This window comes from Magnolia sinica, chromosome 1 (assembly GCF_029962835.1).
Source record: "Magnolia sinica isolate HGM2019 chromosome 1, MsV1, whole genome shotgun sequence".
In the NCBI taxonomy this organism is placed as follows: Eukaryota; Viridiplantae; Streptophyta; class Magnoliopsida; order Magnoliales; family Magnoliaceae; genus Magnolia; species Magnolia sinica.
The window spans coordinates 133,415,450-133,487,538 of record NC_080573.1 but is presented as its reverse complement, the minus strand read 5'-3'; the positions used below and the strand labels follow the sequence as shown (position 1 = coordinate 133,487,538).

At 40.1% G+C, this 72,089-nt stretch overlaps 4 protein-coding genes across 4 annotated transcripts in view; 2 read left to right on the top strand and 2 right to left on the bottom strand.

The window, feature by feature from the left end:
• The window catches only part of LOC131218570 (putative transcription factor bHLH041), a 4,725-nt gene extending 1,909 nt beyond the window's left edge, over positions 1 to 2,816 (top strand). The window contains exons 6-8 of the mRNA XM_058213184.1: positions 1 to 55; positions 183 to 560; positions 1,937 to 2,816. The exon at positions 1 to 55 is cut by the window's left edge and continues 626 nt beyond it. Coding sequence (XP_058069167.1) covers positions 1 to 55; positions 183 to 560; positions 1,937 to 2,023 — 520 coding nt within the window. The 3' untranslated portion in view covers positions 2,024 to 2,816. The remainder of the gene's footprint in view (positions 56 to 182; positions 561 to 1,936) is intronic.
• A 17,382-nt stretch (positions 2,817 to 20,198) lies between these two features.
• Positions 20,199 to 23,437, bottom strand: LOC131220083 (steroid (22S)-hydroxylase-like). Its single transcript, XM_058215089.1, has 4 exons — positions 23,118 to 23,437; positions 22,849 to 23,014; positions 22,384 to 22,490; positions 20,199 to 20,944 (listed from the first exon to the last, which is right to left on the bottom strand). Exons 1-4 carry the CDS (start codon positions 23,280 to 23,282, stop codon positions 20,705 to 20,707), a joined length of 678 nt encoding a protein of 225 aa, XP_058071072.1. The 5' UTR covers positions 23,283 to 23,437; the 3' UTR covers positions 20,199 to 20,704.
• Positions 23,438 to 44,920: 21,483 nt separating this feature from the next.
• LOC131218560 (uncharacterized) lies at positions 44,921 to 54,838 on the top strand. Its single transcript, XM_058213173.1, has 2 exons — positions 44,921 to 45,062; positions 54,389 to 54,838. Exon 2 carries the CDS (start codon positions 54,400 to 54,402, stop codon positions 54,586 to 54,588), a length of 189 nt encoding a protein of 62 aa, XP_058069156.1. The 5' UTR covers positions 44,921 to 45,062; positions 54,389 to 54,399; the 3' UTR covers positions 54,589 to 54,838.
• A 3,905-nt stretch (positions 54,839 to 58,743) lies between these two features.
• LOC131218551 (probable leucine-rich repeat receptor-like protein kinase At1g68400) lies at positions 58,744 to 64,402 on the bottom strand. The gene is made up of 2 exons (XM_058213161.1): positions 63,024 to 64,402; positions 58,744 to 59,521 (listed from the first exon to the last, which is right to left on the bottom strand). Exons 1-2 carry the CDS (start codon positions 64,258 to 64,260, stop codon positions 58,863 to 58,865), a joined length of 1,896 nt encoding a protein of 631 aa, XP_058069144.1. The 5' UTR covers positions 64,261 to 64,402; the 3' UTR covers positions 58,744 to 58,862.
• Between the last annotated feature and the right edge of the window lie 7,687 nt (positions 64,403 to 72,089).

The following is a 72,089-nucleotide window of genomic DNA, read 5'->3' as shown; positions in this document are numbered from 1 at the left end:
GAAGCTCAATGAAAGCTTTCAAGCACTGAAATCACTACTCCCTCCAGGATCTAAGGTAATGATCAATCAAAACCCTAATTATAATTCATTATCATCATGAATTAGACCGACCCAAATGTTCTTTTCACCTCTTTTGATGATTTGAAGAGATTATTACTAACTTGGGTTTTTGGTTTTGATAGAAAGACAAGGCATCGGTGCTCGCCAACACTAGGTTGTACTTGAGTTCTTTGAAAGATCAGGTTTCCGAGCTTCAGGAGAAGAACCGGCTTTTAGAAATACAACTAGCACCGACTAATGCAGCTAAAGAAGAAGTCGATATTGGGAATGAAAGAACAGTGATTCGAGTTACTGAAGCATCTGAATCGTCGTCTGAATCGAGAGTAATCGAGTTGCATGTGATGGTGAGGGAAGAAGATTGTGAGATTGTAGATTTGCTTCTCCACTTGCTTGAATGCTTGAATCAAATGCAAGGTGTGAGCTTTGTATCCATGGAAGCAGACACTCGGTTGCACCAGACGAATTCTTTCCATCGAGCGATCTTGAGACTAAAGATTAAGGTATGTATATATGATGTTAGTTTATGTTGGACTTGTAGGATTTACTAATTAAGATATAATGCTGAATTATGGAGCGTTGATCTGGTGGGCCATGTTTTAGTATTCTAGTGTTTTCATCTGATGGACCCAGCATGGATGGAGTGTGCCCTAAAATCTCACGGTTTGTTTTTGTGACACTGATTGAAGGGTTAGGATCTTTCAACTGGGGATGGTTTTTGAGGCATTATTCATCTAGCTACATGGAACCATTAGATCAATAGTCTAGACCATCGGTCCAGAACTTGGGAAGAATTTGAATCCAACGGTTGTGATTGGGCTGAATGTTTGATTTAAACTCGTGTAAACCTGCCCATTCTCGCACAAGCACACATGTCAATATGGCACGCGTGTGGCAGATCCGAGGTTTCCATCAGTGATATTCAAGCCTAAAAATAGGGCCGTTTCACTCATCAGGTGGGCACACCGTACAAAACAAAACCAGCCGCTATAACAGATTTTTCTTTTGGCAATCCATTTTTATTGGACGCTGTGGCCCACCTGACTGAAAAGGTCTTCTTTTCAGGTCAAAAAGATCTAAACACTGTCCCCCACCTGATGGAGAGCTCAGATCCCACACGCGCGAGCCAAATTCGCATGTGTGCATGCTGGTGGATGGGCCATGTCTTTTTAGTCATTAGAGATTAACCGTTGAGAAAACCAGTTTAATATCTGAGGTTAGCAAGTCCACACACGTGTAGAACCCTTCCAATATGGACCCCATGTGCGAGATCCGAGCTTTCCACAGGTGGAGCCACACTTTTTATATCTTTTGGCTCAAAGTCCAGCCCGTTTCACTCCTCAGGTGGACCCCACCCTACAGAATAAATGTACTATTTCTAGCCATCCATTTATGTTGTCAGCATTAGCTCACCTCAAGAATGGAAGGACCTGACTTTTCTGCCACCATGAAAACAGCGCGCCCCATCCATTTACCATAGTTTGCATACTTCACTTGACTCGTCTGAGTCGACTCATCGACCAGATTCCACCATGACTCGAGAAAAACTAGATCTGGTCATATGACTGACTCACCCGAGTAATTATATTGACCGTTCATGGATGATGACCTAGAGTCTGTAGGTGCCACTGATTCCCCACACTGACATCAGCTAGATGGGTTTCTTGTGCATGGCCCCCAACTTTATATAATTATGATAGAGGGTGGGTGGGACTTTTGTGGCCATGGTCTTCTCTTATGACCAAAACTAAAAAGGGTTATTTGAACCACAAAAATCGACGGCTCAAATTACTGTAGAGTACTAAATTCCGTACTCTCGCGGAGTTCTATACCCCTAATGACTGATGCACGATGATGTGGCACTTTTGTGTGGTTCCAGGCTAGTGATTGGAATGAGGAGTCGTTCAAGGAAGCCATGACGCGAGCTGTTGCTGACGTGGCACGACGGAAGACGTCCAGTTCATAACTCTTCTTCATCCGGGAGGTGGGGCCCATCTCATGTCGCCCATATTGACCGCAAATTACAAAATATCGTTGATCCTCTTGCCATTCAAACAAGGCCAGCATCAACTGAGAAACTTCCAAAGTTATCAAGATTCCTATCCTCCGGCATGTATTGTACGAAATCCAAGGTTTTGCTAATCCTACTCGCAGACACCCAGGAGGGAAAGACGCCAAAATTTACCACGTGTATGAGATCCAAGCCATTCATTAGCCCAATCCTAGGATGCAGATTGCGTCTGGGCAGGGCTGTGGGCGCTCCCAGTCTAGCGACACATGCGTGTGTACAAGCATAGGACCGACAGTGAACGGGACAAAAAGGCCATTTCATCTACGGAACTTTTACTTTTTCACTTCAGATCCCATACTTATACACGCGCACGTGCCGCTCCGCACGAGCGAACTGCACAAATGCGGGAAGCTGGATAGCTAGAGAAAGAAAAATGTTCACATGCATTTGCATGTGTTCCTACCCGATGGTGCATTGCCCGCATGATGAATGGCCTGGATCTCTCACACGTGTCAGATGTTGGCATGTGGGCCAGCGAGTAGGTCTTAGATTGAGAGATGCGAGTAATAGTACTAATCAAAAGTGGCGAGCTGGTCGTTGTACGAGGGCGCAGACACAGACATTCGAAGCGCCTCTTTTTCTTTTCGTTTCATTATCTTTTTTGATGCAGAATATATCATTAACATTAATTCGTTTCCCTTAGATGAGAATAAAATGGTTATTTTTCAGACGGCGCGTTTGACTGACTTGGCTTCTTATCTTTTCCATATCTCAATCAACGTCACTAGTTAATTGGGCCCACTAAATGGGATTCTCATATCTTTTATACTCTGGCAGAGCATGTTGATTGATACCCTGACACTGATGAAAAATGCATACGTGGCATATAGGTCAAATTAAACCGTCCAAATCATTGGCCCCGATGGAGATGGCTCGGTACCCAAAAATATGAGCCAAAAATTACACTGGTTTAGTTAACTAAATAGCTGATTGGTGGACATTTGTTGGAGGGATGAAATTATATGAATTCATATTAGCAAGTTGGTAATTCCCCCTCCATATACATTAATATGCCATCCTGTAAGGGCTAAGGCTCCTAGATAAATTAGTTGTTTGACATCTTATCATAGCAAAAGGTCAAGTTATTTGACATGCCTCAACATATTCCATGATGTATTCCCTGGGTTGGGATTATTTATGGTGTATCAAGCCCGGCATTTCTATTTATGGTGGGGAGTGTTAAAGCTAGAACTCCGTATACATTGATATGTCATTCTTTAATGGCTTGAACTTCTCAAGCTTTTAGAGAAAGTAGTGATTTTGATGTTTCAATGACTAATTAAGTATGCAATTTTTGAATTTTTCTGTTCATATACAGATTTAAGACATCAATCAAAAGCATTAGAAGTTTTTAATGATAGAACATTCAATCGCCATTATTTCTTATGGTATAGTCCACTCATTTTTAGATCATGCCCTAAAATGATCTGGGAAAACAAATGAACAACGTGGATATAGAATACATACGTCAAGGTAGCCCCCACGGGAAGTCGCACCATCTTAGATGAAGCCGGGGCCACACCTCATCCGCTTCAAGGACATATTCTCCCTTTAGGAAAAACATGCTATTAAGTGAAACTTGCATTTGGTTGACCATGGAATTGTAATTAACGGACTGAAGGTGTCAATCACCCATACACATGCAACTTGAATGTCATGGGTAAAAGGACATACATGGATGGACGACATGGATAAAACACATAAATCAATGTGTGCCCCACAAATGTAATATATTTTGATATGCATAAGAAATCCTGTAATATCAACCATTGGGACTGGATGATGAAAACGTCGAGTTGAATATCATGGGACCAAGTGAAATTCCATACCACCTAATCTCACGTTCCAAACAAGCCTCAAAAGATTTTTCTTTTTCTTTTTTTTCTTTTTTTTTAAAATAAATTTCTAGGAGTTCATTTTGCCCATGGGTAGTATCCACCATTTTGCCTAAATGGTATCCAACCAATGGTGCCCTCTACAAATGTTGGACACCGAAAATAAGACTAATCCAATCATCAATCACCAGGTGGGCCGCACCCACCCAAAAACCTTCAAATTTTACGTGGTGGGTCATTTGATGGTGGGATCAACCTGATTTTTAGGTTTCCCGTTTTTCATGGTAACCAAGTTGAACAGGGTGGATGACATACGTGTGCACTATGATATGCTCACATGCCTACATCCATTTACCTATGAGATAGGTTAACACATCAATTCCTCAAAGATAATTGTGCTAGTAGGCTGCATGGGGGAGCTTGCAACAAGCATATATTAAAGCTAAAGGAAGATATTTGCAATGATCCAAGTACCTCACATATCTCCATTCATTTGTGTTTGAGTCAATCTATGACTCACCTCAGTCAGGGCATTTCAGCCTGACTCGCTTGAGCCGGAGTGACTCGTGGTGACCAAAATTCAGTCGATTCAGGTCAGTCAGATACAACTCCAACAAGTTTGCAGATAATGACTGGTATTATTATTATTATTATTATTATTTGTGGCCATTGGTTGTTTGCTCTTTTGCCCGCTCTCATCTGGTGTAGTAATTCAAAGAAAGCCAAGTTAATAGTTTCCACAGGGAGCAATACTTACCCAACTTGCCTCACAAATGAATGGAAGGAATACATGTGAACAATTAAAGCCACACTTATTAGGTCATCTCCATAAGTTGATCTCATGTCCTAAAATTAATTAGGTTGTTTTGATCATAAGGTTGAAAGCATTTGCACATAATGGTAGTGAAATAAATCAAAACAAATTTATTTCTAAGCATATATATGTTAACACGAACTTAAAACAAACTTTACATTTTATGGAAAACTAAAGATGATCAGTGCTCGCTCTTTTTTGTTTTTTCTTCTCTCAAATTCGTCGCCTTAAGGTTTCTACTCCATCCCAAGGCATGAAACATTGTGGTACTAAGTTTCTTTCAAGCATTTATACAGTTGTGGGCATTTGCAATCAAGATTCAATTTTTAAAGAGAATTCTCTTTAAGACAATCCTTAATGTTATTTAAATCATGAGCAACATCTATAATGTGCTTGACTACTCACATATGAATTTGGATGGACTCAAACTTGTTTAAATTTGGATGTTTATATGTGTACGCTATATAAATATATGTGATCACCCCATCTCATGTTACCATATACATTTCTTTCTATGTACTGTACTTTAAAGTATGTTGTCCTAATCCCACCATATCCAATGGCCATGATTGATCATTTAAAAAAAATCCGACGTGTTGATTTTAGAAAATAATGCATATGATGATTTCAACCCAATTGTTTAATTAAAATGATTTACAAAATTAATTTAGCTAATTAACTGATCAATAATTCTAATTCATAATATGAGGCTACACTCATATAAGTCATAAATCATTTATTAAGAATCCTAATTTTCATAGAAATATAATCAACCAACTCACTATAATCCATCTAAAAAACACATATTAATGAAAAAAAGCATTTGATGAAACCTCAAGTATTATCATATTTAAAAATAAGTATAACAAGTACAGAAAATGTAATCTAATATTAGACAATTCAATTCAACTTTAACTTACAAGATCCAAGTAATGCGCACACATATATATGGATGCTTATATATGTGTGAGGACTTCGTGAATTATCAACACCAATAAATAATAAACAAAACATTAATAAAGAAAAGTATAAAATTTATTAAACTAAAAGACTATACATTTTAAAATAGGTGGGCCACATGAGCATATAGAATTTGGACCACTGATTGATCTCTTATCGTCCATGTATTGTCCATGTGTGGCCACCTGATGATAATGTCATCCTGACCGTACACTTCCACGGGCAAGTCCAGTGGCATTTATCTAAGCCCGAAAAAGACAGATCTCTCTCGTTCTCCCTGACATATAAGTACCAAAAAAGAGGCCATGGATGCTTGTAGGGCATGGAAATCCTTTTATATATATATATATATATATATATATACACACACACACACATATGAACACTCGTGATGTACATGAACTACATGTGTATGTGAATCCAAACCGTCCAAATCGTGATATACCTCCACCATAGATGGTCGGCTGCACCCCAAAACCAGATTGATTAGACTATTTTAGCCTATGTCGTAATTTAATTGGATTGATTACAAACCGTCTAAAGTGTGCCCCACTTTTTGGATGGTTAATCGGGATACGTGTATTCCACGTGTGCAGACGCGGATTAGATACTGACAGGTTGAGTAGGGAGACTCGCTACTGAAGTGACGTCACCAAGTTCTATGGACCCCATTATGATGTATATGTTGTATCTACAACGTCCATCCATTTGGAGATATTATTCTAAGGCATGATTCAGAGAATGAGGCAGATCCAAATCTTTAATGGACCACACCACAGAAAACAGCAGGAAGATTGATGACCACCGTTGAAACCCTTCTAAGGCCCACCATGATGTTTTTTCGAAATCCAACCTGTTAAAAAGTTAGAAAATACATTAAATAAGGGAAAACACAATTATCAGCTTGAGCGAAAACTTTTGTAGCCTTTAGAAGTTTTTAACGGTGGCGTCACTCTCCCCCCTGTTTTCTTTGGTGGGGTCCATTAGAGCTTTGGATGTGACTCATTCTTTGTATATTACGCTAAAATGATCTCTCCAGATGGATGGACGGTGTGGATACAAAAGATACATTATGGTGGGCCCACAGAACTTGGTGACGTCACTTCAGTAGCAGTCTCCCTACTAACCTGTCAGTAGCCAATCCGCGCCCTAGTTTCTGCCGATCTAGCTTAACCTGCGTTAGGATTCAATAATGTTAGTCCTGCACCATTTAAAAAATGGTGACAACGTTTCAAACTTACTCATGCCATGGTTATGTGGCAATCCAGACCACCCAATCTCTGACCCATCTGAGAATGGAGCATCACTGATAAGTCAATATTAACCACCTGATTTTGATCCTTACATTTAGACCACTCACTAATTTACCTCTAATCATCCATTTGGTAACCATAAGTGAATGGTTAGATTGTTTGATCAGAGTGATTTTAGATGGATGACTCCATCCAACGGGACCCACATTCTAGATGGTTTGATTAGCTCTACATCCGTGCAAAATGTGAGAGGACGAGTCACCACCATTTTTAATCGGTGCCGAACTAACAGAGGAATCAATCCCCCTTCTTGGAAGAATCGTTCCCCATGTGCCCTCTCATGGCAAAAGTCAGGCCGTTCATGTACTTACCCCAGCTACTCAAATAGCTCATCATATGATTAATAGGTAGGCTCCTGTGTTACTTTTGTGCCATTTAGGGCATGTTTGGATTCGTTTATAGTATTGTAGTGCAGCGTAAAACCGTCCCGTCATGTCACGGTATTCGCGGCACCGTGGCAAGTTGGAGACCCGATACGGGGCTACATGAGCTGAAGCGCGTATGGGCCTGTGTTTGAGTATTAATTTGAAACCAACTATTAATTGAGCTGGGTGTCCATATATATATACCCCTATCCATATATTAGATATATTTTTATTATATTTATAGTCTTTTAATTCATTTATAATCAAGATTCTTATTAGAATTTTTTAATTATATAATTAAAAAAAGGAGGCTGATTTCCTCACAATATTTAGGATGAGCTCATTCTACAACATTTTGCATATGGTGCCACCATTGTGTGTGCAATATGTATGCCATGTCCAACGTATTCAATAGGATCACTCCACCATGAAAGTTGGACACACAAGGTTTTGGTTGGTCCAACCATCATCTAAGCTACTAAATGTCATTGCATTTGGAATATCTCATCATCATAGTGGGACTCATTTAATGCACAAGTTTACAAGGCATAAATACATTAAGGCGAGCCTCACATGCAAAGTGACCCGAACTTGTCCCACTGCCATCCCCAGAACTGGAATGTGGTAGAGCCATCACTACATGGTATTGGTGGCAAGGCAATCAAGTGGGAACTATGAAGGATGCATGGTCCAGTTAACAAGAAAATAGCAATCATAAAAACACTACTTTTCTTCATTTTCCCCGGACTAAATGTCAACCGTCGGTGGCCATTTGGCACCTATCAAGGATGGCCCAATTAACAAGAGAATAACAATCATAAATGCCCATTTTTTTTCATTTTCCTGCACTAAATGTCAACTGTTAGGAGGCCGTTTGGCACCCATCAAGGAAGGCCCAATTAGCAAGAAAACAACAATCATAAACACCACTTTTTCTTTTTTTTCCGCACTAAATGACAATCCTTAGGGGACATTTGGCACCTTGTTTTTAAGTATATTTAAAGAGATTTGAAAGGATGAGGGAATTTTGCCTCAAATTCATCTTTTGGGACCATGTATTTGGAGGTATTTGAAATACATGGCTTTGATTTGTTTTGAATTCTTATATTTTTAATGCAATTCAAGTGTAATCAAAGTGAAATAGCCTTTTAGCTCACTTTTTAAAAACAAGAAAGTCGTACATATTGCAAAGATGTCACTACGATACTAATTCAGTATACATGTGGCACATGGATTATACTCTAAAATAATTTAATTATTAACCATAATACTAAAATGGCATTAATAAAATGATCAAAACTATCCAAACATTGGCCACATATATATATATATATATATGGAAGGTTAAAAATTGTCAACGAGTCGTTCATTTATGATCTTTATGGTTGTGGCCCACCTTAAAATCAAAATTTTTGAATTTTTTGTCATAGTATATATTTCAATATGCTTATTATAATCAGCCTATCAAATATCGTTAAAAAAAAATAATCTATCAAATATCACATATGTATGGTAATTTGAGATATTAAAGTTAATTTAACTAATCAAACTCAAGTTATGTGAATAAAATAAAAAATTATTAGTACATTCTAAGTACAAGCTTTCAAATGAAAGGTTTGGATGCCCGTGCATTTCAACCACAGGTTGCCTACCACAGCTGACGATTCAAAGTCACCTTTGACACGCATAACTATAATTTGAATTCCAATTTATTTCAAATACAGGCTCCCAAATGAGCCCTTAGCTTAGCATAGGTGGCCTCTTATTAAAGGGACAGGTTCATCTAATCTTGTAGGATTTTCCTTTATATGGTCAACTAGATGTACGGCATTGATTGATAGAGATGTCTCTACCATATTCCGGTTCCACCTACTCTACCATATTATCTCCATCGTCTGTTAAGTGCTCACCTACTATCTATGTTCAATGTTTCGTGATACACACATTGTATGCAACTTCAAAGGCAAAAAGTGACAATGATTATTAAAGAAAAGATCACATCAAATGATTTGGGTTAAGTTGAATTCCTCATTAGGAAGTTTCCTTGCATCCCATTAGGTAGACAAAATGTCATTAGAGCTACTACATTCATGCACTGAGTAAAAGTATTGATACTCTGGCAGAGCGATATAGATGATACACAAGCATTTAAAAATTACTTCCAAATTGCATGTGGAATACAAGTAATTCAAATTAAACCGTCTAAATTATGGGTCCCAATTTAAATATTTCATGAACCACAAAATACAGTTAAAGATGAAAAATATGCATGACTGTCTTTTTTTCAACAAACAAGTGTCCATGAATAAGAGGTAATGATTGATCAAATAATTTAGCCAATTTAACTTGATTTAATGTACGCCATGTGTACGAATCTTGAGCGCCTGCATGTCAAGTGCGTAGTCTGTCGGAGTATTAAAAGTTGAAACATGAATGCTCTTTTTTGAAATTCCAAGATTGACCATAGGTTTTCAAAACGTGGGTATTTTGCTGTCCACAAATCGGGAGGCTTTGGGGTGCTTTCACCTATAGAGAAAATGAATAGAGAAATTCCATATTCTCTGTCAGGATTTGGTAAAATCTAATGTTTTTTCAACTTTGATCAGCTCTCAAGTTGTCTAAATTCATTTTCAATTTCAATCAATGGTAAATCTTGGCGGTGAATATCGATGTTAGTTGAAAAGGATGCGCCGTGATCAATGGTATGTTGGAATTGTCGTGTGTGGCCCACATTCACGTGTGTTTTTCTTATGCGGCCCACATTAATTTAGATATTTCTATTTAAGGGTCTAGAATTAAAAAGGAAAGTCAATCCTAGTAGAGAACGGAGATGAGAAAGTAATATGACGGTCGGGGTTGGGAACTTTGATTTTTGGGTCATTCACTGGTTATGATGGGGCCCACCAGGTAATCGATCTGGACCAATGAACCATGGGCCTTGATTGTATGGAATGAGTGCAATCAAGATGCTATTGATGTTGTAATGCAACAGGACTAGGCAAACCAGCCTCTTAAAATGAAATGATGATGTTTTGTGCTAATGGGGCCAAGGTGTACTTTTTTCATATGATCATGACCTTCCACCAGGTGGAAATTACATTTGTGGGCCAGTTTGAGGCAGGAGGATGTATTGAGGTCAAGCACAGTCTTCCTTGGAGGGATAACTATTCCGAGTCCACGGAACTTCTTTGGACTCCTCTTAGAGATGCCTCAAATTCACGAGAAAAATAAGAAAATAGAATAATTCTGTAAAATTCAAATTGGTTGATAATTGAAATAAACGAGCTTACAACCCTTTAAATAGAGATACTAAACCTTAAAAGAAGTTTTGGAATTAAACTACAACTAAAACTCCTAGAAATCATGACTTAATATAAATAGTAAACTTATTATTTATAAATGGTCGTGATACCTACTAGTCATCATGGTTTTTGGCCAAAAATAGTATCCTATTTGGCTCAACCACACAATTCTCTTAATTATTTTAAACATTGTTCTTGTTGGAAGCAACTCCTAGAGCCTAACGGATGAAGAGTCACAATCAAACTAAAACTTATTATAAATAGTAAAAACAAAAATAAAGTGGGTTTAAACATCAATCTGCAACCCGACATAGAAGAGTTGGGTGGCTAAAGTACATCGTCCTACCCTAAAATCATATATGGCACTCTGATCACTTATTCCGGTTTGCGAGATATACCCATTTTAAGGTTCTGACGTTCCGGATCACTTTTGTCACCAACCGGGCCTTTTCCGATCCATCTTGGCCATGAAATTGTCCACGACCCACTCTACATCAACGTTTGATTCATCATGCTGATTGGATGATCTTCGTCATCAACAGGGAGCATTCAAACGGACGTTTGGTTGGTGTACATTCAATGGACAAGGTCCTTTATGTCAAGATTATGGGATGATCCTGTGGCCCACCCATATTTCTGACCATGAAATGGATGGTTGTGGTCATCTGATCTATCTTAGCTCCATCCTGTTGTTAATGATCAAACAGATGGTTATGATCATCTGACCCAATGTCTGCTTCTTGGCTCCATCTCGCCCTAAATGATCAGATGGTTATGATTATTTGTAAAACGTTTTCAAAAGAATGTAAGCATTTATTTCCAATCACGTCTCTCCAGGATGAAAACATACCATTCTTTCCCCAACCAGCTGCTTTTATTCCTTATCTAGCCCATTAATTTTATGGGCCCACCATGGGGCAATACAGAAAATATTTGACCACCGGCCAACAATTACAACCACTAAATTTTGGCCAATAAATGAATGGCTAAAAATTATATATATGAAAACACACATTGAAACGAAGGATAAATCGTAAGAGATTTTCATTCTCAACTACAAGATGTAAAAAAATAATATACACATTGTGTAATCTCTAGATCTTATGGAGTGAGATTTCTAGGAGGGATTATATTTTTCTAAATCTAAGGCTTAAGAGGAGGTATACAAAATGCCTCAAATTAAAATTCTATATTTATATTGTAAACCTCTATCCTATATATATATATATATATATATATATATATATATATATATATATATATATATATATAATAAATTTAAAACTACCTCCAATATCTCTTATGTTATGGTGGTAATGAGGTATATTAAATTATTATGCTCCCTCCTAATAAATAAATAAATAATCTTAATTTGTACTCTTCAATTGGATATATTTAACGTAAAAACTCTAAGACCATAGTCCTTTCTGGAAATGACATGACACCAAATTCATAAGTGAGCTAGAAATTGGTTGTCCTAAAACATCGATATGATCACACTCAATTATGCATGCTCTATTCAACATTGTTATACTACAAATTCTAATGTTTTTATCGTGATGAACACTTATCTACTTTTAATATGAAATTGATTTTACCTTTTCCAAATTTGATTAATTAAAGCCCATTGAAAATATTAATAAATAATATATAAATATTTTTCAAAACAATTTACAGTAAATTTCACAGTCTATTTGATTCGCACCTTAGATATATAAGCCCACATCATCATCACCATACAATCATTTACAATCCTCCTTTAACCTATCCTTGTGATCCGAATGTGATTTCGTCACTTTCCCAATGAGCTTCTAACTCAACCACCAACATAGAGTCATCTCATCACCACCGTACCGTATAACATAGAGTAACGAGGATGTAAAAGACTACCATGAAGCTAGCATACTATGTTAGATTGAAATTGATCCATCACTTGTAGATAATTACTTACAATGTGTGTGGCTTTATTCACACATAATGAATGATCAAGTGTTAATCATATGTATAATCATCACACTGGATTCATACAATTAACCCGTTATTCATCTTGACTGCAATATATAGGCTTACACAATCTAACTATGTTATTCATCTTGACTGCAATATCTATACAGTCTAACTATTACGAAGCTGATTTCTATGAAACCTCACCCAATCATCTTATAAATCAAGTGGAGATGTGTATAATATGTACATGCATCTTAATATGTACTACTTTACTTACACATTGGTCTGCACCATGCATGAAGTGGACCAGGCCTTTTATTGATTTTAAGACGGTGTATGATATGGATTTTATTTTTATTTTGCAATTACTGTCTTAAAGATAGGGATTATTCCATGATTCAGAACTCCCTCATTTTCATCTTCTTCTAACAATGCCATCTTAGAACTATCAATGTGGCCCACCGGATCATCAGTCGAATTATGTTGGCCCAATCCCTTTTCTAACGAATCACTTCATGAATTGTGTGTTTAGGGATGCTTCAGTCAGTCGTGTGATTGGACTCACGCACATGACATCAGCATGATCTGGACCGTTCATCCATTTGACCCAATGTAGTAAATTCATGTAGTGAACAGAATGGCCTTGGACGGTCCAGATCTCCTAACTTTCTAAAGGCACAGATCTAGGCCCATTTATGGCTATCATGCTCTTTGGCTCGAGTACCAGTGTATATAAGCTAAAACTGTACAGTTTTAGAAAGTCCCTACTTAGAAATAGAGGTGTACACGAACCAAGCTAGGTCAGTTAGCTCGCTTGACTTGACTCAAAAAAGTTTGATTCGACTCGGTTCGAAGCTAAGTTTGAGCCAAGTCGAGCTGATTTTTTGAGCTCGAAGTTCGAGTTGGCCCCAGCTCGACTCGACTCGGATCGAACCCAACTCAATTAGTACTTTCGATCGAACTAGTTCGATGACTCGGTTACTTTAATATTGATGTTGCTCACCAAGTGTTTGATGAAATGACCTAGCGAAGTGTGGCTAATGGCAAGGAAGGTATGTATATGAAGCCAATACCTTTTTTTTTCTTGATTTTTATGTTGCTTAGAAGATATTTGATAAAATACATGTAAAACCGTTGCTGCTGTTTTAAATACAATGAGATTTTGAAGGTGCAGTTCAGGTGTTTGTGAAAATGCTGTACAAGCGAACTCTACTCGATCTTGGCTCGAACTTGGCTCAAATTGGCCCAAGCTACTGATCGAACCGAGCCAAGCCAAGTTTGAGCTGAGGTTAGCTAGTGGCCGCGGCCGAGTCGAGCTGAGGCCAGCTCGACTGAGTTCGACTCGATGTACACCCCTACTTAGAAATAGGGCTGGCAATGGGCTGGGCTTGCCTAGGCCCTGCTTGTCATGACACTATGAGGACCAAGGCCCAATCTGTCATGATCTAGGGCAGCAGGCCCTAGCCTAGTAGAAAAATACTAGTAGGGCCCAGGCCTAAAAGTCGATCAACTGAAGCAAACGTTCCTAACCCATCTGTTGATATTTTTTGGTTTTATATCCTTGCATCCATCCATCGATCAAACTCAACCTGTGAAGTACATCTTGTCGGCCCAAGAAGCCAGGCTAAAAATTGCTCAAGCCCAAGATCAACCCATGAATTGATTGAGTCGTATATCCAGGCCTAAGCATGGGCCTATGGGCCGAGCTAATAGGTCCAAGCCCGTTCAAATATGGGCCGGGCTCACTGAGCTCTTGATGATCCTTCCTCGCCCCAAGATATGTTTTCTTACGCATGACCCATGAAAAGGGAAGCGGATTGGGTGGTGACACGGAGACGGATTGGCTACTCCCCTTGACACCAGCCAATGGCTGGTGGTCGGTGCTTTGTGGGCCCCACATAATGTATGTGTTTCATCCATGTCGTCCATCTATTTTTATAGATCATTTTATGTTATGAGAGAAAAAATGAGGTATATCGAAATCTCAAGTGGACCACATTACAGGAAACAGTGTTAAATGAACGGTGACCATTAAAAATGTTTTGTGGGCCATAAAAGTCGGATCAAGCTGATATTTATTTTTTCCCTTCATCTGGGTCTTTATGACCCAATCAACAGATTGGAAGTCAAATAAACAGTATAGTGGCCCTTCAGAGGATTTTAATGGTGGATATCCAATCGTTATTGTTTTCCTGTGGTGTCGTCCACCTAAGATTTATATCCCTATCATTTTTTGTGTCAGTTCATAAAATGATTTGTTAAAATGGATGAACAGAATGGATGAAACAAATACATAATAGTAGGGCCCATAGAGTACTAACCACTAACCACCAGCTAAGGGATGGTGTCGTGGGGAGTAACCAATCTGTCTACCGGTGACCCCAACACCATCGGAAACGGATTGGCTACTCCCCCCGCCACGAGCCCCGTGGCTAGTGGTCGGTGTTCTGTAGGCCCCACAATGATGTATGTGTTTCATCCATTCTGTTCATCCATTTTTACATATCATTTGATAGCTTGATCCCAAAATTGAGAGGGATATAAATATCAGTTGGACTACATCACAGGAAAACAATAATGATTAGATATCCACAATAATGATTGGATATCCACCATTAAAATCCTCTTAAGGTCCACTGTACTGTTTATTTGACATCCAATCTGTTGATTAGGTCATACAGGCCCAGATGAAGGGAAAAAACAAAGATCTGATCCAAAACTTTTATGGCCCCAAAAGGTTTTCAATGGTTGACGCTCATTAAACACTATTTCCTGTGATGTGGTCCACTTGAGATTGGGATATACCTTATTTTTGGTCTCATACCATAAAATGATTTGAAAAAATATATGGATAGCATGGGTGAAATATATACATCATGGTGGGGACCACAGAGCACCGACCACCAGCTATTGGCCGGTGGCAGGGGCAGTAGCCAATCCGTTTCCAACACCACCGGACGCGGATTTCCTGCTAAAGGCTAATGCAGGAAGTTCCTGCGCAAGGATTCTGGTTGGGGCCCACTGAGATGTTTGTGAGAAATCCAATCCGTCCATACTTTTTAAGATCTCATTTTAGGACATGAGGCTAAAAATAAGGTCGATCCAAAACTCAAATGAGGCACATGAGAGGAAACAGTAGGAATTTAGTGACCACCGTTGGAATATTTATATGGCCACAAAAGTTTTGTATCGGTCTAAGTTTTTGGTGTTTTCACTTCATCACAGTGAAAATGACCTTGTAAACTGTTTGGATGGCATATAAACATCAAGGTGGAGCGTAGGAAGGTTTCGATGGTTGAAATTCCTTTCCCCACTGTTTCATCTTACATGGCCCAGTTGAGTTTTGGATACTCCTCATTTTTGGTAGCATGTCCAAAAATGAGCTTGAAAAATGGATGGACAGGTTGGATTTCTCACAAACATCATGGTGGACCCCACCTTTCATCGCTTCGCAGGAAATCTGCCTCCAACACCACCCAGCTAGGTGGTGGAAAAGCTTTGTTGGCCCATCATGATATGTGTTTTTTCCATGTCATCCATCCATTTTGCCAGATCAGGCAAATCCAAATTTCAAGTGTACCAAACCACAGGAAACATCGGGGATTGAACACTTACCTTTGAAAACTCCACAAAGGCCACCACAATGTTTATTTGCCATCCAACCTGTTCATAAAGTCCTATAAACTTGGATGAAGGGAAAACCCAAATCTCAGCTCGAGCTAAAAGTTTCGTAGCCAAAAAGAAGTTTCAAACGGAATGCATGCAGTCCTTACTTTTTCCAGTGGTGCGGTCCAGTTTTTGGGCTGATGCCTAAAATGAGCTGGCAATATAGATAGACGGCATATATAAAATACATACATCATGGTGGAGCCCAAAGAGCTTTTCCACAGCTGACTTGGGTAGTGGTGGGGTCACTACCCAATCCGAGTCCAGATGTGCCAAACTGGCACCAAAAATCCAGATGGCAAGAGGGTATTTGGAGTTTATGGGTGGAGCCTGTTTATGTTGAACTTCTATTCAACCTACTTTCCACCCTGAATGTAGAAATGGGGACGGTGAATCAAGACCGCACATCTAGTGGCCCCTGTTCTGGATGGACAACATTTCAAAAACCACGCTAATCGGATATTTTATCACTTTTATCCCGTTTTCCCTGCAGAATGTAGACCATTGACCATTTTTGTGCTTACCATCGACGGCACTGATGAGATAGCTAGAATCTTTGACTATTAATGTGGTTTTCTTATGCTGGATTGAAAGTCCACCATTGTCACATATCGAGGCCCACGGATATGTTGGATGGGGCTGATATCTCTGTTTTCCCTTCATTCGAGTGGGAATCACCTTATAGAAGTGTTGGATCACATATAAACATCAGGGCCTTTCCATCTCCATTTCTTGTGGTGTGGCCCACTTGAATTTTGATCTTTTTAATATTTTAAAATGAGTTCATTTAATAAAAGCATCAATAGTGACCTCACAGAGCTTCAATGGAACCCTAGTCCCAGGTTACAGGCAAGCCGCATCCCCCATCAGTGACCGCTCCAGTATTGTTTAAGCTTTATGGGCCTGCTATGATGTATGTGTTTTGTCTCTGTTGCCCCCGTTTTGTGAGCTCATTTTATGGTAATATCCTAAAATGAGGTAGATCCAAAGCTCAAGTATAACAAGCCACAGAAAACAGTGAAAAATTGAACTCCTACCATTGAAAAATTCTTGTGAGACAAGTTTTGGATAAGCTGATTTTTAAATTTTCCCTTCATATCGGTTTACGTGACCTTATGAATAGGTTTTATGGTAAATAAACATCACATTGGGCCTTAGGAAGGCTTCAATGGTGGGTGCCACTATCACCACTCTTCCTGTGGTCTATTTTTTGAATACCCTAAAATGAGTTTGAAACATGAGAGGACGGTGGGGATAAAACACATACATTATGATGGGGTTTGCATGGCTTTTCAGTACCAACCGGTGCTGAGTAGGGCACTAGAGGGGTTATTACGGAATCCATGAGTCCCATGAGGTATTATCTAAGGACTGTTCATCAAGCCAAGTCGAGTCGAGGTGGGCCAAGCTTGGCTTGACTCATCCGTGATCTACTTGAGTTCAAGCTCGAGCTCACCCTCGAGCTTACCATCGGAACTTAGCTTATTTGTCAAACCTTCCGAGGCGAGCTAGTGAATATTGAGTTGAGTCGAGCTTATCTAGAGTTGGAGGGAGCCTACTCCCAACCCAACCCTAACCCGACCCTCAAATCAAATATTAACCCTAAATCTCAAATTTAGGATTTGGAATTTTTTATCTTCAAACAATTACATTTTTAAAAAAATAATAATCAACAAGTATATTTAAATAGAGGTACATTACTGTTGAGAGAGAGAGAGAGAGAGAGAGAGAGAGAGAGAGAGAGAGAGAGTGAGCTCGGGCGAGTGGCCGAGTGTAGGCCATACGGCTAAGACGAATCGAGCAGACATTAAGCACGGTAGACGCTGAGACGAGCTCAAGCGAGTGACTGAGTGGAGAGAGAGAGAGAGAGAGAGAGAGAGAGAGAGAGAGAGAGAGAGAGGAGCTCGGATGCGACAGGTTGGGTAAGAAAAATGTAAGAAATGGGACGAGTAGGGTAGGATTTTTTTAATATAATATAATATAATATGTGTGTGTGTGTGTGTGTGTGTGTATTTGAATCGAGCCGAGCTCAAGCTTCAAGCCAATCTAATCAAGTTCTAGTAGAGTCGAGTCAAGCTTCACTTTGCTCGACCTCAGCTCGTTTTCAAAATAAGTTGGGTCATATGAAGCTTGGCTTGCCTTGATTTGGCGTTTAAGCCGAGTCAAATTGAGCTAGTTCAAGCCAAGCCGAGCGAGCTTTTCTAGCTAGCTTGGTTGATATACAGCTCTAGTATTATCCCAATACATGCACTTACACATATGGACTGGAAATAAGATAGAAAATATTTACTTTGAACCACTTATTCATCTACTAGACTAAAAAATAGATTGAAAATATTGATTAGTGCATTACCTTGTGGCATGTCATGTGGATAAATGGCTCTTCCACACATACCCATTCAACCTGACCTTATGCCTTACAAAAGTTGTACATCTCAAGTCCCGATGTGACGTGTTGGACATTTGAGCATTGGATAAGGTGGCCCCCACATGAAAATCACCACATGCAAAAGAGCCAACCTGAACTACTGGCCAAGCAAGCTACGCACAAGTCCATTGCATGGAGTCATAGTGTTTACATCTAATTTGTTCGGCTAAATCAAATCGTCTAGAAAATGTCATGTGGTAGTCATGCAAGAGTTCCCACAAAATATTAGAGTTTCCACGAAAGCAACTCTCTACGAAGCTAAGTTTTTAATAAAAACAACTATGTAACAAGCATTAAATGCTAGATCCTAACCAAAAGCAACTTTCTACAAAGATAAAAATCCACTGACGTGAGGACTCCAACAAGTTTTCTATACATGAGTTCAATTATGTGAAGATGACTCTAGCAAAGCCTCTATGCATGTTACTTGGCCGGAATGGTAAGAGAAAAGAGTTTGTTCGAAATCTCTCTTGTACACGTGACCAAACCCGGCTACACTTACATAGAGGATCAAGAAGAGTTTCACGAGATCTCTCATACTAAAGAATGCTATGACCACCACATTTGTAAGTCTATAAAAACAGTAAGTGAAGATGAGCTAAGGGCCACATGCTAATACAATCATGCATAAACTTTTAACTCTACACTGCTAATCTTATATGTCCTTTATGGACATTTATTAGTTTCTTAGCTTAGTTTCCGCTACTTCTACCCTGCGATATTCTGCAACAAATATGAAGCTTTTTGTTTCTTAACTTAGTTTCACTACTATTTAGCGCACCGTTATAGTACACTAGTAGGTCAATATAAATATCCACAATCCCGTCATTGGATTCCCAAAATATTGAGTTCTTACTTGGTACATCTTTGGTTATATCCTGTTAGCCTTGTACCACAATCGTCCAATATTTTCATGACCGTCCAACTCTAGAGCATTGTCAAGACCACAACCATTTCACCAGTATAAATCGTCGTAGATAATTTCTTTTGTTTTTTTTTCTTTTTACTGATTGTACTACATTACTACTCTTATCAATAAAATTGGCAATCAAGCCATTATTTTGAATTAATTTATTTTTTATTGCTTGCATTGAGAAACACTATCTAAGCCATTACCATTGAAAGAAAAGTTTCTCTTCAAGGCAAAAATGATTCGTTCAGAAGAACTAATCCTCTCCTTCTTAAATTGTTTGATCGTTGTAACAATCAGTGGCTAAATAGTCATGCTAATCTTTGCAAATTTGATCCTAATCCAGCTAATTTGGTACATGGGGTCACAAGCGTTCAACTTGATTTGAGTCAAACGCGGCTCTAGCATGCCCAACACCTAATCTAATCACACACGTTTAACCGAAATTCGGTCATTGGTTATAGGTGCATCCACATGTTTGAATTAAATAGCAAAATCCATCTTAAATGGTTGAATGAAAAACCAACAAAAAAAAAAAAGAGGCTTCACCTCACCATTTTATTGTATTAGGTTTTGAAAGAGTTCCATTGATAAGCTCTCAAGTACAATCAGTTAGACTTATAAGTCATGGTCTACCAGCCAGTAACTTCCAACCTTTTATGTGCGTAACATTCAACCCATCCAATATGTTGTCTCTATTATGAGAATTGCTTCATAAAAAAATAAAAAATATCTACTCGTCAACTGCACAACACTTCTTTTTCACTATTTATTAATGGCTAGAAATTGTTTTATATGGTGTGGCCCACTTGCCAAGTAGATAGGGATGATTTTTGCACTAGATGATACTCATGGTAGGACCTATTGGAAGGGTTGGATGTCACATGCACTTAAAAGGTTGGATGTTATCTGCTGGTTGGACAATAGTTGGTGGTCCAACCAGTTGGACTTGAGATCTACTCTTGTTTATCATCAATAGCAAGAGCCCGGCCCATTTCTCCCTTACCTGTGTACATGTATACCATGCAGGCCCCATCTAGTGAGGTTGACAAAAGGGGTGTATAGAGATGGGTAAGCCATGCTTGAAGTCGAGATATGGAAAGGAAATGGGCTGATCATCATCAATGAGAGGGTCCCACGAGAAGTCAAGGACAAGATGATGAAGGAAGAATGCAGTCTCAAGCTTGGCAAGGTCAGACCCTGGACACAGCCTCCTCCCTCCTCCAAATGGTGTGAAGTTCTTTCCTCCTGCCCCCATTTCTCCCATCTTTTCCTCCTGTTTCCAAAAATTGTAAAAAAGTAAAATTCTTATTAGTCTGGAATAATATTTGATTACATGAAGGGCATGTTTGGCCGTTGGGTTTTTATATTTCTTAGCTTAATAATTCCCTAATTTTTATTTTTATTTTTTTAAAAAAAGGTTTGGTTTACACTCTTTTTTGTCAGTTTTAACATTACCTAGGAGTTCCATTTCCTAGCTTTTTTCCTTTAAAAAAAAAAAAAGAAAAGAAAAGAAAAAGAAGAAAACTTAAATATGCCTCAATTTTCAATTGAGGAACGAAAAACTTAAGAAATTAAAACAAAATTTTAGCCTTGTTTGATAGACATCTAAAAATTAATTCATCTTATTTTAGTTAACAACAACCCTATATCATAGGCCTTGATTTCTAATACATAATGAATTTATGTTAATAATAATTTATATTAGAGATCTTAATCTCTAGTACATAATTATTATTGACTAAAATGAGATGAACTCATTTTTAGGCATCTACCAAACAGGGCTTTGAGACTTTTTTCCACATTTCCTAGAAATTTGGACAGGTCCATGGTAAAATTGTTACATGGTGCATCTTGGTTTGTGGTGCGGATTGGATACTAGCTCCACCGGCACTTAGCTAGAGACAAATGGTCCCATCAGGGGATCTATGGGACTCACCATAATGTATATGTGTTATCAACCTTATCCATCCATTTTGACAAATCATTTTAGGGCATGAGTCCAAAACGGAGGAAAATTAAAGGCTCAAGTGGACTACACCACAGGAAGGAAGCAGTGAGGATTGAACTCCTACCATTGAAAACCTCGTTGGCCCCACCGTAATGTTTATTTGCCATCTAACTTGTTCATTAGTCACATAGACCTGCACGAAGGGAGTACATAAATTTCATATTAAATTTCAATGGTAAGCTTTCAATCCCCATGTTTCCTGTGGTACAGAGTCTACTTGAGCCTTCAATCTACCTCATTTTTTGGCTCATTTCCCAAAATGGTCTATCGAAATGGATGGATGGCATGGATAAAATATATACATCAAGGTGGGCCCATAGATCTCCTGACACGATTGTCCGTCTCCAGCTAATTCCTGATGGGGGTAGTACTCAATCATCACCGCCCATTAGTCTGAATGGAGGAGTAAAATCTATTAAAAAGAACAAATATCAATCAAGCAAAATTCAATCATTTGTCAAAAAATACCAAGCCATCTCTAACATTTCCTAGAAAAAATAAACAAAACCAGGAAATGAATTCCCTAACAACCAAACATGACCTAAAGGTGTCAATGGGGCCGGTCTGGCTCACTAGGCTTCCAGGCCATGATTTGAAAACATTTTCAGGTGGGTCCGTTTGTGTGTTTTCATTGCTGGGCTTGGGCTCAAGTTGGCCTAATATGAACTCAGCCCATTGATAGTAGTACTGAATAGAACACTCACCTGCCATCTCCATGGGTTAAATTGTTGGGGGTCTGAGTAATGGGAAGAGTCCAGATGAACGCCACTGAAGATTGGGAGAACTTTCCAACCAACTGGAATCTCAAAGCCTTTAAGAAAAACCCAAATACCATGTTAGCAAACTTCAAATTGGCAATCCTCAATTACCAAACTTCTCTTTACATTTCCTAAGCTAAGCCTATTTGGATGCCACTTAAATAAGAGTTCATCTCATTTTAGTTAATTGTATATATGTATTCGAGATCACAATATATAGTTAGCAATTAAACAAGATTAATTTTAATCCTTGCAAAAAGAAATAAGATCTTAATACATAATTTTGATTAACTAAAGTGAGATGAACTCATTTTCAAGCATCACCCAAACAGGCGCTAAAGAGTTTTATTATCTAGTTTTGATACGAAGGAGCTAGTAAAAAATGCACTTACATATGATACTAAAGCGTACCTTTGTATTGGATGGGCGTTATAGCTTTCCTATGGACAAATTTCACCACGTTTCCACATCGCAAAGCTTCGTTGATGAGATCTTGAGTGAAATTCATACATTTGTAGTCATCCCATCCCAATCCTCCATCCCCCACCTTGCCTCTTCTGACCCCCTCATGCTCTTCCTAATCAGGATTCAATATGACATATCGCCGCGCAAGTTAGTATTCATGTATAGCTAGGCCGGATGCATGAAAAAGAAGAAGTCATGATAATAACTCTTCTTACTCTAAGTTCATTCAACGCTCGTGGGCAACCGCTAAGGAATTTTACAATAATCGATATCAGCATCGCCGTTGTTTCGTATCCTCCAAGTAGAAGATCAAGAACCAAGCTAAGTATCTCCTCTTCAGAAGTATTGTTGTGTGTTAGTAAAACATCCAAGAAATCCATCCTCCTTTCATCTTCTCTCCCTTCACGTTCCTTACGCTTTTGCAAAATGGTCTTGGTGATTGCTTTTATCTGATGCTTCGCCTGTCAAAGAAGCATCAAATGGTAGGTTTGGATCTTCAGGTCTACTCAGCATATCTGACATGTGATGGAAGAAGGTTGGATCTTCCAATGGTGTTCTCAGCACATGTGACACATGTGGAAGAAAGTTCTCTTCTTGCTATTGACATTTGGTGGAAGAAAGTAGGGTGTTTTAAAATATTTTAATGGGGCACCCAAATAATTAAGAAAATCCAATAAAGGAAGATTAATGATTTATATAAATAAATTGAATTGAAATGTCTGAAGAAATAAATTCAATTCAATAACTGATGATCCTTTTGTGCCTAAAAAAGTAGCTATCATGCGTTTTTTTCTGGTGAACCACACTCTATTTATGTACTTATAAAAGTATGAGATGGATGGTAATGACAATTGAAATTATATGAAACTAACAGTGAGTAATATAAAAGGTCTCAATTCTAACTCATTGGACTATAAGTTATGGTCTACCCCACAGATAACTTCCAACCTATTAAGTGCATGCAACATCCAACCCTTTCATTAGGTTGCTCGTACCATGACAATCATGTAGTGAAAAATCAACCGCATCTACTCATCAAGGGCCACACCATAGAGAACAATGTGTATCCATTGATAAATAGTGAAATATAAGTGTGGTCCACTCGTTGAGTGGATGTGGCTGACTTTTTAACAAGGTTGTCTTCAACATGGGCCCAACCTAATAGACAACTTGGATGTTGTGTATACATAAAAATTTGAAAGTTATCCATTGGTTGGATTGTAACTTAAACCTCCCTAATTAATATGGTAGAAAATAAAATACATAGAAAGTCAAGAGTGACTTAAACGCGGATACTACTGTATGAGGTGGGCTTGACCTTTCATATAGAAAAAGTTGAATTAAGGTGGGCTTGACCTTTCATATAGAAAAAGTTGAATTATAATAGAAACCCGACAACCATTTTAACTGACTTGACATTCATGTCAAGTGCAAAGTGCCCCACTAAAGCTCCACATTACACTCAAATAGCCCATACGCGTTTAAAGTTATGCCTTGTTAGACCATCATTTACTTAGTGGAATCTTAGGTAATAATTATATAAAAAAGATCCTATATGAATCACATTCTAATTTTCAACTCAACTCCATTTCCAACATGGGACAAGTTATCAAAGAAGCATATTTACAGAAAATTTAAAAATTAAATTGACAAATATATATATTCTAAACTCACATATATCATAAGAAAAATCATTAGAAAAAGGGATGTTCCATCAAACATTATGTTTATATCACTTACATGTATCGCTTTGGCGTATGGCGTGCCCGGAAGGTTGATGGGGAGAGATGCTAGCCCTTTCATGAAAGTAGTAAAGTTATCAAGTATCAGCGCGGTTTCGTGATCTTCAGGTCCCAAGCTTAGTATTTGTTTAACTATCACACTAAAAGTGAACTGTGACACACAAACTTATATGTTACATGCTAAATTATGGTCTGATTTCTACACAGGTTAGTAACAATTCGGTACGCACCTTTCGACTTTCTTCGCAAAAAATCAAAGTTCTCTTGTTTTTCCAAGTGCCCAAGATCTGAATAGCGTTGTTTTCGATGTCGGAGAGGAAGCAACTGTTTTCAGTTTTGATAGTAGCAAAGAGGTTGAGTGCCACAGCTCGAAGGCGCTTGTGGACATCGCCTGTAGTCACTAGCAATGTGAGGTCACCCAGTATGCCAGGAATGTTCGTAGGATAACTACTGGTGAAGAATCTATCCTCATTGTGGAGGATGAATGAATTGAAGTCTGCATCGCATGAGACGATCGTTGGGTGGCCAAAGAGATGTGATTTAAAGATCTTCCCATAGCTTCAAAAATTAACAAGAAATGAAAATAAATAATTAAATAAATAGATTTAGTATAATCAGACTCAAATCAGCTGGGAGATTATTATGGAAGTAAACGGTGGTGTGGTACTGACCGTTGGATGTTGGACTCGAGAAAGTGGCCTCTTGAAGTGGAGACATGGGGAGTGAGGAACGATAGCGTCTGACCGAGAAAGGGACACCAGCCAAGGGTCCCTGGGGGGAGTTTGGACGGCTTGGATTGCCGGATAATGTAGGTTAGAAGTGGGTAGAAGAAGATTACAAGTAAGAATGTGACTAGAGAAGGGGGGAAGAGAAACAGTAGTGTCATGGTTGTCTTATGCTGGGCACTCTTTTTCTTCTTCTTCTTGTTCTTCTTCTTCTTTTTTTTTTCCCTGACTGCTTAATAGAATATATATGACTTTTCCCTGCAAGGAACAATATATATATATATATATATATATATATATATATATATATATATATATATATATATATATATATATATGATTTTTCCCAATACCACCAACTTGGTGGTGTGTTGACATCACTAAGTTTTGTGGGACCCACCATGATGATGTGTTATATCCACACCAATCATCCATTTTGCGAGATCATTTTAAGTCATCCCCAAAAATAAAGCAGATCCAAGGCTCAAGTGGACCACAAAGTTGTGGAAAGAACGTTGAAACCTCACTAGGGCCCACCATAATTAATGTTTATTTATCATCCAACCTGTGCATTATATCACATTCACTTGAATGAAGGGAAAATATAAATATTAGCTAGATTCCAAAAAACTTATGGCCACCGAAAAGTTTTGAGATGGTAGGCATTTAATGCCCACCTTAGGGCACGATAAATAACGAAGCTGATCCAAATCTAAGTTTAGCATACCACATGAAAGAGTGGTATTTGAATACCCACCATTAAGAGCTTCTAGGAGGCCATTTGGAATGTTTATTTGCCATCAAACCTGTTAATCAGGTAACAAAGACCTTGGTGAAGGGAACACACAAGTTTCATCTTGATTCAAAACTTTCTGGTCCACAATAAGTTTTTAATGGTCAATCACAACTGTTTCATGTGGTGTGGTCCACCTGAGATTTGGATCTGCTTCATTTTTTCGGATCATGCCTTAAAATGTTATGTAGAAACGGATGGACGTCGTAGATGTAAGTCATATACATCAAAGTGGGCCCCACAGTCAGGTATCCACCGAAGCAGTGCTTAACTAATTCAAATGAGGCGGGTGCATGTAACAACGAGATTTCTCGGATTTGTATGTTAATTTTCTTTCACTATATTTTGCGCTTTGCTAAGCCCACATGCGTGTACAAGTTAGCTACCGCACGCGCCACCACAAATGCCAGTGTGGCAGAGAGGTGTAATATCCAAACCATCCATCAGAAGGAAGCCGCTATGTAGATTCCATATCTCTACAATCAGGTCGGTCTACCAGTCATATGGTCCAAAATTAACGGAAAAAATCTGCTGATATTTTCTAACCCGTCCACTTGTTTCTAACATCATGGCACCCCTACTGAAATGGACCACCTTTATCTTTCGGCAGTAGCATCTACGTTATAATCTCCAAATGAGAGATGGCTTGCATATTTCATCTATATGCTACAAAATGGTGGCGTGTGTATTAACTGATTTGTACATGCATGCTTAGCAAAGCCCTACTACTATTTTTATGAGAAATTTACGATTGTACGACCCATTTATGGCCCATTTACGAGAAGAGACCCACCTCATTTTACCTTACAAGAATAAGCCCCAGATGTACGGACGCCTTCCCAAAGGTCGAAAATGCCCCTGCTTTTTCCTTCAAGCGGGGAGACAGCGCTGACGCTCCTCGAACTCCGAGTTTACGAACGGTTCAAAAGAGATCAACGTTACATGGGCCCCACAGTTATGTATTTATTATATCCACAACGTTCATCCATATTTCGAGATCATTGCGGAGCATTATCCTAAAAAAAAAATCATATCCAAAGATCAACTGGACCACACCACAAAGAGTAGCGGGAAAATTGATTTTCACCGTTAAAAATTTTGTAGGGCCCACCATAACATTTATTTTCCATCCAATATATTCATAAGGTCACAGAGACCTGGATGAAGAGGAAAAACAAATTTCATAATGATCCAAAACTTCCGTAACACCTAAAAGGGTTTCAATGGTAGACGTTCAATTCCCCACTGCCTTTTACAGTGTGGTCCACTTGATAGTTAGATCTGTCTTATTCTCCGTCCCCAGCCTTAAATGAGCTCGAAAAATAGATGGACGGTTTGGATATAACATAGACCTCATGATGGGACCACAAAAACAACAAAGATTCGAAGTATATATATATATATATATATATATATATATATATATATATATATAAAAAGCAGATTTTTATTTTTCTATACAAGGAGATTTAGCCACGGATAATAACCATATCCATATCTACAAAAATTCGTAGCCATAGTATACTGTCTAGGGTGGGCGTGCCGAACGAGCACCCCCGCGCTAGTTGCTGACTTATCCGGTGGGACCATGCCCATCTAATCCCTTATGACTACGGATTATACTGTAGCCATAGACAGATTGCCAGAACAATAACCTATGCAAATTTTTTTAATTTAATTTATTTTATTTTATTTTATTTTATTTTTTACATGGAGAACTTTATTCTACCTACAATTTTCTCAAACACATATTTATATAAATTTGTATATAAAAGCATATAAAAATTTTTTCCTCTCTTTTTTTCATTTCTTTCTTTATTCATTTAAAAAGTATATATTCTAAACCAAAATTAGTTATGCGATGAACCCTATATGATTTTGGGGTAGGAGAAGCTACTTTAGCCAACCAACCTGGTTATTTTCCAAGATTCCATCAGGTTGATGACCGTGAAATGCATGGAAATGACCGTGAAGTGCATGGAAATGACCGTGAAGGGAATTGACCGTGAAATGCATGGAAATGATCGTGAAATAAAACGGAATTGCTGAAAATAATCATGAAATGCATGAAAATGACTGTGAAGTGAAGCGATTTGACCGTGAAATGCATGGAAATGACCATGAAGTGAAGGGAATTGACCGTGAAGTGCATGGAAATGACCGTGAAGTGAAACGGAATCGCAGGAAATGACCGTGAAATGAAATGGAATCGCCGGAAATGACTGTGAATGAGAATTTCCTTTCATTTCACGATCATTTCCATGCATTTCACAGTCAATTCCCTTCACTTCACGGTCATTTCCATGCATTTCACGGTCAATTCCCTTCACTTCACGGTCATTTCCATGCATTTCATGGTCATTTCCCTCCACTTCACGGTCATTTTCATGCATTTCACGGTCAATTCCGGCGATTCTGTTTTGATTCACGGTCATTTTCATGCATTTCACGGTCATTGCCCTTCACTTCACAGTCATTTTCATGCATTTCACGGTCAATTCGCTTCACTTCACGGTCATTTCCATGCATTTCACGATCAATCCCGGCGATTCCGTTTTGATTCACGGTCATTTCCATGCATTTCACGGTCAATTCCCTTCACTTCACAGTCAGTTCCATGCATTTCACGATCATTCCCCTACACTTCACGGTCATTCCCATGCATTTAATCCCGGCGATTCTATTTTGATTCACGGTCATTTCCATGCATTTCACGGTCATTTCCCTTCACTTCATGGTCATTTCCATGCATTTCACGGTCATTCACGGTGATTCCGTGTTGATTCACGATCATTTCCATGCATTTCACGGTCAATTCCCTTCACTTCACGGTCATTTCCACTCATTTCAAGTCAATTCGCTCCACTTCATCATCATTTCCATGCATTTCACGGTCATTCCCGACGATTCCGTGTTGATTCACAGTCATTTCTAAGTATTTCACAGTCAATTCCCTTCACTTCACGGTCATTTCCACGCATTTCACGGTCAATTCGCTTCACTTCATGGACATTTCCATGCATTTCACGGTCATTCCTGGCGATTTGGATTGAACATGGATGAAGTAACAATTCATCATCTGTGGGATAAGCTCATTTTCCAAAGCCTACAAAGTTAATTTTAATCCCATCTCACACTCCTTCCAAACATGCCATTCCGTATTTCAAAGTGGGATTAGTTAAACGGAAATTACCGTGAAATAAAATGGAATCGCTCGAAATCACCGTGAAATGCATGGAAATGACTGTGCAGTGAAGCGAATGGACAGTGAAGTGAAGGGACATGACCGTGAAATGCACCGAAATGACCGTGAATCAACACAGAATAGACAGGAATGACCGTAGTATACATGTAAATGACCGTGAAGTGAGGTGATTGGACCTTGAAATGCGCAAAAATGACTGTGAAGTGAAGGGGCATTGTAACGCCCTGAAATTCGAGGGTCGAGCATAACTCAGCTCCCGAGTTCCAAAACATCACTTATGCAACATATTTAATGATGGATGATGTTGTCTGTATGAGTACATAAAACATGGAATAGATTAAGTCAAACTGCAAATATAGTTCAGGGATAAGTGAAGAACGCAAGCGGAAGACTTAAAGAAATATAAGTATACATGTATAAATCCCTGAAATACATATACATACCAGGTCATACTTACAAGTGTTACTATCAAAATTACATGTATCAATTACATCATTTATGCCCAAAAGAAATCCCAAAATCCCACACATCAGAACAAGGCTCACTAGAACCCGTCTGAAAACTGCATGAAAGAAAATGCAGCCTCATTATCATCGAGCTCCGGCTCAGCCTCGGAAGTCGCATCAACATCTGCAACTAAGACGGAGTCTAGTGGGTGTTTAAACACCGTCCCAGAATGTAGGAATGAGTGATCAACTCAGTGGAACAATAAAGCAAAGGTTAACATGTTATCAATTCAATCAAGCAGTAATGATAAAGCAGAATAAGCAAACATGTCCTAAGTACTCTTGTTAATGCAAGGATGCATGTAGAATGATGCGTGCCCTCACACGTACACCCTCAGCGTCTTCATCTTACGTTACGCATGATATCGTCTCAAAGTGCGCCACGTCTATAAAGCACATGCAAATGCGGTGCATGAACATGATTACCAAGTTGTTATTAGTCATTTTCATACAACAGGATTAGGAAGCTAAGATACCTTTCTCATATCAATGTTCAAACAGTGATCCATTTTAGGGTCGTCAGTCCTAGATCATCTCATACGATCATATGGTTTCAGGTCGTTGCAAAGGGCTCGTCACCAATCAATGCACGCCTATCATACCTTCATTGCTACACTAAGGCTCGTCACGTCAATGTGGTATCCAGGTATGCTCGAGGTCACTACAAAGGGCTCGTCACCAATCAATGCAGGCCGATAGCACGAATATAGTGTCCCATACCATCATAATCGGCTCACGAGTTTGGTTGCTCACTGGTCACTACGGGGAGGCTCGTCACCCCAGCGTAGGCCGACAGCTCGACCACGGTGTCCCATACCACCATGTCCGGCTCATGAGTCTTAGCGGATCCAGGTGCAATGGTTAACAGGATTTGCACTGGTAAGTTTGGTACCTTAGATTCAAGCAGTAGCGTCCATACATGGTGAACATACATCAAACAATCGGGTTACTTGACGAACTCGACTAGCACGAGCGCACGTTGGGTCGAACGACATAGAGTGCGCAAACACTCCGTGTGGCCAAACCACTGCCGACAACTCTAATACGACTCGGGTTCGTCAAACACGTCCTTTTGTGGCGAAAGCAGCCTCAGCCACAATCTCAAGGCCGATTACCGATTTCCTGGACTATTCATAGTCCCAAACACATTCTACTATAACAGATGTTCATATCGACAATTTAGAATAGTAATGGAATAACAACTCAAATCATGTGGTATGTAAGCATTTGAAAAATATCAACTTAACATGAATTTTCACATAAGTAATACTTGAAATTAAACAACAAGGAATGTAACTTGCATGAAGGAAATCATACACACCAGGAAGAGAGTTGAGAATCTCTTCTCAATGCCCATATTAGGTTGATATATCACATATCAGAACATTCAGACATTTCTACAAACACTTAGAATACAAAGGTCGACATACATGACGTATGTTGGAATACACACATCTGGACAATTCCTTTTGCCGAGGAGTTGTCACACATACATCTAGCATAAATACACGACAAATAATCATGGCAATCACATGTTCATATTTTATACGTATACGGTACTTTATACATCTACAAAGAATATACAAATCTCAATATAACACATGCATATCAGGAACGCATAATAAACATAGCATTTGGCATGTGAAATCTCATCCATAATAAGAATAAACCATTAGCTGGCATTGAAAGCCTTGAAAACCATAACCTATACAATTAAAGTCCGCACCTTAAACCAGAAATAGAACACCGAATTGATTCAGACGATATGTCTTCGTCAACGACGACAGAACAACCTAAGGCAAGAATAGAAATAAGCTACAACACACATATACTCATCTAAGCTCTAAAACAGATTTGGGTTAGGTTAACTTACCCAAGGATGAACTTAGAATCGCCGGAATAACGATTCCAAAGTGATGGTTTAAGGATGAAGAACAACAGGAAAGAATCTAAGATGATTCACCAACTTCTCTCTCACTTTCTCTCTCTTTTCCTCTCTCTTTCTTAGCTAGGGTTAGGAAATTCGTATGGAAAAGAGAGCTAGGGTTTTAAGGTCTATATATAGGCCTAACATTGATGAGAATAACCCCGGGGCCAAGGTATACTTAGGTTATAACCAAAATAGGCCTCTCTCGATCAACGGAACACTTCTGATAGGCCTTTTTCCACGAGAGGTCAGACTTAAGCTCACTGACCATGGATCTAGGTCAGATTGAGTTTTCGTACCGATCGGCTTTACAGATTAGCCGTGGCAGAGCACACTCAATTCAACGGTCACCGAAACTCGATCAGGACCACAAGCACTTGGACATGCCTGAGCCACCTTCCCTGATCTGAGGGTGAAATTGGGTCAGAATCCAACGGTCAGATTTCTTAAAATCATCGCGCAAGCGACACGACTCAGATTTCATAAAAACACCTTTTAATTTTCACCGTTCTCACACTATTCACTCCGGACTCAATCAAATCGACCCAGAACATCATCTGGACTTGATTTTTGAGGTGGTGGCCAAGTCCAACATGGTGACCAATACAGCCTAAGATTATCGCTATTGGACTTACGACACGCGGTTCAGGTCCGATCCAAAACTTCCAAAAATTTCCAAGGACAACTGGATTTAGCGATGAATCCCAGATTTCAGAGTAACGTAGCGCTAATGATTCTATAGATTTTGAGTCATGCAGATCAAATTTAAAGTGATTGATGCTAATTTCACAAGCAATCGAGTTTAGCACTAATTACCCCACAAATAGCTTCTAAGGAAAATAGAGGTAGTACTCGGGTCAAGGCACAAAATTTTTTGGGTCATTACAGGCATGATTGTGAAATGCGCCGAAATGACGGTAAATCAACATGGAATAGGCGGGAATGACCGTGATATGCATGGAAATGACCATGAAGTGTAGTGATTGGATCGTGAAATGCGCAGAAATGACCGTGAAGTAAGGGATATGACCGTGAAATGCGCCGAAATGACCGTGAATCAACACGAAATACGCGGGAATGACCGTGATATGCATGGAAATGACCGTGAAGTGAAGCGAATAGACCGTGAAATGTGCGAAAATGACCGTGAAGTGAAGGGGTATGACCGTGAAATATGCTGAAATGACCATGGATCAACACAGAATCGCCGGGAATGATCGTGATATGCATGGAAATGACCGTGAATTGGCGAATGGACCGTGAAATGCGTGAAAATGACCGTGAAGTAAAGGGGCATGACCATGAAATGCGCCGAAATAACCGTGAATCAACACGGAATAGGCGAGAATGACTATGATATGCATGAAAATGACCGTGAAGTGAGGCAAATGGACCGTGAAATGCGCCGAAATGACCGTGAATCAACACGGAATATGCGGGAATGACCATAGTATGCATGGAAATGACCGTGAAGTAAGGCGAATGGACTATGAAATGCACAGAAATGATCGTGAAGTGAAGGGGCATGTCTGTGAAATGCGCCGAAATGACCGTGAATCAACACGGAATCGCCGGGAATGACCGTGATATGCATGGAAATGACCGTGAATCTTAGCGAATGGACCGTGAAATATGTAAAAATGACCGTGAAGTGAAGGGGCATGACCGTGAAATGCACCGAAATGACTGTGATATGCATGGAAATGACCGTGAAGTGAGGTGAATGGACCATGAAATGCATGGAAATGACCGTGAAGTAAAGGGGCATGACCGTGAAATGCGCCGAAATGACCGTGAATCTACACTTCACGGTCATTTCCATGCATATCACGGTCATTCCCGCCTATTCCGTGTTGATTCACGGTCATTTCGACGCATTTCATGGTCATGCCCCTTCACTTCACGGTCATTTTCGTGCATTTCATGGTCCATTCGCCTCACTTCACAGTCATTTCCATGCATATCACGGTCATTTTTGCCTACTCCGTGTTGATTCACGGTCATTTTGGCGCATTTTATGGTCATGTCCCTTCACTTCACGGTCATTTCCGTGTATTTTACCGTCCATTCGCCTCACTTCACGGTCATTTCCATGCATATCACGGTCATTCCCGCCTATTCCGTGTTGATTCACGGTCATTTCGACGCATTTCACGGTCATGCCCCTTCACTTCATGGTCATTTCCGAGCATTTCAAGGTCCAATTACTTCACTTCACGGTCATTTCCGTGCATATCACAGCCATTCCCGCCTATTCCGTGTTGATTCATGGTTATTTTGGCGTATTTCACGATCATGCCCCTTCACTTCACTGTCATTTTCGTGCATTTCATGGTCCATTCGCCTCACTTTACGGTCATTTCCATGTATATTATGGTCATTCCCGCCTATTCCGTATTGATTCACGGTTATTTCGGCGCATTTCACGGTCATGGCCCTTCACTTCACGGTCATTTCCGTGCATTTCACGGTCCATTTACCTCACTTCACGGTCATTTTCATGCATATCACGGCCATTCCCGCGTATTCCGTGTTGATTCACGGTCATTTCGGCGCATTTCACGGTCATTCCCGCGTATTCCGTGTTGATTCACGGTCATTTCGGCGCATTTCACGGTCATGCCCCTTCACTTCATGGTCATTTCCGTGAATTTCATGGTCCATTCGCCTCACTTCATGGTCATTTCCATGCATATCACGGTCATTCCTACCTATTCCGTGTTGATTCACAGTCATTTCAGCGCATTTCACGGTCATGCCCTTTCACTTCACGGTCCTTCCCGTGAAGTGAAGCAAATTGACAGTGAAATACGTGGAAATGACCGTGAAATGCGTGGAAATGACCGATGACCGTGAAATGCATGGAAATGATCGTGAAGTGAAGCGAATTGATCGTGAAATGTGTGGAAATGACCATGAAATGCATGGAAATGACCGTGAAGTGAAGCGAATTGATCGTGAAATGCGTGGAAATGACCGTGAAGTGAAGGGAATTGACCGTGAAATGCGTGAAAATGACCATGAATCAACACGGAATCACCGGGAATGACCGTGAATGCATGGAAATTACCATGAAGTGAAGCGAATTGACCATGAAATGCATGGAAATGATCGTGAAGTGAAGGGAATTGACCGTGAAATGCGTGGAAATTACCGTGAATCAACACGGAATTGCTGGGAATGACCGTGAAATGCATGAAAATGACCGTGAAGTGAAGCGAATTGACCGTGAAATGCGTGGAAATGATCGTGAAGTGAAGTGAATTGACCGTGAAATACGTGAAAATGACCGTGAATCAACATGGAATCGCCGGGAATGACCATGAAATGCATGAAAATGACCGTGAAGTGAAGCGAATTGACCATAACATGCGTGGAAATGACCATGAAGTGAAGGGAATTGACCGTGAAATGCATGGAAATGACCGTGAATCAAAACGGAATCGCCGGGAATGACCGTGAAATGCATGGAAATGACCGTGAAGTGTAGGAAAATGACCGTGAAATGCATAAAAATGACCGTGAAGTGAAGGGAATTGACTGTGAAATGCATGGAAATGAACGCGAATCAAAACGGAATCGTCGGGATTGACCATGAAATGCATGTAATTGATCACAAAGTAAATGAAATGAATGAAATTGACCGCTAAGTGAATGAAATGGATTTTCAACCATCGACCTGATGGAATCTTGGAAAATAACCAGGTTGGTTGGTTAAAGTAGCTTCTCCTACCCCAAAATCATATTGGGTACATCAAGTAACTAATTTTAGTTTAGAAGATATTCTTGTCAAATGAATAAAGAAAGAAATGAAAATAGAGAAAAAAAATTTATATGCTTATATATACGTATCTATATAAATATGTGTTAGAGAAAATTATATGTAGAATAAAGTTCTCCATGTAAAAAAAAAGAAAAAAAGAAAAAAAGAAAAAAAAATATAGACTATCGTCACGGTAGTCCATTTATGGCTACGGTTATAATTCATAGCCATAGGGGCCGCCACACGGGCGTAGCCTCGCCAGATCGGCGTGACCCCGCCAGACAGGCCAGCAACTAGAACGGGGGCTGCTAGTTCGGTGAGCCCACCTTAGATAGACTTTCATGGCTACGGATTAGGGTATTTGTGGCTACGGTTATAATCCGTAAACATAGGTCTAACCGTAGCAAATGACTTTACCATTCTACTTTGAATGTCTATGTTGAAACTCTTTTAGGGGCAATGGAAGTTTTGGATCATTACGAAATTTGTTTTTACTCTTCATCCAGGTCTTCGTGACCTTATGAATAGATTGGATGGAAAACAAATGTTATGGTGAGCCCTACAACAGTTTCAACGGTGAAAAACAATTTCCTGCTGCTCTTTGTGGTCTGGTCCAGTTGATCTTTGGATATGATTTTTTTTTTGATAATGCTCCGAAATGATCTCGAAATATGGATGAACGTTGTGGATATAATAAATACTTAACTGTGGGGCCCATGTAACTTTGATATCTTTTGAACCGTTCGTGCAACTCGGAGTTCGAGGAGCGTTAGTGCTCGTCTTCGAGCACCACCGATCCGGTTGAAGGAAAAAGCAGGGGCATTTTCGACCTTTGGCAAGCCGTCCGTACATCAAGGGCTTATTTTTGAAAGCTAAAAAGAAGTGGGCTTAGAAATTTAAATGGGCCTTAGATGGGTCGTACAGTTGTAAATTTCTCCTATTTTTATAGAGGAGAAGCGGATCGGCTGTGACCCGGCACAAAGATATTCCTGTGTCCAGGGCTGTGTGGGGCCAACATAGATATCCATTACAAATCCACTCCGTCCATCGGTTTTGAAAGACCATATTATAGTGGGATTCTAAAAATCAGGCATATCCAAAACTCATTTGGGCCACACCACATGAAATAGTGGGAATTGAGCGCCTGGGATGACGGAAGTTTCGTATTAGGATGATATTTTTTCCTAAAGTTTATCTGAATGGTAATAACCCTATGAACGGTGGATGGCATATAAAAATCATGGTCAGCTCTGGGAATGTTTCAACGGTGGACGTTTCTTTTCTCACTGTTTAGTTGGTGTGGCGCACCTGAGTTTTGGATCTGCCTGTTTTTACATTTTATCATTAATTCGGTCTTTCAAAACATATGGATGGAGTGGATTTCTCACGGACATCTCTGTGGGCCCATATCCCCGGGCATAGGGATATGCCGGGGTCATGGGCAATCTGCTTCCTATGATCCTCTGACTGAGTAGGAAGCTTGAGTTAAAATGGTATATGTCGAGTATATTAATCCAAAATAAGCCGATTAAATTGTTGAACTTATAGTCGATAAATTATGGTCTGAAAATCAGATTATTTAGACAATTCTAAACCTCTGATTCGGGAATACTCATTTTTGTTTTTAAATTGGACCGTTGGATTTTTTTTTTATTTCTACCGTCCAAAAAATGTCCTGCAATTTAATTAGAGGTGTACATGAAACCAGCTAGCTCGGTTAGCTCACTCGACTTGACTCGAAAAAGCTCAATCCAACTCAGTATGAAGCTAAGTTCGAGGCGAATCAAGCTAATTTTTTTAGCTCGAAAATGCGTTCAAGCCGAGTTCAAGCTGGCCCCAGCTCAACTCAACTCAACTCGGATCAAACCAGTTCAGTGACTCAGTTACTTTGATATTAATGTTGCTCACTATGGGTTTGATGAAATCACTATGGGTTTGATGAAATGACTCAAAGAAGTATGGCTGGTGGCAAGGAAGGTATATATATGAAATCAACACCTTTTTTTTTCCTGATTTTTATGTTACTTAGAATGTGTTTGATAAAATATCTGTAAAACCATTGTTATTGTATCGAATACAATGAGATTTTGAAGGTACAGTCCAGGTGTTTGTAAAAATGCTACAATAATAAACTCAGCACGATCTTGGCTCGAACTCGGCTGGAACTGGCCCGAGCTGTCGATCGAACCTAACCGAGCTGGCCAGTCAGGTTGGCTCGAGGACCAAGCCGAGCCGAGTTCAAGCTGAGGTCGGCTAGTGGCCGAGCCAAGTCGAGCTAAGGCCACCTCGACTCGGTTCAACGCGATGTACACCCCTGAATTTAATATTTAGAGAACTCAATGAAACTATTTTTTGATTCATTATACATCTAAACCGCTACCCATAATCTGGACAGTTTAGTTTGAATAAATTGTATGTCATATGTGCCATGGCTCAGTAATTTCCAATTGGCTGCGCATCATCCGTCACACTCTGCGGAGCATCAAGTGTTTCTCATTTTTTTTAAAGCTTTAGTTTTAATGATGCCTTGCGTTTTGGCATATAAGGCGTCATTTAATTACTGAGAAATGTTCACACTCATCCATTTCAATGGATACTCTCCATCGAGTTATATGCAGCCAATGTATCATGTGAATACTACATCCGAGCCATCTGAAAGGTTTGTCACCCCTTGATCATCATTCACCACAAAAATCAGGACAATCCATTAATCAAGTGGCCCACTCTCTAGGGAACTGTAGAAAGCAATGGACGGCCAATGGATTAATCATTGTATGTTTTCGGCCCGCCTGATGTGATGGATCGTCCTAAATTTTTCACCCAATGATCTTCAAGGTGGAGCCCACCATTCTGTCGGCTAAGATGTCACATACTCTTAAAACGTCCCCAGGTGTACAACTCAATGGATGGTAACTTTGACCCTTGATGTATGGAAACCTTTCCATGTAGACTTCAAAAAAATAATAATCATACGGATGGGATGATCCAAAACTGGAAAGACCAGCATCGGACGGACAAGATTGACATCAGAAGATAAGTCCAATCACAGATGCTTAATACGGTCAAGTTGATGTGAATTTTTCAGATTAGAGGAAGAAGTATGGCCTGTCCAAAGAGGTGATGTGGATGCCATCGATTCCAAATACAACTCGGTGCACGCATGGGGTTCCATCCCTGCTCTCACTGCCTGCGCTCTGAAGCCGGGTGGGGTCTAGGTCCATGGTGTATGCAAGGAATCGGAAGAGGATTTCGTTGTGAGTAAATTTTGTGGGGTCCACCATGACTTACGTATTTTATCCGCTCCGTCCATACATTTTACAGATAATTTTAGAACTTGAGCCCAAAAATGAGTCATATTCGGTGTTCAAATGGACCACACTACATGAAACAGTTGAATTGAACATCTACTGTTGAAAATTTCTTAGGGGCCTTAGAAGTCTTGGATCAAGCTTATATTTGTGCTTTCCTTTCATCCATGTCTGATGGGATCTTATAAATATGTTGGATGACAAATAAACATCACTGTCTATCCTAGAAAGGTTTCATCGGTGGAAATCATTATCCCCACAGTTTCTAGTGGTATGATCCACTTGATCTTTGGATATGCTTCAATTTTCGGCTCAACCCCTTAAATTAGATGGAATTATAGATGGGCGGCATGGATAAACCAAATACATTCAAGGTGGCCCAACTGAATTTACTTAGTACGATAAGAGCATACTCATCCAAGAAATCCACCCCCTTCATCCGTTTTTTAAGCCTAAGTTAAAACACGAGACCAAAAATAATGCGGATCCAAAACTATTAATGCTCCTAGTTGCATTTGGACACTTAGACAATCCAATCAACCAATTGAGACTGATAATTAATTACAACAAACATTTCCATGTCTACCCCACAAATATGACACCAATCCAACAAAAATTAGATGTTTCATCCATGGATTTTTAATATGGATGGTCAAGATTAATTATATAAAAATAGGTCCAATCAATAATGGGTCCATTTATTTGTTATGGCACATCATGGATTGCTTATGATTATAAAGAATCTCTTGAGAAAAGGATGGCTATAGAAAATAATACCTTGAATTGGATCGTCCATGTGATTTTGTAGCCAATGAAATGTTCTTGACTTAGTAGATTGTCCAGATCCATCTTGGATTGCTTATGATTATATATGATAAAAAAAATCTCTTTCATCAAAGAGAAAAAGGATGGCTATAGAAAATAACCCATTGAATTGGATCATCCATACGATTTTGTAGTCTATGAAATGTTCTTGACTTAGTAGACGGTCCAGATCCATCGCTGAACTATATAAGTGAGAGATGCAACTAGAAGCACTGTATCTTGCCGTGCCTATAGTCTTGAAACATGTCTTTATATTATATTATTACATTATCATAACTTAAAATTTAAGTAAAAAATATATTATCTACCATGTGATTAGTTTTTAATATTTTTTAACTGTAACCTTCTCATATAATTACCGAAATAAACTTGACTATTAGACAAAATTGACCCCAGCTGCATGTAATCCGGATGTTTACATGGGGCTTGCTGCATTGTTCATGAAAAATCCACCTGATCCATCCATTTTGCCAACTCATGTTAGGACATGAGCCCAAAAATTAAGAAAATTCAAAATTCAAGTGAGCCACACGATAGAAAATAGTAGTGATTGGATGACTACCCTTGAAACATTTGTAGGGCCAATGAAAGTTTTCTACTTGGTGACCCACTTGAGTTTTGGATCTGCCTCATTTTTTTAAAAATGTCTTGTAACGTTAACTTTATGATAACTTCCTGAGTTCGACTGTCGCAGGCAATCCATGTACCTGCAATGGAATCACTATTTACGCGCAGATTTGTTGAAGAAAGATCCTTACCTCATATTAGGGATGTGATTATTGCAGCATTTCAGTTTTATATTAGAAAGCTTTGCTTGAGTTATATATAAACTAGGTGTACTCTTATCGAGTGCATGCCAATGGATAATCACACTCTGTCATAGTATCAAAGGTTTTGTGTTCAACCAGAACTTTCAGTTGCACATTCAAGACAAAAAGTTTTATTTAATTATAAAAATAAATAATTTTAAATGTTATGTATTACAGATAGATGCTCCAATTCTCCCAGCATTTGGACACTTAGTCCAATCCACCAATCAAGCTTGTTAACGAAGAAGTCCAATGCACATTTGATGGCTATAACGCAAACATGACACTAATCCAATAGAAATTAATCATTTGATCCATGGACTTTAATATGGACAGTCAAAATTTGTTTATATAAAAATAGGTCTAATTAATTATGGGCCCCTAATTACATGAAAGACTCCTAAATTATTTCTTTTGCTTTGCATTAAAATTACTTACATCTTCCCCATGCCTTTCGAAGGGATCGTTAATATATTAAATTACTCAAATATTGCTTATCGTGGCCAACATCTTAAAATCCGAACTACACACTTGCTCATCGGGTCCAAACCATTCCAACCAATGACAAGATTGTAAGATTGTAAGATTGTACACATGGAATAAAAGTCATCTAAGCAGAACATTTAGATGATGAGTTTGTAGTTGAAATGTGTTGAAACATAAAAACTTGTACTTACTGTTTACACCTGTCTTGATGCGTCCACGTGGACCAATGACATGCGGCCACATCTCGAAGATATGTTCAAATGATGGATGGAATCATGATCGCCTTGAGATTATCTTTAAACCCTATTTCCTTGGGCAATAAGTCATCTGCCAAAAGCAGACTGGCTCAAAGTTGGGCGAGACATTGTAAGAAGTACACATGATCCACACACAAAACGACACGTGATCGAGCAATGTGCTCAAGAAGCTATATAAAGCCTCGTCAATATAGGAACTCAATCGCAATCCAAACACGTTTGACAATATCATCTCACACAATCATGCCCAAATGAAAAACTCATCAGACATAATCAGTGCTTTCATGGTGACTACAAAGGTTCGAAAAGTCAATGCTTCTTAAATTAAAAGAAAATTAAGGGATGCAAAAAGGAATCCAAATTCAGCTAGAATACGATCTCGTAACCTTCAAATATAGAAGGTGGACCGGCTAGGACACCAAATATATTTGCCACCTTTCGCAGTCTATATAAGGTGTACTCAATTAAGAGATAGAAATTATAAATCGAGCCATCACACAATATCTCTCATGGTGCAATGTTGTCTCCACTTCTGAGTTTAGCATAGCTTAAATCACTATTATCCACTACTATTATTGTAATACATTTAAGAGTAGTGTAAATATTCATGACCTTCATTGTCAAATCCTCGATCAATTGAGTTCACACTTAAAAGATCACACCGATCACACCCAAAAATGAAGTAAACCATACCAAAAGAAACAATAGTTATTGAATGCCTGCCACTATAAACACCGTAATATTTATTTACCAATTTCCATCCAAACTATTGATAATGTCACACAAAGTTGAATGTAGGGAAAACATAAATACCACATTGATCTAAAACTTTCGTGGCCCACAAAAAGCTTTTAATGGTCAATGACCACTATTTTCTATAGTGTGGTCCACCTGAATTTTGTATTTGCTGCATTTTTAGGACCATACCCTAAAAAAAGCTAACAAATGGATGGGAGGTGTGGATATACAATGGATACATAGAGATGGGTCCCATGATTAGGGTCCCACCCACATTGCTATTCTGAGGTTGCATCGAAGTTGTGTCCATAATCAATGAGTTCAAATATTTTATTGGAGAACTTTTTTTAGGCATCTTTTGTCCAAGAGCAGCCTTACGTAATGAAAAGTTCGTGCTGTTGAAAAAAGCCCTTATGCATTCAATGCATAGATTCTTGATGTATCTTAATATAATGGCGCGAAGTTATTCAAGCAAACCTTTTGACTCAAGTCCCTCACAAGACCTCTTTTATGCAAGGTTAAAATACACACTCGAGATTGTGGACCCCACCATGTAAAATCCACTCCATCCATCATGTTCTATCCTTAATTTTAAGGCTCGAAAGATCCACAACTCGAGTAGGCCACTCCATACAGAACAATGGGTATGAGATGCCATCCATACAAAAGTTTATATGGTAGCCACCATGGTGTGTATCTTTCATCGAACCTATTAATCAAGTTTAACTCATTAGGTGAATTAAAAATACAAAAATAAGCTTCATCCAAATGTTAGGTAGAGTTGTACATGAGTTGAGTTAGCTCAGTCAGCTTGCTTGACTCGACTCGGAAAAGCTCAATTTACCTCGGCTCGAAACTAGATTCAAACCAAGTTAAGTTGGTTTTTGGAGTTCGAAAAAATTTCGAGCCAAGTTCAAGCTTGCCTGAGCTTGACTCGACTCAGCTCAAACCACGACTTGAATCGACTCAAATTGAATTGGCTCAGTGACTCGATCATTTTGATGTTGATACTGCTCATCAAGTGTTTGATTAAATTCCTTAATGAAGTGTTATTTCTTAAATTTCCCTCATATCAGGGTATTTTCGAAATGGATATTCAAGTGAAGATTGAAAAAACAAATCCCCACAAAATTTTTTTATATTGTAGGACTATGGACTGCCCTCGTATCTTGATCTTGATGTAGTTCACTGAGTGTTTGATGAAATGCCTATAAAGCACTTTTACCGATTTGTATTCCAAGTTTGATAAATTGAAAATGCAATATATGTTTGAGAAAAAATTGCACAGGCTCGAGCTGGCTTGGGTTATTGATCAAACCTAGTTGAGTTGGCCAATTAGGCTCGAGGACCGAGCGGAGCCGAGTTCGAGCTAGGGTTGGTTGCTGGCCAAGCCAAGCCGAGTTATGCCAAGCTCGGCTCCGTTCGACTTATGTACAATTCTAATATTAGATAAGCCTGATTCAAATCTACTAAGATCATTGTACATTGTTCCCATTGGTGTAAACTATCTAGTTTTCGTTGGATGATCTTTTGTATATGCTGATGAAATAATGGCTTTCACTTGATAGATGAGAGGATTTCCATACAAAACACAGTGGGCCTACACAAAACGCTCGTGGACCATTTCTAAAATGCCGGTACCTTCCCTGGCCATAGTTCTATAGTTCCATAACTAGATTACAAACTAATCCTGGTCAACTCGGCTCGGCCAGATTTTGTCACTCCGTCCCAACTCGACAAGACTCATGGAGCCTGGACGTGGGCGAGTAGACGTGACCCTGTCATATCTGGCCGAATTAACCTCTCGTTCACCTGTTTCTTCGTAAAAGTCAGGGGAGGTATTTGATGCTCCGGCTCATGCTCAGATATTCTTCATTTTTAGCTGTCCAATAAATTCCCACCAAAAACCAAACATCAGCCTATGACTACATTTAAAATGATACCAACATTCTGAACGCCTTACTGTGAATGAATTATATGTCATGTATTTAGTTTTTCAATAATTTTTAATGGCCCGTGTATCATTTACCTCGCCCCACCCGAGTATCCTAGTATTTGTCTATAAAAGTTTAAGAGGAAAATAATTTTCCAAGGCCATCATATGGGTACCGAGACTTTATCCATCAGATGGACCACACGAAAATCTCCCAGATGGATCTGGGAGATCCAAGCCATTGATCTTCCTTCCAGGGGACCCTACTCGTGCTTTTCTTCTTACCCGTCTATCTTTAGCATAAATTCGATTAAAAATTATACCACAGAGTATAGTTTCTTGGAATTAAGCGTCCACGGTGGGTCAAAACAAGCCAACCATCTCGATTTCCTAAAGACGGGACCCACTTGCAAGAACTAAAAAACCCCGCGTACACGAACGCGGATTTCCTGCCAAAGCCTTTCCCACGGAGTTCCTGCGCAAGGATGCTGGGTGGGGCTCATATATTTGTTTATCAGAAATCCACCCCGTTCATCTGTTTTTAGAACTCATTTTAGGACATGTGACCAAAAATTATGTGTACGAAAAACTTAAGTGGGTCACACGAGAGGAAACAGTGGATATTCGGTACGAATTGTTGAAACATTCTCGTGGACATAAAATTTTCCTTTCAGGAAATGTTTTTAGTAATTTCACTTCATCCCAGTGGTAATGACATTATAAACAGTTTGGATGGCATATAAACATCAAGGTGTAACCTAGGAATATTTCAACGGTAGAAATTGTTTTCCCCAATTTCCCCTCTCGTGTGATCTAATTTAGATTTGGATCCACATTGTTTTTGGTCTCATATCATAAAATGATATCTATAAACGGATGGACGGGGTGGATTTATCACAAAAATCTCGGTGGGCCCCTCCCAGCATCAAATCCGCGTCCCGCGTACACCGCGTAAAGACTAGGTTCGCGTATCATAAGATTTCCACGGGGAAACGACGGCCTTTCAAGATCCGTCAGAGAAGGCAAGCACAGTCGTCTTTCTCGTACTCCGTCGGAAGCCCTTAAAAGCTCCACTCTCTCTCTCTCTCTCTCTCTCTCTCTCAAAAAAAAAAAAAAAAAGCACAGCGATCGCTTCTTTTGAAGGTTTGACTTTTCCTTCCTTTTTCCTCGAATCTTCATTTCCATGTAATTTACTTTTCGTTTCTTCCAATTTTCCATTTACAAACTTATTTTCGAAACCCTAATCTCAACCGTCCATTACAGATTCAGCTTTGATCACAGAAATATTAAAAATTTCAGTATCTCTGTACACGCATATGCTCAATCATTCTGGTAAATAAAACCTAATTTGTATTAACCTAAAATATTCTTTGCTGTGATACTTTGTACTATTCATTGTATAAAAATTGCGGTCCGAGTCGTAATTTGCCAACTCTATTGTTGATGAAAACCTAATTTTGATACAATGTGTGGATTCAAGATCGGAATCCTGGCAATTGAAGTGGATTAAGATTGCCTAGGAGATGTAGTGATATTGGGGGGTGGGGGGGTTATTTCTTGACTGTGGATGTGTTCCTGAAGAAGAAGAGGTTTGTCGAGTTTCAAGATTCCATTATGTTTTGGCAAATTGACTTAACTTTGATCACCCCATTTGGTATATTTTCTTTTTCAAGTTTTCATCGTGATCAATGGCATTTGATGTCTTTTTGTTTGCTGAACAGATTTGGATTTGATCTCTGCTCATGCAACTGAATCTCATTTTGTATGGGTATTTTTTACCACGTTTGAATGAATGAGTGAATTGAATTGTGAATGTTTGGCTTTAGTGACTTAGTCAATTGGAAATGGAACTCGTTGATTGTAACCAACCAATGTGATGGACTACTAGTTAGGAATATAGGAATTTTGTGCTCTCATTGTTGGTCCCAAGCCTAGCTAAAGGAGAAGGGTTGCGCCTGGTTGGCAACCAGTGTCAAACTTATGGCATAGCTTCCATTACGAATTTGGACAATATGACAGTCCAAACTCATGCTAGGGTGTTCCCTATAAGCGATGTGCTGCATCAAAACCCGGGTGCAATGAGAAATGGGCAAGGGTTGGCTAGGGTATCCCCTAGAAGTGACACACCATAAGAACACAATTGTTGTGAGAAGTAAGCAAGGTCCCATGCCATTCTAGACCTGTGCAGGTAAGAAGCTAATCTAGGAGAACAGCATTCGTCTTGTCGCTTGGAACAAATGAACATTAATAGGTAAGAGTATATAGTTAATAGATGCAATGAAACAAAGGAGAGTTGAGTACAATTCTACAAGGACTCACTCTATGCTAATCAATGGGAGAGACCATGCCTAGATAACGTTCACTTCCAAAGTCTGTTAATGGAGGATGCCACATTTCTTGAAGCAATTATCTCGGAAGAGAAAGTAAAAGCTGCTTTAGACTCTACGTGCGATGATAAGTTGTTGGGACCCGATGGATTCCTATGCTATTCTTTTAGAATTCTTGGCCTCTCCTGAACAACGACTTTATGGTCTTTATATTAGAATTTTAATGAGCGCGGTTGGATATCAGGTGAGCTTGGGGCTACTTTTATTGCTCTAATCCCTAAAGTCAAGGGGGAAGAACGATTAAAAGACTTCAAAACCATTAGTCTCATAGGAGGAGCGTATAAGATTTTGGCCAAGGTGTTGGTGTTGGCGTTGAGATTAAGGAATGTTCTTGACAAAGTTATTTATGAGAATTAGGGAGCATTCATTGCAGGGAGACAAATCTTAGATAGCGCTCTTATAGCCCATGAGTGCATTGACTCAAGACACAAGGATGGGAAGACCGGTATTGTGTACAAATTAGATATTGAAAAAGCATACGGCCATGTTGATTGAGAGCTTGTAGATTATTTGTTTCTTAGATTGGGGTGTGGCAAAAAACGGAGAAGGTGGATGCGGGCTTGTGTGAGGTCTGCCTCCTTCTCTATCTTGATAAATGGATCTCCTAATGACTTCTTCAAGGTATCCAGGGGTCTAAGGTAGGGTGACCCTTTGTTTTCATACTTATTTGTGGCTATTGGGGTAGCGTTTAGCAAGATACTTAAAAGGGGGGAAGATAATGGCTTGATTTGTGGGTTCAAAGTTGCTAATCATAGAGTATCCTTCACTCATCTTCAGTATGTGGATGACACTCTTCTCTTTTGTAATGCGGACTTCACGTTTGTGGATAATTTGTGAAAGATAATCGTCTGTTTTGAGGCTGTCTTGGGTCTGAAGATAAATGTCGTTAACTCCGAAATGTTAGGCATTCATATAAGTAACCTCTCTCTTATCTAGATCGCTAGCTCCTTCAGGTGCAAGATCGGGGACTTCCAATTCCCGACGACATATTTGGGCCTTCCGCTCTACCTCTGTATGGGATAAGATGGTGGAAAGAATTGAATGGAAACTCTCAAGTTGGAAGGCACAATATATTTCCTATAGAGGTCGCTTAACTCTCATTAAGACAACTTTTGGAAACATGTCGATATTCTTTTTGTTGATGTTCAAATGCCCAAAATCGGTCTTGCAGAGATTGGAAAAGATGAGAAGGAATTTCTTTTGGAAAGGCAATGTGGAGGGTCGAACGTTTCATCTCCTTAAATAGGAGGAGGTTTGTAGATTGATTAAGATGGAGGGTTCGGGGATTAAAAGCTTGGAATTCATGAATATTGCTTGTCTCAGTAAGTGGATTTGGAGGTTTGATTTTGAGTCGGGAAGATTATGGAGGGAGCTTATTGCAAGCAAGTATGGGTACGCAATCTGGTGGGTGGTTCATTTGAAGATCCCCTTTATATAGAGCCTCTTCAATTTGAAGAGCAATTTTAACAACCAAGAATATAGTGCAAAAGGGGATTGCGTTTTCTCTTGGGAATGGTTGTCATATCAGATTTTGGGTCGACCTGTGGTGTGGAAACACGCTACTCCAAGAAAGGTTCCCTAGGCTAGCACACATTGCTATTGATCGATTCATATATGTTGTGGATTGTTTTTCTTTTTGTGGTGGGTCCATTGTTTGGAACCCCCCTCGCTGAAGGAACTTAACGAATGTAGAAGTGGAGGATTTTTTGGGTTTGCTTGAGTCTTCAAAATGTGGTGCCTTCATGTCAAGACTCGGATTCGATTCTTTGGTCAGTCCATCCATTTGGAAAGTTCTTGGTTTGGTCACTTTTTGGGCTGATTTCAAGGCCAAACCCCTCTCGCGATCTTCCTCATCCTTTCACCATTGGTTCTCTGTGTCCCTCCCACATGGTAGTTTTTGTTTGGTTGGTGGGAAGGAAGAAAATCCTCATCATCGACTACCTTAAAAAACAATCGCTAGTTTTGCCGAATATCTGTTCATGTGCATGCAAGATACAGAATCAATTGATCATCTTTTTTATCCATTGCCCGTTTCTGATAAAAATTTGGGATTATGTCTTCAGCCTTTTTTCAATTAAGTGGGTGTGAACACCCTCTCGCATGCGAACACGTGCCGCGAAGCCCTCACTTCTTCGGCCTTCTTTTTGTTTATTAGCTCTGGTTTTAATTTGATTTGAATGTGGGGTTGACTCAGAGGTTAAAGTGCATTTGACTTGGAGTCGCCACTAGCCAAGATATGGCTTCAAAGTCTATGGTTGGATAGAACCTGTATAATCGCTTAGAGGATAAGAAATCGCAAGATTCCTTAACCTGAATAACTTCCACGTTGGTCTGCACCATAGATTCTGGTGTCACTGTGTCTGGCTGTGCTTCATAGAGTTTAAGATTCCGGGCAAACCAAAAGAGAAAATAAATAGCACCTAGCTTTACTATGCAGGATTTAAGACCCCGGGTAGGCAACAAAATAATAAATCAAACTTAGTCTTACTTCGTAACGTTAACGACCCCAGGTAAGTAAGGGAAATGAAAAGTAGGTGGTTATGAGAGAGGCTTGAAGAAATAGAATAAAAAGATGTGTGCGTGTACCGTTGGTGTTCTGGTATGTGTGGAATGGAATACGACTTGATTTTAGATGTGAGATGGAAAATCAGACACTCTTTTTGGAAAAAAAAAAAAAGGATGGCTGGATGTCCCGAATTTCGAACCTTCCCACTAACTTCAGTATTTTCTTGGCTTTGACTCTAACCAGATAGAGTGGCTTGGCAAGGAAGAATTCCCAAAGGCAGCAGAGGGTCACGTGGACTTCAAGTATGTGTAAACTAAAAAAAGAGTGCACGCCGCAGCCGAGACTGGCTTCAAGGAATTGGCAGAACTTCTGCACCGCGTCAATCCCTAAGGGCCTAAACACCCTCACCCTCTCTGAACCTTCTCTTGCTCCGTCCCTCGTCTTTAGCTCTGCTGTGCTTCTTAAATGCGTGTCGAGAGCTTTGCCAGCTGCAGATCCAGCGAATCAGAGCGTGGCATGCGTTTTGCGTTTCATGCATTTTCCTAGCAAATCAAAGCAGCCCAACACACCTTTTACCTAGAACTAGTCGACCAAGGACTAGTTCTGTGAAGAACCGGTCCTTGGTGGGTCAATTTTTCAGTAGAACCAGTCCTTGATGGACCAATTCACTTATAACCTGTTTTTTTTTTTTTTCCAACTTTTTTGAAATAGCGATTTGTTTTGTGGGTGTGTATGAGACCATACTCCCTCGTTCGGTTTGCCACTTGCACGCCCCGGCAACGGTCGATCCGACCTAATGGTTATCTTCATGGCATGCTTTATGCCATACAGGTGATATGATTGGGGCACAATTGAAGTCGACGGGCAAGATTCGATCCCATTTTAGTATGGGTTGTCTACAATGGGTGATGCCGAAAGTGGTGGAAGATCTTCTTTTGCTTGGTATGGTGGTAGAGGTTGTGGGAAATCTGAGAAAACTAGTTGGAGGCTCTACATTTTGGCAATCTTGTGGGTTGTTTAGGGAGCTTGAAATGCTTGTTGTTTTTGAAATGTTGCAGTGTCCGTAGAGGAGGTTATTGGTCGAATCAAGAATCTTTTTTTAGTTTGGGTTCTCTATGTTAAAGCAGCCTAGCTGTTTTCTTTTGGGTGTTCTTGGTGGTTGTTCTTTTAGCTCGTTTTCTTTTCTCACCTTGGCACCCTTTTCAATAAAATTACTATCATTTATCTCTCCAAAAAAAAAAAAAAAACAGAGTTCATATAGATAACCTTCACGAGGCCAAGTGGAAAGGGGCCAAAACTAGAGAAATTGATGGTTATAGACTTCGGCATATATGAAAAGACAATAATGGGCTTTCAAGTGATTTTTTAGACCAACCCGGAAAATCACGTCCTACACATGGCTAAAGACGAGCCATGTTTAGGGAACTATCATTTTGCCTAGAGCAGTCATCTAAATAATGGGTTTGAGGGATAGAACTTTGTTGCTCGTTAGATTGGCAAAACCACCACTGGAAATTGGGTGTGATGGCCTCAAGAAGTGAGTCTACCAACTAGGGGTGCAACTTGGATTGGCCCAACCCAAAACAAATTGGCTCAAACCTAAACTTTAGGTAAGGTTGCGTTTAGGTTGGTTTGGGCTGAAAATCATCAACCAGATCACAAGATAGGTTGGGCTTGGGTTGTCGTGCATATATACATATATATGAGTTATGACCAATGTTTTCCATGTTGGTATCACGGATGTAACCCACCCGTGGGATATGAAAACATATCGGTTATTGCATGGGAAGTATCAGATGCATCACTGTTTTTAGAAAACATTGGGAAATTGGTCAATTTTTTCAATTAAACTCAAGGGGATATAAAAAAGACATCAATACAAACTTAAAAATCAAAAGTTCATAAAAAACAATTGCACATAATAGGTTTTCTTTGTGTAGAGTCCTAATCGTACACACTGTCTGACATAAGTGATATAACTATATTCGAAATCAATTCATTTCATTTATAAATCTAAGAAGATTGTATGAAAACAGAAGCAATATATTCAAAAGCAAAAGAAGAAGAAATATACTTGTGACGTGCTTGGCTGTGCCTCAAACCCACACAGAGTTGCGTAGTGGCATGCCTCTTGACCCACTTTTAATATTTTCCTAATTAAAAATATTTTTTCACAAAAATTCAAAAACCTTTGTCAAATTATAGATCAGCCTTTAACATGTCTAATGTGGGCTTTCCATACTCTAATTGCAATTTAAATGGGTAAAATGGATGAAATTTTGGATTTTCTATAATCTCCTAAAATTTTCAAATTTGCAGATTAAAGTGTAATTAATATTAATGTCAACAAACACTCGTAAACACTTGCAAATTAAGGCAAAATAATCACTGATCAAACTGGATTTTTTGAAAAACAATTACTTTTTATATTTTTAAAATATATATATATATTTTTTTGCAAAAAATCGACAAATCACTAATTTGTAGATTAGCCTTCAATATGCTAACATGATTTTTCCATAGTGTAATTACAATTTAAATGACTGAAATTGGGAAATTTTTAAAATTTTCCCAATTTCCCCAAAACCCGATTTTCCCTAATCTCCAAATTGGAAGTTGAAATCTATGATTGAGCATGTAAACCGTGATTGAGCATGTAAAACATGCAAAATCATGTATTTGTATCTTAGTTTTACTGATTCCAAGTGATTTACATTAAATAAATTTTTAAAAAAAAGAAAAGAAAAAAAGAATCGAAATGAAAACAAACTTACTGTTTGAAAGTCGGCTCACCTGCTATCCGATTTTTAAAAAAACCCTGGTTTTTTCCTTCAAATAATCGAAGAGGGTTAGTCGGATTCACCTCAAGAATGGATTTGGAGCAGAAGATTTGATATTTTAAAAAAATGGGATTTCCTAACTTTTATTTGTATTTTTATGAGGTTTTTAAAGCCACCTCACGTCAATATTGATGTATTGTTGATAGACCATGATACTATTTCAATATGTCATTACGTGTTGACGATATATCACAATATATCGATATATCGTTGATACATCTCGATGTATTGCAATATTATCGCCGACACCAAAAAATTAGTGTACTTAAGTGGGGTTTCATGTCGGTGATGTGTGACACTGATAATACCGGGCGATATTAACGATATCACAATCATTGGTTATGACTGACATACATGATATAGACGTAAAATCTCATGGCCTAGATGGTAAATATGGGTCATGATTGGAGTAATCCATGCTATGGACTCTATGCTATGCAGGGTTTAGATCAGAATTGTCATAAATGAATCGTGATTATGGGAAAATAGCTTATTTATGGTAGTAATGATTGTGGATAAGTGGGTCCCATGGTCAAATGGTTGATCTGATGATCCCTTTGGTAGATGGCATGTTTAATGTTCTCCCTGGCTAGAAGATTCCAACCATCCAATTCAAAGGCTATTCTCATTTGAATGTGAAATGTTTGTTGTACTTGAACTCTCTTTGATGGTATTACATTAGCTGGTGTCTCTTCATTTATTCCTTTAATTTTATCTGTTTAGAACTAGTGATTGTAGACTTTATTTTGTTAGCTTTATGTAATTATATGTGTTACTCTAATGGTGTTATTTAAGCAAAATATTGTTTGGAAAATTAATTTTGTTCTTTTCCACAATGGTTGAGAGATAAATAATTGTGGCATTCCACAATAATTGTAACAAATTATTTCAAATTCACATTTAAATTCAAACTCTAAGCTAATTTACTTCCTACTATTAAGACTAAATCACTTCCTACAATCAAGGCCATCTACTCCATTGATTATCAGACTATTGGTTCAAAGTTAAAATTCAAATTTAAAGATAACACTTAATTGTAAATCTTCAGTGGAGCTACTAGGCCCACTTTGTGGACCCAAATGGTTTGGTCCACCAGTTGACCCATGGATTAGGCCCACTCTACTGACTTGAATGCCTTGGCCCAATAGTTGACCCATGGACTCTAACATTACCCACCCCTTAAGCAACAACCTTGTCCTTAACGGCATTGGGAAATTGTTGTAAAAAGCAATCTTGGTCGATTCATGAAGCATCTGCTTTTTTCTTTTCTAAAATGGCTTTGGTCTCCTTGTCTATTTCTAACAAAAATAATTGTTGTGTTTTACATTGGTGTCCCGATGCAAACTTTTCATCACAATTATAACACAAGCCTTTTTCGCATCTAGCTTGCATTTCGGGCCAGTTGAGGTGCTTCACGGTAGGCCCACCACCGGAGGTTGTGGAAGATAGTGGGGGGGTTGCACCTGGCTCGAAGGGTTAGGAATTGTGGTGCAACTTTTGTAATCAATCTTCCTGCATGCGAGCTAAACCCACTGTGGTCAACATTGTGGTTGGAAGGAAAAGCTTAATGTCCGCACAAATCTCCTCTTTTAAGCCTGCAATAAAACACCCAACCAATTCTTTCTTATGCCATCCTTCCACATGATTTGTCAACTTCTCGAATTGCATTTGATAATTGCGAACGGTCCCATTTGGCGCAGCTTTGACAAAGCCTCAGCAAAGTCTTTGTAATCTGATGGTCCGAATCACACAAACAAGGCCTTGACAAACATAGCCCTTGTCATTGTGGGATTGATGCGTTCATACCACTAGAACTAATGGTCTGCTTCACATTCCAAGTGAAAAGAAACAAGGAGTGTCTTATCTTCTTCTGTTGTACCTTGAAATTTGAAGAATTGTTCTACATGATACACCCATTTCGTTGGATATGACCCAGCAAAATTGTGAAAATCAATTCGAGCACATTTCCCTTGAACTGATCCTCCATTACTGAAGTTGTTGCCTTTTGAAGGCTCAAATTCTTCGTGATGTTTGCTGTTGTGGCAAGTTTGATTACGAAAGATCTCATTTTTGGATTAGAGAACTTCCATCGATTCTTTGAGTTCTCTCACAAGGCAGACTTCAATTCCCCCATATCCTTCTTGATGATCACAACCCTGTCTTCTATCTTGTGCTTGGCCTACCTAAATTTGGCCCGTACGACTGTACTTGGATTATTAAAATAACTAGTCCAAATTCGAGGATGGACTGATCCTCCTTGCAATTAAGCAAAAGATTGTTTGGAAATTTTCTCAATTCTTTCCTCAATGGTTAGAGACACATAAATAATTGTGGCATTTCAAAATAATTGTAACAAATTATATCAGATTCAAATTCAAATTCATACTCTAAGGTTAATTTACTCCCTGCAATCAAGACCAATTCACTCCCTACAATCAAGGCCAATTACTCCATTGATTGTTGAATTATTATTTCAAATTCAAAATTCAAATTTAAAGATAGCAATTTATTGTAAATCTTAAGTGGAGCTACTAGGCCCACTTTATTGACCCGAATGGTTTGGTTCCACCAGTTGATGCATGGATTAGGCCCACTAGTTGACCCATGGACCTCAACACAAATGCTTAAAATTTTTATTTTATGGTGAAAAACAGATCGCTTCTAAATTATGGAAGCTTAGTGAAACACTTCTTTCTTTTGATCGAACAAGTCCTTGTGTAAAAATCGGCATTGCAGGTACAGAAAGAATGGATGTAAAACCAACTGTAGCATTGAGGGCTATCCTTGTAGGTGGGATAGCTGCATTTGCAAAGGTGGCTAGTGTGATGAAAGCTGCAGGTGGAGCAAAGTTGGGTGTGGCAGCAGCTGCCATGACCGCTGCAGCAACTGCAGCAGTTTCAGGAACCAAACCGGACTCGAACGATGCTTCTAAATAGGCTTGAAGGTGAGTTTTTGAATTGCAGTTGTCTTGGGTGAGAAGATGTTGACTGTGGTTTTTCTCCATAAACCTTGTCAGTGCCCACCAAGTGAAGTTGAGGATGTATAATAGGCTGCCCGCAATCCCATTCGCCCATTTTCCCCCTAAGTTCGGAAACAATTTGATATGGAAACAACTGCATAGAAAATAACAGATCATTGGCTGTTAGAAAATGGAAAGGTTTCTCAGTACTCTACATTTACATTGAATTCCATTGCATTCTGATTTGTATGAGTTTTGACATTTTAGTGGGAAAACAGGTATGCTGTCCGTCCATCTAGTTGCTCACACTTTGGATGGAAAATGATTTAAAAACCACACCAATTGCTGATCTATGCCATCCAATCAGTAGCCTCCAAACTGATGGCAGAAAATGATGACTATATATGGTAAACATTCAGTGGTGGAAAAGTATCATTCCACGCATGTACATTGGGTGTGGACTCCTGGCAAGTTTTTGGAGCCATCCATCTTGCATGGGGTGGCCCACCTGATGACTGGACCAACCTGACTCTTGTATGTGATTGTCCACCTTAAGCAGCTCTTTGGAAGAAAATGAACTGTTTATGGCAGACACTTCTGTGGTGGAAAGTATCATTTACCGTAGATGCGGACTCTTTGGCAAGTATCTGGAACCATGCATCTTGTGGGGGGTGGCCTGCATGACTTTGTGACCAGCCTGTATTGTATATCTGATCCTCCTCATGTACCGCTTAGATACTCCACATGGATGTGCTGTGCATGAAGTCTGCCAGAGGTGCACAAGAAACAGGTCATTCAGCATGAGCGTTGGGTCATCATAGGCCATGGTGTATGGGGTCATTGTGGGCTGTTGTGGTAGCATGCACTGTCATGGGCCATGGCGGTCCGTTAGGTGCATGGTAGAGGGCTTGCCATGAGAGTCCATCGCCATGCCAAGCTGTCACAGCATGAGCTTCCTCAAGCCCAGGCCATGCAGCATTCGACTCACGACAAACACTATCTATAAGACTCCCCAGCCATAATGCATTTTTAGAGTATAGACCATTCAAAACTACTCTCCACAACTACCAAATGCATTCTACCTTTTAGAGATTTTCATACTATTCATTCTTCTACCTTTTAGAATTCTATACACGAATCCATGCACTATGTATATAGTTTCTAGTGTGTAAGATTAGTTACAATTGAAATGGTCTCTTAGAAACGTTGGTCCTTTATGCTGGCTATTGGGTGTTTGGTAGAGGGCTTATATCAGGTGTGGACACCGACAAATCAAATCGTGTGTTGAATGGGCCGCTAACGTAGAAAAATTAAAGGGCTGTAATCAGCTATTTTTAGGTTTGTAGTAGTCTGTGTAGCTCCCTCGGCGGTGCAGCCTACTTTTTTTTTGTAATCTCTTTCATGTATTAATATAATATGTGACTTCTCGAATAAATAAATAAATAAACAAATCGTGTGTTGTCATAGACCATCGCAGGCCATTTGGTGCATTGCGAAGGACTTGTATTCATGGCTAAGTGCATGCAAGAATTTCAGGTGGTGCACATAGGGATGTTAATGGACCAGGCCCGTGCCACATCATTGGTCAAGTCGGAGCCCGGGCTTAATGCACCTGATGAGGGTAAGGTGATTTTAACATTTATGTTGATGGTATATTATACAACTAAAATCCTTATCATTGTCATGGCTGTGGCTGTGGCTAGCCCAACACGATGGACCGACGAACTTGTTAGGACCGACCAGATGGATGGAAGATGGAAAAATAGAAACTAGTATCCAAACAATAGCCAAAGGGAAAACATATCAATTCCAATAGAAAATATAGTTGCAACTTGCAAAGCAAACAGTGACTGTAGATTCTTTTCCCTGGTTTTCCATATATACATTTTGGGTTATTAGTTATTACTGTCCAAACATCGATGAACTTGGAATTGTTGTGCTTGAGACTTTGATCAATGAAATTATAAAACTGATTTTATGGTCTTGTGAACGATGTGTAGATGGATCATTTGGTGGGGGCTGCCATGGTATGGCCATTGCCTAAAATGATATGTTGATTGGGCAATCCTAACCATCAATTTAAGGGTTTTGCATGTTGAATGAGGAAGCTCGATCATTTTTGTAAGCCATACACCCTGCATGGAATTGCCATAGCCCAAAATGATGCCTTGGTGGGAAATCCTAACCATCAAATCAATGGTTTTGCACATTGAATGGGGAAGCCCTGATCATTTTTGTCAACCGTCCGTTTGTAAGCCATCGTTCATGGAAGCGGATTGGGTGGTTAACCCAACACCACTTACATCCCTGGTGACCGGATTCTGTGGGGGTCCACCGTGATGTATACATTTTATCCACGCCATCCATCCATTTTCCAGCCCCTTTTAGGACACGGGTCCAAAATTGAAGCATATCCAAAGCTCTAAGTGGACCACACCAAAGGAAACAGCGGGAATTGAACGCCTACTGTTGGAAACTTCTTGAGGGCCACAGAAGTTTTGCATCAAGTTGATATTTGTATTTTTCCCATTGTCCAGGTCTGAGTGACCTAGAAAGGCTTTATATGGGGGACATATCATTATCCCATGTTTCCTGTGTAGTACATTTGAGCTTTGGATATATGCATCAATTCTAAGCTCATGCCCTAGAATGAGCTGATAAAACGGTAGATTAAAGATATACATCACGGTGGGCGCACAGAGTCCTGTCACTATTAGTGGTATTGGGTCACCCCACCCAATCTCCTTCCATGGTTCAGGCATTAAGATGAGTAGTCGAGGTTAATGAATTTCATCAGTTATGATTGGCACATCAAACATAGCAATTACTTACCCTATGATCTCATGAAAGTTGGCAGGCGTTTGGAGGACCAATTTAAATGGCAACATTCAGTGTCCTAGCAGGCAGATACAGTGAGGTGAGTTTTGACTGGTGCAGTCCCGTGTGAAGTCAGTCAGGTATTTAAATCAAACCACTTTCAAGTGGTCCCATCTCTTACAGTAGTATCTGGATCTGGCCCAATCAAATTTCGCATTGGCCATCACCGAATCTGCTCCCATAAAGATCATTTATTAGGTTGGAACAATTATTAGGCTGTGGTCAGATCTCGTACATGCGGGCCTGTGTACGGTTGTTTCTCCCGGGAAAATAAAAAATAAAAAAAATAAAAACACTTTTCTACCCAAAACGAAACCTGATAAGCCATTACATTTTTTTACCATGGCATACTTGCCAACTATTTACACGTGCCGGCGCACGGCGAAATCAAGATCGTTCATCTGGCAGACCCTGTTATGCATTTGCCGTGGCCACAAAATCAGTCCAACCAGGTTAGCAGGTGGGCCTCACGTCTCACAAAAGTTGAGAAACAGGCTACTAAAGATGCACCTGTGACCCACTAGATGATGGGACCAACATGATTTTCATGCCCTCCGCCTCCGCACATCAAGACAAGTCAGACCTTAATAGACTCCGGATCTGGCCGCACACAAACCCGATCCTTGTGAGGAGAATAGGACCCCAATTAAATATCAATGGGCCAGATTCACACTTGGAGACAAAAATCATCATGGCTTTGTCTAGCGGACGACTGACAGAAACCCAGGACCAGGGATGGGATGGCCCATTGACACTCCCCTCATTAAAAACCCAACATGCAGCCAAAGCACGAACCACGTGAATCTCCTTTGGCTGCATCTTCCCGCTAAAACCAGCAGATTTTCTCGTCCTTTTCAAACCAACACATGTCCCAACCACTCCCTTCAAAAGAAGGAAACTTTGATACTCGCCCGGAAGTGATGGTTGATATACAGGCACTGACAAAATTGCACACGTGGCACAAAAGTAAATCAAAGTAAACCGTCCAAATCGACGAAAAGATTGATGGGTATCCAACGCATGAATGAAATGAAAAGCATCCAATGGTCCAAATTATACAAGCAAGTTTTTATAAATAGGATTAAAGAGAGTAAGCCAGCCATCTACGATTTAGGAGTATACCTGCGTATCAAACATCACACTCTGCCCGAGTATTAAGTAATATCAAAAGCAGGGCCATGTCATTTTACAAACGACACAATACAATATAAATTATTGTTATTATTTTTTTAATTTTTTTTTTAAAAAAAGAAGGAAAAAAAAGGGTAATAGAATAGCTATGGAAGAAGAAACAACGTACAACTCACAAATATAAAGAGAGGCAGACAAAAATTAGTATATGACAAAACATAAAAGCAAAAAAAAATCATGCTATCAGCTGCTGGTGAGGGTAGGCGTATCTGAAAGGTAAGGCGAGGAATTGGATGATAGATCGTTTGCTGATGGAGAGTGGGCCCCACCACGTCCCCTTGCCCTTATGTCCTCTATCATCTTATACACAACGGCCATCTTAGGCCGCTCTTTATGGATGGGACCCAAGCAAAGCAATGCCACTTGCAGGAGTGCAACCATCTCCTCTTCCATCTCCTTGTACCTCAACAGCTCCAGATCAAACACCTCCAACGTTAATTCCTTATGGACCGCTTCACGGACCCACTTTGCGATATCCATTTCTTCCTCGCCGGCCATCTTCCCCGTTAGGATCTCCAGGAGAACTATGCCGAAGCTATACACGTCACCCTTCTCGGAGACTTTCCGGCCGTTGTAGTTGTTGTTTTCAAGGAACTCGGGGGCCATGTAGGCTTTATGAGGCGACGACAGTGGCATCGATGGATGGATGAGATGGTGGAGGGCGAAGTCAGAGATGCATGCGTTGCCGGTGTGATCGACTAAGATGTTTGAAGAGGTTAAGTGGCCATGGGCTAGCTTTGGTTCACATGCGGTGTGGAGGTATACAAGACCCTTGGCAGCTCCAGATGCTAGTTTTAGCCTTGTGGTCCAATCTAAGGGAGTTCTTCCTGGTCCTCTGTTGCCTGTGTAATGCAACCGAGTTTTATAGAGAGTTGACTCAGGGTTGGGCTTTTCACTGACTGGATAATTACCAAACCTCGTGAAATAAAGGCGACTAAATTGTAAACTGTAACCGAGTTTTAGAGTGAGTTGAATCGGAAATTGGACTCGGAACTGAGTCAAGAACTCGGTACCTTTGCCCTTGAAAAATCCAAAGTTAGAAAAACCAAGCGTGGGAGGTGTTGTCCAACCTTTTTCTGTTTTTCTAACTTACCTAATCCCATCAAAATCAGACGACCAAATTGTCATTGTCATTGTCATTGACAAAGCATACTTAATCCAAAACAAAAAAGGAGCAAAAACAGCATTTCCTACCAACCTTTTGATTGGTTGGTCCACATGGATCTGGAGCGTTCAACCAAATAAATGGGCCACCCCTTGGATAAGCAATAACAAAAAATGTATAAATTTTTTTTTTTTTTTAAAAGGCAAATTGGAAATTCATAACTATTTAATATATCCAACGGTTGAAAATCGCAAGCAACCATGATATCCAGATAGAAGGTTTGGATCAGCCAATCAGTGCAATATTTGAGCATGGACCCATCCATGTGATGCACTAACAATCCAACAGTTTAGATTGACCGACACTTATCCTGATCTCCCAAACACCCATGAAATGACTGTGGGCCAACAGACTACACACCATTCCTCACAAAATTACCTCACTATGAAATCCTACTTAATAAGAGGTTTTATTATACACTGCTCAGGCAAGAGACTGTACAGTACATTCAAGTGGGGCCCATAGTTCAATTATCCAACCGTTAGTATGATGGGCCCCACGTGGCTGTGGGCCTACACACCAACAATCTTCAAAACTTCACTCTACCCACGATGGCTGGCAGAAGAAGAAATGTTCTGGCCTCTTCAGGTGGGCCCCCATGGGAGATGCTTGCTGGTGAACTCCTTGTAAAATGTGAGCCCCACCCAAGTTTCGCAACCCATTCCCAACCACTTTCCTCGTGAATGGTTCGTACCAGCTAAATGAATAAAGAAAAAGGACACTCCTTTCTCTTCCGTCCGATCAGTGGGCCCCTCTGTGGACGGCCCAAAAATGACCACGACGTTTACACAGAATATATCTATCTACAGTCTACACTCACCCTGACTGATATCCACACGCTGCCCTGTCTCTTCTGTTAACTCCCGATCACACGTGGGATAAGGGTCATGCATGCAAGATCAGGAATGCTCTTACCAATCTAGCCCTACTAGGAAGAAGCCGTCTCAAAAATCATACCGATCTGATCATCTGACGGGCCACGCATGGTCATAATAGAATGATGAACTAGGATCCAATTCATCTTAACCATTCAGTTTTCTTGTACAAGTGTGACTCACTTGTTGGTTCGATCTTTGAGACGGCATCTAGGCAGTGGAATCGCTTGATGAGTGGATCAGATCTCGCACACGTAAGCGTCGTGGCTATCTATGAGGCGACTTCACATACAAAGTGCACTCGAGTGACTACATCGACACACACGTCGTTACCATCCGTCCAAAACCGGGAGGTATCGCCCGATACGTAGCGGTATCGTATATGAATGGCACGGATGGATCGGTCTGCATCGGTCATAAACGGTTCGCCCCTCTTGAATTACTCGGGACTTTAACCGTTGAATCTGGGCCATCTTCCAATGATCCGAACCGTTTATATAACATATCTCACTTTGTACGATGGAAAGACAACAAGCTCTTGATTGGATTATTTCAATAATTTGTCTCCCCCCTTTTGTCGCCATCTTCTATTGAAGGGGAACCTATCAAATAAACGGTTAGTTTCACTGAAAAAGGCCCAAATCCAACGGCTGCAGTCCCGACTTATCTTATATGCAAACCTCTTCCGTTCACTGTAAACCAAAAAAAAAAAAAAAAAAAGTTTTTAAAAAAAGGGGTAATTCATTGGCGCCGTACAGTTAGGCACCGAATAGCCAACATGCATGATGTCAGGTGTTGGGACGCAATGAAATTATTCAGTGCGGCCGCATCCAGTGATCTTCAATGCACCCTACCTAACACACACGGTCAAGCGATCCTAGTACTCACCTTTACTGCTTTTTCGGAGACTCGGATCAGGTACTGACCGCGTCGGTGCTCTTTGCGCCCCACCGTGATGTATGTATTTTATTCACGCCGTCCATCCATTTTACGAACCTAAAAATGAGGCAGATCCAAATCTCATGTGGACCACACCACAGGAAACAGTGGTGATTGAATGACTGCCGTTGAAAACTTCCTGGGGCCACGAAAGTTTTGGATCAAGCTGATATTCGTGTTTCCCCTTCATCCAGCTCCGTGTGACGTTATCAACGGGTTCGATGGCAAATAAACATTACAGGGGGGCTTAGGAGGCTTTTAACGGTGGGCGTTTAATTGCTGATGTTTCATGTGGTGTGGTCCACTTGAGATTTGGATCTGCCTCATGTTTTGGCTCACATCCTAAAATGAGCTGAAAAAAATGGATGGACGGTGCGGATAAAACACATAAGTCATGGTGGGCCCACAACAGCGACCAGATTGACCCCAGTACAAAAGGTGAGGTCACAACAAAATCGAGTCCACGTTTTGGTTTTCTAACCCAATTCGAAGGGCAATCATTGGATGGCTAGGATTGTTCAGCCACTTTGATGTTGGAAATGCAGACCGTCTCTTGCATGGCCCACATGATATGTGGTCCTGATTCACTGCCCGCACTGCCACGCGCAAGTATGGAAGCCTCTAATGAAGTGTGCCCGTTTTCAAGATCGTACGCTTCTAACGTGCCATCTGAAGGCGACCTGCATCTTCACACAGCATACAAGAGTTTCAATTCCGACAACCGGAGCCCATGGACCGGTAATCTCGACCATTGGTCTGTTGAGGCCCATTGGACGGACGTCTATTGTTCCATCTCGGAATGGAACGCATTGTATTTCTATTCTCCACCGTCTATTTGTAGGCCATATAGTAAAAGGTTGAGGTCAAGCCATCGAGCAGATGCACCTGACTGGTAAGTCACAAAATGCCAATGGTATGGATTACGAGCCATGCGTCCCAGTTGGGGGAGCTGAAAACTCGCGGATACCGTACGAAGATGCGGTCCGCCTATCATATAATTCCACCATTCAAGACAAATTAAAATACAAAAATTAAGAAAAACAATAGGCCATGCACGTGTGGAGTCCTGCCATGGACACCCTCCAAATATGACACGCGTGTGAGAGATCCGAGCTTTCCATCGGGTCGGAGACAGTGATTATTAGATCATCCATGTTAATAATCAGTCCGTTTTATAGTCTTAAAGTGGACTATAGTGGATGGCAGCCAAAATAACTTTTCCTAGCCATCCAACAATGCCGTCCATCAGATGGAGGGCTCAGATCTCGTACAAGTATGCCATATGTGCACGTGACGTTGGATAGGGATACACGTGTAGGCTTACGAAAGTTTGTGAAAAGGGCAGGGAATATGCAAGCAACTGACCGTGGAGCAGTGAATGCAGGCTACCGTTGCGCATGTAATCATAGACCAGCAGCATCTCGTCCTTGGACCAGTAATACGCCCTGAGGCCCACCACATTCGCGTGTCTCAACCGTCCGATCTCCCTCATCAACCCATCCACCTCCTTCCAATCCCCAACCTTCCTTCTCCCTCTCTCCCTCACCCTCTTAACCACAACCGCCTTACCCCCACCCTCCATCACGGCCTTGTAGGTGGACCCTACACTCCCCTTCCCTAACATCTCAGCCGACGCCCTCAGCAGATCCTCCACCGTCTCAAAACCCTCACACCCTTCGAAAAAAACCATCTCTTCTTCCTTCACTTCTCTCACAGAAACCCCATTTCTCTTCTTCTCCTTTTCTTCCTTCTCTACATCTCTCTCTCCTCTTCTACGCCTTATCCAGCAGCAGTAGATGAAAACGCCAATAATTAAACCCAATGCGGCGACATCCGCAAGCACAATCGCCATCAGCGTCCTTGTGTTGAACTTCCGCCGATGCGCCGATATCAAAATCGGTATCGGGTCGCTCTGAACGACTTTCGTCGAGCACGTGCTCTGCAGCGGCTTCCCACAGAGGTTTTCGTTCCCGGCGAAAGCTAACGCGGGGAAATCAGAGAGGGATTTGGGGATTTCTCCGACGAGGTGGTTTCCTGAGACGTTGAATTCATCGAGCATTTGGGGGAAATCGAAGAGCGTGCCGGTGAACGAATTCCGGTCGAGGCGGAGAGTCCTCAAATGGGGCAGCCGGTTCAGCTCGGATGGAATGTGACCCACGAAACGGTTCCCGGAGAGGTCGACTCGGCGGAGCCGGCCGAGTCTGGTGAGTCCGACCGGGAAGGTGCCGGAGAGATGGTTGTCGGAAAGGTAGAGGAGCTTCATATTCTTCCATGGGGAGAAGTCGAGGGGGAGAGAGATGGAGGTGAGGTTGTTGTGGCTGAGGCTGAGGACTCGAAGCTGTTCGAGTTGGAGAAGGGGTTGAATTGGGCCTTGGAGATTGAGTCGCTCCAGGACGAGTCGGGTGACTCGGTTGTTGTGGCAGGAGACGCCGAACCAGGGAGACGTGCAAGGGTCAGACGCGTCTGACCATGAGGAGAGGGAGTCTGATGGGTCTGACGTGGATTTGAAGAAGAGTAGAGAGGAGATGTCTGGGCTTGAGATGGAGATTGAGAGAGGGAGGAGAGAGAGATACAGGAAGAGAAAGATAGTCAAAAGCTGCATTTTTTTTCCTCTCTTCTCTCTCTGCTTTGGAAGGAGGCCCCTCTCTCTCTCTCTCTCTCTCTCTCTCTCTCTCTCTCTCTCTCTCTCTCTCTCTCTCTGCTTTGGAAGGAAGCCTCTCTCTCTGTCCTCTCTCTTCTTCGGAAGGAAATCTCCTCTCTCTCTCTCTCTCCGCTTTAGAAGGAAAATTCTCTCTCCAGCGGAAATACAGTGGATTGGGGTGTATATAAAGGAGACTGACGGAGAGGGCGAGTATGCGTTGGAGGACAGAGCGGTATTGATGAAGGCCCGCGCTCTAGTGGTACCACTACCACCGTAAGCTTACGATGGTACCGGGAAGATGTGGATCCCACGTGATGTATTCATACCATCCAACCCGTCCATAAGATGAGGAACCTAATAAAATTCTTAGAAGAAAATAATCAACCCGATTTAAAACTCATCTGAGACACAGAACTAGGAATATATTGAGAGTGAATTCTTACCGTTGATTATATTGGACGTCCATTACGTTGTTTATATATAATCAAGTCTGTCTAGACCGTTCATCTATTTCAGATTCAGACTTATAACAAAATTAATCCTATTATTCGACTCATGTGGGCCCATTGAAGTCAAAGTTGGGAGATGCTTCTCATCTCGTTCAATTTTTTTTGTGGCCCACGTTAATTTTGGATCGAAAATATTTTTGGTATATTAAGGTTTATGAGGTAACACATCTTATGGACGGGTTGGATTTTTTTAATACATCACGTGGGTCCTACATTTTCTCGGTACACTGTAAACTTAGGGTGGTACGGGAACCAGTGGCGCGCGCCTCATTGATGTAAGGGTCGTGACTAACGTGTTCTGGGAGCGTATTGTCCGCGGGATGATATGTAATAAGGGGTGTTACTCGATACTGTGGTGGAGTGTACGCGTGCAATCATACACTTCATTTATGACGTATATTTGGTTCAAAATAGACCGTTCAAATCATGGGATCCACTAATGGTAGCTTATTAACCTAAAATGAGATCAAATATACGATCAAAAATTCTGATTACTGGACATTTTTTTGTTGAATTTGGACGACTGAATGTCTTTCATTTTGACCGCCAATTTGATGTAAATAATCATCCCTGGATTCATTTTTGCTCATTTATTTAATAACCCATCCAAAATAGGTTCCGCAATTTTGATGTTTTATTTTTAATTAAATGATGCAATATGGACAATTTCACGCTGCAAGAGTATGAAATATCATACGCCATCAGAGTATCTAAGTTTTTCTTTCACCCAAATGGAACTGTGCTAATTTTTTGAGAAATTTACCATTGTACGACGCATTTATGGCCCATTACCCGCTTAAACCTACCCCATTTTACCTGACCAAAATAGGCCGCAGCTGTACGGACTTGCCAAAGGTGGAAAATGCCCTTGCTTTTCCCTTCAAGCGGAACGGTTGGTGCTTGAAGACGAGCGCTGACGCTCCTCGATCTCCGAGTTGTACGAACGGTTCAAAAGAGGTCAAAGTTACGTGTCCCCACAGTTATGTATTTATTATATCCACAACGTTCATCCATATTTCGAGATCATTTCGAAGCATTATCAAAAAAAAAATCATATCCAAAGATCAAATGGACCACACCACAAAGAGCAGCAGAAAATTGATTTTCAACGTTGAAACTTTTGTAGGGCCCACCATAACATTTATTTTCCAGCCAATCTATTCATAAGGTCACATGGGACCTGGATGAAGAGGACAAACAAGTTTCATAATGATCTAAAACTTCTGTGACCGCTAAAAGGGTTTCAGCGGTATGTGTTCAAAGTAGAATAGTGATGTCATATTATATGGTCAGACATATGGATACGGATTGTAACTGTAGCTACAGATACTATAATATATAGTTATAGAGATTATATAGTTATAGAGAACTGTCTGAGGTGGGCTCGCCGAACTAGCCCCCCTCTCCCCAAGTTGCTGGCCTGTCCGGCAGGGCCACGCCGATCTAACGGGGCCATGCCCATCTAGCGAACCCTGTGGCTACGGGTTATAACCGTACCTATAGACGAACTACCGTGGCAACAGTTTCTACACTTCTTCTTTTTTTTTACATGGAGAACTTTATTCTACCTATAATTTTCTCTAACACATATTTATATCAATATGTATATATAAGCAAATTAAAAAAATTTCTCTCTTTTTTTCATTTCTTTCTTTATTCATTTAACAAGAATATTTTCTAAACCAAGATTAGTTACTTGACGTACCCTATATGATTTTGAGGTAGGAGAAGCTACTTTAGCCAACCAACGTAGTTATTTTCCAAGATTCCATAAGGTCGATGGTCAAAAATCTATTTCATTCACTTCGTGGTCAATTTCATTCATTTCATTTACTTCGCGATCAATTTCATGCATTTCACAATCAATCCCGGCGATTACCCTTCACTTTACGGTCAATTTCATGCATTTCACGATCAATTCCCTTCACTTCACAGTCAATTCCGTGCATTTTACGGTCAATTCCTTTCATTTCACGGTTGATTCCATGCATTTCATGGTCAATTCCCTTTACTTCACGGTCAATTCAATGCATTTCATGTCCAATTCCCCTTCATTTCACGGTCAATTACATGCATTTTACAATCAATTTCGGTGATTCCCCTTCACTTCACGGTCAATTCCATGCATTTCATGTTCAATTCTCTTCACTTCACGGTCTATTCAATGCATTTCGCGATCAATTCCCTACACTTCACGGTCATTTCCCTTAACTTTATGGTCAATTCAATGCATTTCACGGTCAATTCCCTTCATTTCACGGTCAATTCCATACATTTCATGGTCAATTCCCTTTACTTCACGGTCAATTCAATGCGTTTCACGGTCAATTCCATGCATTTCATGGTCAATTCTGGCGATTCCCCTTCACTTCACGGTCAATTCCGGAATTAACCGTGAAGTAAAGGGAACTGACCGTGAAATTCAATGCACTTCATGGTCAATTCCCTTCACTTCACGGTCATTTCCATGCATTTCATGGTCAATTTCGGCGATTCCCCTTCACTTCAGGGTCAATTCAATGCATTTCACGGTCAATTCCCTTCACTTCATGGTCAATTCCATGCATTTCACGGTCAATTCCCTTCACTTCATGGTCATTTCCATGCATTTCACGATCAATTTTGGCAATTCCCCTTCACGATCAATTAATGCATTTCATGGTCAATTCTCTTTACTTCAGGGTCAATTCCCTTCATTTCGCAATCAATTCTATGCATTTCACGGTCAATTCCGGTGAATCCCCTTCACTTCACGGTCAATTTCATGCATTTCATGGTCAATTCCCTTCACTTTACGGTCAATTCAATGCATTTCACGGTCAATTCCGGCAATTCCCCTTCACTTCACGGTCGATTCCATGCATTTCACGGTCAATTCCCTTCACTTCACGGTTAATTCCGTGCATTTCACGGTCAATTTCATGCATTTCACGGTCAATTTCGGTGATTCCCCTTCATTTCACGGTCAATTCTATACATTTCACGATCAATTCCCTTTACTTCACGGTCAATACAATGCATTTCATGGTCAATTCCCTTTACTTCACGGTCATTTCAATGCATTTCACGGTCAATTTGCTTTCCTTCACGGTCAATTCCATGCATTTCAAGGGGTCTATCGGGTCTAAAGGGGGTCAACCTTGTTCGGCTGAAAGCTGTTTGGGCTCCACTTCTTCTTTACAACAGGACCCATTGAAAGCAATTGGCATGAAGATCAATGCAGAGGATGTATGTGAGATAATTTCGGAGGGTCGAATGTTAATTTTTTGGAATCGCTGTATATTAAGAATCTATAATTTCGGACCATGAAATGCATGGAATTAACCGTGAAATGAAGGGGAATCGCCGGAATTAACCGTGAAATGCATGTAATTGACTATGAAATGAAGGGAATTGACCTTGAAATGCATTGAATTGACTGTAAAGTAAAGGGAATTGACCGTGAAATGCATGGAATTGACCATGAAGTGAAGGGGAATCGTCGGAATTGACCGTGAAATGAAGGGAATTGACCGTGAAATGCATTGAATTGACCATGAAGTTAAGGGAATTGACCGTGAAATGCATGGAATTGACCATAAAGTGAAGGGGAATTGCTGGAATTGACTGTGAAATACATTTAATTGACCGTGAAGTGGAAGGAATTGACCGTGAAATGCATTGAATTGATCGTGAAGTAAAAGGAATTGACCGTGAAATGCATGGAATTGACCGTGAAGGGAAGGGGAATCACCAGAATTGACCGTGAAATGCACAAAATTAACCGTGAAATGAAGGGAATTGACCGTGAAATGCATTAAATTGATCGTGAAGTAAAGGGAATTGACCGTGAAATGCATGGAATTGACTGTGACGTGAAGGGGAGTCACCGGAATTGACCGTGAAATGCATGGAATTAACCGTGAAATGAAACAGAATTGTCGAAATTGACCTTAAAATGCATGGAAATGACCGTGAAGTAAAGGGAATTTACTATGAAATGCATGGAAATGATCGTGAAATGAAACGGAATCGCCAAAATTGACCATGAAATGCATGAAAATGACCGTGAAGGGAATTGACCGTGAAATGCATGGAAATGACCGTGAAATGAAACGGAATCCCCGGAATTGACCATGAAATGTATGGTAATGACCGTGAAGTGAAGCGAATTGACCGTGAAATGCATGAAAATAACCATGAAGTGAAGGGAATTGACTGTGAAATGCATGGAAATGACCGTGAAATGAAACAAAAATGCCAGAATTGACCATGAAATACATGGAAATGACCGTGAATTGAAGGGAATTGACTGTAAAATGCATGGAAATGACCGTGAAGTGAAGGGAATTGACCGTGAAATGCATGAAAATGACCATGTAATGCATGGTAATGACCGTGAAGTGAAGCGAATTGACTGTGAAATGCATAAAAATGACCGTGAAATGAAACAGAATCCTCAGAATTGACCGTGAAATGCATGGCAATGACCATGAAGTGAAGCAAATTGACCGTAAAATGCATGGAAATGACAGTGAAGTGAAACGAAATCCTCGGAATTGACCGTGAAATGCATAGTAATGACCGTGAAGTGAAGCGAATTGACCGTGAAATGCATGGAAATGACCGTGAAGTGAAGGGAATTGACCGTGAAATGCATGGAATGGACCATGAAGTGAAGGGAATTGACCGTGAAATGCATGGAAATGACCGTGAAATGAAATGGAATCGTCGAAATTGACCGTGAAATGCATGGAAATGACCGTGAAGTGAAGGGAATTGACCGTGAAATGCACGGAAATGACCGTGAAGTGAAGGGAATTGACCGTGAAATGCACGGAAATGACCGTGAAATGAAACGGAATAGCCGGAATTGACCGTGAAATGCACAAAAATGATCGTGAAATGAAACGGAATAGCCGGAATTGACCGTGAAATGCATGGAAATGACCATGAAGTGAAGGGAATTGATTGTGAAATGCATGGAAATGACCGTGAAATGAAACAGAATCCCCGAAATTGACAGTGAAATGTATGGTAATGACCATGAAGTGAAGCGAATTGACCGTAAAATGCGTGGAAATGACCATGAAGTGAAGGAAATGACCGTGAAATGAAACGGAATCACCGAAATTGACCGTGAAATGCGTGGTAATGACCGTAAAGTGAAGGGAATTGATTATGAAATGAATGAAAATGACCGTGAAGTGAAGGGAATTGACCGTGAAGTGAAGGGAATTGACCATGAAATGAAACAGAATTGCCAAAATTGACCATGAAATGCATCGAATTGATTGTGAAGTGAAAGGAATTGACCGTGAAGTGAAAAGGAATCGCCGGAATTAACTGTGAAATACATGAAAATGACCGTGAAGTGAAGGGAATTGACCGTGAAATGAATGGAATTGAACGCAAAGTGAAGGGAATTGATTGCAAAATGCATGGAATTCACTATGAAGTGAAGGGAATTGACTATGAAATGAATTGAGTTGACCGTGAAGTGAATGAAATGGATTTTCAACTATCGACTTGATGAAATCTTGGAAAATAATTAGGTTGGTTGGCTAAAGTAGCTTCTCCTAACCCAAAATCATATGTGGTAAGTCAAGTAACTAATTTTGGTTTAGAAGATATTCTTGTTAAAGGAATAAAGAAATAAATGAAAAAAAGAGAGAAATTTTTTTTATATGCTTATATATATATATATTTATATAAATATGTATTAGAGAAAAATGTAGGTAGAATAAAGTTTTCCATGTAAAAAAATAAAAAATTAAAATTAAAATTTAAAAAAAAGTGAAAAAATTAAATAGCACTACGGATATCGCTACGGTTATAATCCGTAGCCATAGGGCCATCACTGACCTCGTCAACCCTGCCTCACTGTCCCCAGTCTTGCAATTGGCGGATTATTGCCGCGGTTATGGCTACAGGGATCCCCAGCTTTATCAAAAGGCTGAAAAGCAGGGCATTTTCGACCTTTGGCAAGTCGTCCGTGCAGGTGGTGCTTATTCTCGTCAGGTAAAATGGGGTGGGCCTAAGCGGGTAAATGTGCCACAAATGGGTCGTACAGTGGTTAATTTAATGGAATTGATGGCAATGAGGATAAGCAGAGTGGATCCAGTTTGTAAGTGCACACGTATCAAATATGAGGAAAAAAGAATTTAGATCTCATCAGTCAGATCCTGTTGCATTGATTCTACTTGTACAAATTTAGACAAATAATGGTTTCATATGGGTCACACATGTAAAATACAAATGAACGGTTAATAGAAAAAGATCAGTGGTCCTATATTTAATATACAATTTTTTTCGCCACTTTATTCTTTGATCGGACTTATTTTTTGATTGACGGAATCTACAGAGTGGGGTTGTCTGATGAGTGTCTCAGATATTACATACGTGTGAGGAATGCGCAATTACAGAGTGTACTCGATCAGTTGCACTGCTAAGCCCACTCGAGCAAGTGCCCCAGCATTTCTCGGTGGGATTAAAATGAGTGGAGTCCTAAAAAGAGATGCGTATGGTTTACAATACGAGGAATGAGAAGCGAGGCGAAGCGAGGCGAGGCGAGGCGAGTACACATCTTGGCACTCCCTTTCACACGGGGAAATTTGGCAAGCATGCACTAGATCCAATCCGTTCATCAAATGGGGCCCACATTTTGGATGTCATATCTCAACAATCACTCCAGTCCGTTTATCCACATATATCAGAAAATTACTAGCAAGGCATAATTACGGTCCATCTGATGATCTGGTCACCCGTTTACTGATTCAATTCATCTAACCGGTGGGTTCCGTCCAATGAAAGGTTCAGATCTTTAACACGTACGCCAACTTTTCACATGCCAAAATGCGTCCCCCAAATTCAATCTCCGGTCTTCCAGTACAGTATTGCGAGAAAATATTGATACTCTGGCGGATTGGGACTTTTCATACACAGTAAGGCAGAACTGAGCCAATTCTAACCAACCATTCAAATTATGGGGACATTTGAGACAGAGCATGGCTAAAATGAAGATCGAGTAGATGATCATGAACACCAATCAACACATCCCTGTATTTAATTTGGACGGCAGTGAGCCATCCTTTTTTGCACATAGTCACTGCACTGTAATACCTTCAGTGTGATTTTTTAGATAATCCATCCACGATGGGCCCGAGATTTGAACGGTTTGGATTGAGGTACATGTATGCCATGTTCCGTGGCTCTTTGCAAGCTTATGGATGCCTGCTTATCATAGGTCCTCGTACGTTAGGGAAAAAGGAATTTCCACGAGCTCAACCACTCATCTGGTGG

Coding starts and splice junctions, on each gene's coding strand:
- LOC131220083 (XM_058215089.1), bottom strand. CDS start 23,282: ATGGATTTCTTGGATGTTTTACTAACACACAACAATACTTCTGAAGAG. Junction 23,015..23,117: donor GAGCGTTGAATGAACTTAGA/GTAAGAAGAGTT, acceptor AATCCTGATTAG/GAAGAGCATGAGGGGGTCAG. Junction 22,491..22,848: donor AACGCCCATCCAATACAAAG/GTACGCTTTAGT, acceptor TTTTTCTTAAAG/GCTTTGAGATTCCAGTTGGT.
- LOC131218560 (XM_058213173.1), top strand. CDS start 54,400: ATGGATGTAAAACCAACTGTAGCATTGAGGGCTATCCTTGTAGGTGGG.
- LOC131218551 (XM_058213161.1), bottom strand. CDS start 64,260: ATGCAGCTTTTGACTATCTTTCTCTTCCTGTATCTCTCTCTCCTCCCT. Junction 59,522..63,023: donor CCTGCATTCACTGCTCCACG/GTCAGTTGCTTG, acceptor TGCATTACACAG/GCAACAGAGGACCAGGAAGA.